Source organism: Mustelus asterias, unplaced genomic scaffold, assembly GCF_964213995.1.
Source record: "Mustelus asterias unplaced genomic scaffold, sMusAst1.hap1.1 HAP1_SCAFFOLD_198, whole genome shotgun sequence".
In the NCBI taxonomy this organism is placed as follows: Eukaryota; Metazoa; Chordata; class Chondrichthyes; order Carcharhiniformes; family Triakidae; genus Mustelus; species Mustelus asterias.
The window spans coordinates 11,655-83,743 of NW_027590190.1; positions in this window are offsets into that span (position 1 = coordinate 11,655).

The window sequence follows — 72,089 nt, forward strand, 5'->3', positions numbered from 1 at the left end:
ATCAAAACAGGATCAACATTTCTGTACAATGTGAGTGAATCATCAGCTCAAATAGTTCAGGTTCAGTGTTTAAAATAACCAGTCACTTTTCTGTGGCTGCTTTGGGAATGTCAGTGGAATGTAGTTCACAGTAAAGTGTGAACAATTGTATTGGGGAATAATTGGAAGCAGTTTCCATTGAGAGCTTCCTGCATTCTGGAAATGTGTGTGATCCATTCAGAGATAGGAAATGGACGGATGAATAAAGATGCAGTTTGTTGTTAATTACATGAGATTGTCTGCCTTGAAGATTCACAAGTTCCATGTGCTGAGAGAAAGGAATGATTAAACAATGTCTATAATTCAAATCCTTCAGACAAGTGAAAAAGCAGGAGAACAACTGAATCCACAAACGCTGCCACAGACAGTATTTGAAGCTTCAACTTCATGTTTGAATGTGAAGGGCTGATTGAAATAAACAGGAGGCCACACTGGGATGCTGAGCAATTTGATTCCTGTTTTTCCTAAACTTCAAAATAATAATATGTGATGAAACATTCCTTGGACAGAGCAGAGGGAATTTTACTCTGTATTTAGCCCATTCCAGTATTTGTGTTGGGAACATTTGATGAACAGTGCGGCACGGTAGCACAGTGGTTAGCACTGCTGCTTCACAGCTCCAGGGTCCCGGGTTCGATTCCCGGCTCAGGTCACTGTCTGTGTGGAGTTTGCACATTCTCCTCGTGTCTGCGTGGGTTTCCTCCGGGTGCTCCGGTTTCCTCCCACAGTCCAAACATGTGCGGGTTAGGTTGATTGGCCAGGTTAAAAATTGCCCCTGAGAGTCCTGGGATGTGTAGGTTAGAGGGATTAGCGGGTAAATATGTGGGGGTAGGGCCTGGGTGGGATTGTGGTCGGTGCAGACTCGATGGGCCGAATGGCCTCCTTCTGCACTGTAGGGTTTCTATGATTCTATGAGTGCAGATTAAACATTGTTCTTAACCGCTGGAATTTAAGTTGGGGGCTGATTTAATCAAACATTGAAAATAATGAGGGAAAGGGAGAGGCTGATAAAGAACAAGTTTTTCTGCTGGCTGGGAACTCCAGGATTTGGGAATATTTGAATGCTAGCCTCAGTTTAGAATTTTAGAATTGTAGAAATGGAAACCTTGCCAGATGTGGTGTGGAGTTAGTTTGAAACAATCTTCTGCAAATGGCTATTGATGCTCAGTCACTTGTTATTATTTTAAATCTGGGGTTGATAGATTTTCCTTAGTCCAAGGGGTTAAGAGACAGAGAGTTAGATCACAGATCAGCCAGGATCTTATTGAATATTGGAACAGGCTTTCGGGAAGATTGTTCCAGATTCCAAACACCCTCTTGATGAAGTGCTTTTCCTCACTTCACTTCTGATCCATTTCCCCATCATTTAGAATCTGTGCCCTCTAGTTCATGACCATCTCTTGAGAGGGAAGAGTTTCTCAATCTTTAACCTGTGGATACCCCTTAGGATCTTGAATCTCTCTCTCAAGTCTCACCTCAGCCTTCTTTCCTCCAAGGAAAACAGTCCCAACCTCTCCAATCTACCCTCGTAGCTACGGATCTTATTCCCTGGAATCATTCTTGTGAATCTCCTCTGCACTCTCTCCAATGTCTTCACATCCCTCCTCAAATACGGTGCCCAGAACTGGGCGCAGTCTCCAGATGAGGCCTAACAAGTGTCTTATACAAGGTAAATATGAACTCCTTACTCTTGTCCTCAATTCCTCCGTTAATAAAAGCTGGGATACCATATACTTCATTTACTGCTCTCTCAAAGTGCCCTGCCACCTTCACTGACGTATGTACAGATTAGAATCATGGAATCCCTACAGTGCAGAAGGAGGCCATACAGCCCATCGAGCCTGCGCTGACAACATTCCCACCCATGCCCTATCCCCGTGATGCAACGTATTTACCCTGATAATACTGGCATGAATTGAGAAATGGTTAACGGACAGAAAACAGAGCTTAGGTACAAATGGGTCATTTTCAGGGTGGCAGGCTGTGACCAGCGGCTTATCACAAGGATCAGTACTCGGGAGCCCAGCTATTCACAATCCATACCATTGATTTGAACGTTTGGGATCAAATGTAATATTTCCGAGTTTGCAGATGACATGAAAGCAGGTGGAAGTGTGAGTTGTGAGGAGGATGTAGACTCTTCAAGGGGATGTGGGAGAGGCTGAATTAGTGGTGAAACCACACACGGAGTGTTGTGTACAGTTTTATCCTCTTACCTAAGGAAAGACATTCTTGTCCGAGAGGGACTTCAATGACATTTCACTGCATTAATTCCTGGGATGGAGGGATTGTCCTCTGAGGAAAGAAAATGGACTTTTACTTTATGCACTTGAGAAGCATGAGAGGTGACCTCATTCAAACTTGGACAATTCTTACAGGGCTCAGCAGGGTCGAGTCATAGAGGTTTACAGCATGGAAACGCGCTTTGGCCCAACTTGTCCATGCCGCCCAGTTTTTACCATTAAGCTAATCACAATTGCCTGTGTTTCGCCCATATCCCTCTGTACCAATCTTACCCATGTAACTGTCTAAATGCTTTTTAAAACATAAAATTGTACCCGCCCCTACTACTGCCCCTGGCAGCTCATTCCAGACACTCACCACCCTCTGTGTGAAAAGAATTGCCCTCTGGACCCTTTTGTATCTCTCCCCTCTCACCTTAAACCTATGCCCTCTAGTTTTAGACTCCCCTACCTTTGGGAGAAGATATTGACTATCGAGCTGATCTATGCCCCTCATTATTTTATAGACCTCTATAAAATCACCCCTCAGTCTTCTACGCTACAGGGAAAAAAGTCCCAGTCTGTACAACCTCTCCTTAAAACCCAAACCATCATGTCCCGGTAGCATCCTAGTAAATCTTTTTTGCACTCTTTCTAGTTTAATAATATCCATTCTAAAATAGGGTGACCAGAACTGTACACAGTATTCCAAGCGTGGCCTTAACAATGTCTTGTACAACTTAGACCATAAGACCATAAGACATAGGAGCGGAAGTAAGGCCATTCGGCCCATCGAGTCCACTCCACCATTCAATCATGGTTGATTTCAACTCCATTTACCCGCTCTCTCCCCATAGCCCTTAATTCCTCGAGAAATCAAGAATTTATCAATTTCTGTCTTGAAGACGCTCAACGTCTCGGCCTCCACAGCCCTCTGTGGCAATGAATTCCACAGACCCACCACTCTCTGGCTGAAGAAATTTCTCCTCATCTCTGTTCTAAAGTGACTCCCTTTTATTCTAAGGCTGTGCCCCCGCGTCCCCGCGTCCTAGTCTCCCCTGTTAATGGAAACAACTTCCCTAACTTCATCAAGACGTCCCAACTCCTGTATTCAATGTTCTGACCAATGAAACCAAGCATGCTGAATGCCTTCTTCACCACTCTGTCCACCTGTGACTCCACTGTCAAGAAGCTATGAACCTGTATCCCGAGATCTCTTTGTTCTATAACTCTCCCCAACCCCCAAACGTTAGCTGAGTAGATACAGGAAGGATGGTTCCCCCAGCTGGGGGGGGGGGGGGGGGGTGTCGAGAACCATGGCATAGTCGCAGAGTAAGGGGGCAGGACATTTAGGACTGAGATAAGAACATAAGAAATAGGAGCAGGAGTAGGCCATCTAGCCCCTCGAGCCTGCCCCGCCATTCAATAAGATCATGGCTGATCTGAAGTGGATCAGTTCCACTTACCCACCTGATCCCTATAACCCCTAATTCCCTTACCGATCAGGAATCCATCTCTCTGTGATTTAAACATATTCAACGAGGTAGCCTCCACCACTTCAGTGGGCAGAGAATTGCAGAGATTCACCACCCTCTGAGAGAAGAAGTTCCTCCTCAACTCTGTCCTAAACTGACCCCCCTTTATTTTGAGGCTGTGCCCTCTAGTTCTAGCTTCCTTTCTAAGTGGAAAGAATCTCTCCACCTCTACCCTATCCAGCCCCTTCATTATCTTATAGGTCTCCATAAGATCCCCCCCTCAGCCTTCTAAATTCCAACCAGTACAAACCCAATCTGCTCAGTCTCTCCTGATAATCAACACCCCTCATCTCTGGTATCAACCTGGTGAACCTTCTCTGCACTCCCTCCAAGGCCAATATATCCTTCCGCAAATAAGGGGACCAATACTGCACACAGTATTCCAGCTGCGGCCTCACCAATGCCCTGTACAGATGCAGCAAGATGTCTCTGCTTTTATATTCTATCCCCCTTGCGATATAGGCCAACATCCCAATTGCCTTCCTGATCACCTGTTGCACCTGCAGACTGGGTTTTTGCGTCTCATGCACAAGGACCCCCAGGTCCCTCTGCACAGCAGCATGTTGTAATTTTTTTCCATTTAGATAATAATCCAATTTGCTATTATTTTCTCCAAAGTGAATAAACTCGCATTTGTCAACGTTATACTCCATCTGCCAGATCCTCGCCCACTCACTCAGCCTGTCCAAATCTCTCTGCAGACCTTCTACGCCCTCCACACGATTCACTTTTCCACTTATCTTTGTGTCGTCTGCAAACTTTGTTACCCTACACTCAGTCCCCTCCTCCAGATCGTCTATATAAATGGTAAATAGTTGAGGCCCCAGTACCGATCCCTGCGGCACGCCACTAGTTGCCATCCGCCAACCAGAAAAGCATCCATTTATTCCGACTCTCTGCTTCCTGTGAGGAGGAATTTCTTCCCTCAGAGTCATAGAGTAGTACAGTGAAGAAAAGGCCCTTCGACCCATTGAGTCTGCACCAACAGTAACTACCACTAAAGTTGTGCTAATCCAATTTTCCACCTCTTGTACCATATCTTTGAATGTTGTGATGTTTCAAGTGCTCATCCAAATGCTTTTGAAAGGTTGTAAGGTTTCCGACCTCCACTGCCTTCCCAGGCAGTACATTCCTGATTCCCATCACCCTCTGAGTGAATGTTTTTCTCAACTCTTCTCTGAATCTCCTGCCCTTTGCCCTAAAACTATGTCCCTCATGATTGACCCCTCAACCAAGGGGAACAGCTGTTTCCTATTCACCCTGTCCATACCCCTCATAATCTTATACACCTCAATCAGCCTTCTCTGCTCTAAAGAAAACAATCCAAACCTATCCAGTCTCTCCTTATAGCTCAAATACTCCATCCCAGGCAACTTGCTGCTGAACCTCCTCTGTACCCCCTCTAGTGCTATCATATCCTTCCTCTGGTGTGGTGACCAGATCTGCACACGGTACTCCAGCTGTGGCCTAACCAACGCTCTGTACAACTCCAACATTAACTCTTTGCTCTTCTACTCTGCGCCATGACTGATAAAAGCAAGTGTCTCATCTGCCTTCTTTCCCACTTGATTCACCTGCTCTGCTGCCTTCAGGGATCTGTGAATAATTGCCCAAGATCCATATGTTCCTCTGAGCTTCCCAGTGTCCTGCAACTCATTAAATACTCCCTTGCCTTGTTACTGCTTCCAAAGTGCATCACCTCGCACCTATCAGGGTCAAATACCATCTGCCACTGCTCTGCCTATCTGACCAACCCAGCGATATCTTCCTGTAACCTACAACCTTCTTCACTATTAACCATCCTACCAATCTTGGTGTCATCTGGAACCTTGCTTATCACTGCCCCCACATTAGCATCTGTCTCATTTATGTATAACAACAATAAGACCCCCCAGCACGGAGCCTTGTGGTGCACCACTGGACACCGGCCTCCAGCCACTCAAACAGCCTTCCAACACCACCCTTTGTGTCCAATTACTAAACCAGTTTCGGATCCATCTCGCCAAGTTTTCCTGAATTCCATGTGCTTCCAGGATGGTAAATCTTTGGAATTCCCTATCCCAGAGGGCTGTGGAGGCTCAGTCATCGTTCACAGACTGAGATGGATAGGTTTCTACAGATTAAACATATTGCAAAGTTTCACCATCTGTGACCCCTTGTTCCAGCCTCTCCCCCCCGCCACCGCCCCTCTCCCCACCGTTCTCTTGCCCTTGTTGGGAATATCACTGCGGTTTGAGAAAAGCAAACACTGATCCCACACTAAACACCCGCCCAACACAGGACTGAGCAGAGAGTGTGAAATGTGACTGGTGTCAGAGTGGATTGTCAAACTGACAGAAGGGATTTGAAAAATCTCTAAATGATTCATTGATTAAAAACTCTAACATTAATGTCCCGCATCATAAACATCTGCTTCATTATTGTATCTTTCTTTTACAGATCAAGTGATGGGTTGAATTTTGGACGTTGTAGATTTCCCTCAGCTGATTATTAAGATTCCTGATTGACACAAATACAATATCTGCTGTCGGTGACTCCAACAGTGAAATTCTCTCAGTTTATCATTCTGAATCTGTCACTGAGACAATTGTGGGCGGTAGTTCAGTTTTCAGTGTGAAATGTAGAAGGTAACTTTTGTTGCAATGTAATTGTAGTTAATAGTTTTCCTGTAGTTTAAATCTCAGGTATAAATTAATAACTTTTCTCGTTCCTTATTCACAATTGTTCATTTCCCGTGATGTTGAGCTCTGGTTTTCTCTTTCTGGTGTCTGGTACAGCTGTACAGATATTGGGCAGCTCAGAGCGGGGGGGGTCTGATCTCATTGTGAAGCTCAAAGGTCAGATTCACTTTTGTTAACTTTAAATTCAATTTTCCTGTCAAATATTCTCTGAATTTTTAAATAAATATTGAATGGAAAATTAAATCTGACTTTGCCAAACTCTCTTTCTGTATTTCTCTGTTCGGAGTCTCTGATCGATGCTGAGGGCCTAGTATTTGAGGCTCTGAGCTGAACCCACAATCTGTCTGATTCTGAGGGAAGATTACTGCCACTCAGATACAGCTGGCTGCAGTATCCCCTTGAAATATATCTGTTGTGTAAAGAGTCACATGTTTTTTTTCCCCTGTGTCTGCTGTCCTTAAAGAACTATTGAATAATCTAAACATCCGCATTAATGATCACAGAACAAGGCCAACATGGGGGAATCGAGTATCAGGTTTAAAAGTTTATTTATTAGTGTCACAAGTAGGGTTACATTAACACTACAATGAAGTTACTGTGGAAAATCCGTAGTCGCCATGCTCTGGCACCTGTTTGGGCAACTTGGGGAGAATTTAGCATGGCTGATACACCTAACCAGCGCGTCTTTCGAACTGTGGGAGGAAACCGCAGCACCCGGTGGAAACCCACGCAGACACGGGGAGAATGTACAAACTCCACACTGACAGTGACCCAAGCCAGGAATCAAACCCGGGTCCCTGGCGCTGTGAGGCAGCAGTGTTAACCACTGTGCCGCCCCTCATCGATAAATTGTGCAGTTGTGGATTGCACAGGATAGGAGGGGGATAGGAGGGATGTGATACACTGGAAAAGGTGCAGAGGAGATTCACCAGGATGTTGCCTGGCCTGGAGAGTTTTAGTTCATAGAATCATAGAATCCCTACAGTCCAGAATGAGGCCATTCGACCCGTCAAATCTGCACGGACTCTTACATAAGAACATAAGAAATAGGAGCAGGAGTAGGCCATCTAGCCCCTCGAGCCTGCCCCGCCATTCAATAAGATCATGGCTGATCTGACGTGGATCAGTACCACTTACCCGCCTGATCCCCATAACCCTTAATTCCCTTACCGATCAGGAATACATCCATCCGCGCTTTAAACATATTCAGCGAGGTAGCCTCCACCACCTCAGTGGGCAGAGAATTCCAGAGATTCACCACCCTCTGGGAGAAGAGGTTCCTCCTCAACTCTGTCTTAAACCGACCCCCCTTTATTTTGAGGCTGTGTCCTCTAGTTTTAACTTCCTTACTAAGTGGAAAGAATCTCTCCGCCTCCACCCTATCCAGCCCCCGCATTATCTTATAAGTCTCCATAAGATCCCCCCTCATCCTTCTAAACTCCAACGAGTACAAACCCAATCTCCTCAGCCTCTCCTCATAATCCAAACCCCTCATCTCCGGTATCAACCTGGTGAACCTTCTCTGCACTCCCTCCAATGCCAATATATCCTTCCTCATATAAGGGGACCAATACTGCACACAGTATTCCAGCTGCGGCCTCACCAATGCCCTGTACAGGTGCATCAAGACATCCCTGCTTTTATATTCTATCCCCCTCGCGATATAGGCCTCCCAGGCTTACCCGTAACCCCACGTATTTTCCCGCTAATCCCCCTAACCTATACATCGTGGGACCCTCAGGGCAATTTTGCATGGACAATGCACCCGGAGGAAACCCACGCAGACATGGGGAGAATGTGCAAACTCCACACAGACAGTAACCCGAGGCCGGAATTGAACCTGGGTCCCTGGCGCTGTGAGGCAGCAGTGCTAACCACTGTGCTGCCGTGCTGCCACTCGAACTGAAGAGAGATTTTATAGACTGAGGGTGTGATCTTACCACCTGTTGACGCCACCCTCCCGCTCAGCGAGGTCGGAGAATCTGGTGACCAGCCAAATCTCCTTTCACTGCAGTGGGATGGGAAAATCCTGCCGGCCTGAACGGTGATAAGATTCCACCCTGGGGTTGTTTTCCGTGGAGCAGAGGAGGCTGAGGGGGAACATGATGGAGATGGATAAGATTATGAGGGACATCGATAGAGTAGACGGGAAGAAAGCTTTCCCCTTGGTGGTGGGATCAATGACCAGGGGGTATAGATTTACGGTAAGGGGCAGGAGGTTTACAGGGGATGTGAGGAAAACCTTTTTCACCCAGAGGGTGGTGGGAGTCTGGAACTCTCTGCCTGAAAGGGTGGTGGAGGCAGAGACCCTCAGAACGTTTAAGAAGTGCTGAGCTATGCATTTGCAATGCCAAGGCTTACCAGGCCGTGAGCCAAGTTGGGTGATTTGTCTTTGACCGGCACAGATGCAATGGGCCGAAGGGCCTTTTCTGTTCTCTAGACCCCCATTGCTAAAACACAACCTCACTGACCCAGCTTCTGGTCATCCATCCAAATCTCTCCCTCCACAGCTCGGGGACAAATCCTGCCGCGCAATCTTCCTTTGAAGTGGCTTTGGACATTTCATTCTCCGTGAGGACTTGTCCGGACAGTGGTTGCTGTTGTTGTGTTTGTCTCAGTGTCAGCTCAGAAACATGGACAACATGTTAGAAATGGCCGTCTCCCAGTGAGTGTGAGGACAGGGCAGGCTTTGAGCGAGGCCTGGGCCGCTCCCTGAAGGACACAGGGCCACCATTGTGCTTTTTGCTGACAAACAGAAAGCTTTCACCCCTCTCTCTCTCTCGTGTCTCATCTCACTCACATTCTGCCCCTTCCATTCACTCTGTGCTGCTTTCTGGAGGAGGCTGCCAGCTTTATCCGCCACAGAGCATCTGCCAACAAGAACATCAGATGAAACTTTCCATTCCCCAAGTCCCTCTTTCCTCTCTGCTCTTCGCTGTCTTTCCGGAGGAAATGGGATGGGAAGCTGATGGGAAAAGATTTGCAGGGCTCCAGGGACAAGGTGGAGCAGTGGGACTGGCTCGATTGCTCTAGCAGAGAGTCGACACCAGCTGAATGGGCTGAATGGCCTCCTTCATTCTGTGACTATTCTATGGTTGACACACAATAGATAGTCAATATCTTTTCCCAAAGGTAGGGGAGTCCAAAACTCGAGGGCATGGGTTTAAGGTGAGCGGGGAGAGATACAAAAGTGTCCAGAGGGGCAATCTTTTCACACAGAGAGTGATGAGCGTCTGGAACAAGCTGCCAGAGGTAGTAGTAGAGATGGACACAATTTTATCTTTTAAAAAGCATTTAGACAGTTACATGGGTAAGATAGATGTAGAGGGATATGGGCCAAATGTGGGGAATTGGGACCAGCTTAGGGGTTAAAAGAAAAAGGGCAGCATGACAAGTTGGGCCAAAGGGCCTGTTTCCATGCTGTAAACATCTATGACACTATGACAACTTGTCATTTGGGTCTCAACTTCAAGTTTCTAGGTGTCCAGATCACCAACAACTTGTCCTGGTCCCCCCATGCCGACACTATAATTGAGAAAGCCCACCAACACGTCTACTTTCTCAGGAGGCTACGGAAATTTGGCATGTCAGCTACGACTCTCACCAACTTCTACAGATGCACCATAGAAAGCATCCTTTCTGTATCACGGCTTGGTATGGTTTCTGCTCTGTCCAAGACTGCAAGAAATTACAAAAGGTCGTGAATGGAGCCGTGCTAAATTCTCCCTCAGTGTAACCCGAACAGGCGCCGGAGTGTGGCGACTAGGGGATTCTCACAGTAACTTCATTGCAGTGTTAATGTAAGCCTACTTCTGAGACTAATAAATAAACTGAAACTGAAGGTCAAGGTGCTGCTGTGACAATGCACTCTTGTTTAAACACTCTGCAATGCTGAGACTGGGAGAAGTGACCAACAGGGGGCAGCATTGCAGCTTCTGTCCCCCTATTGAAACTGGGATTGTTGCTCCATCTGCTGCACAATCCCAACCCCATCCACTGGGGGCAATCTGGACACTGGCTGCAGACAGACCTCACTGCGCGTGCGCAGCAATGACACCCACCGCCGGCGGCCATTTCACGTTGCCAAGGGAGACGGCCAGCGGCCATATTCCGTTGCCAAGGGAGACGGCGGCGACCATCTTGCGTTGCCAGGGGAGACAGCATCAATGCGGCGGCGTCCCGCGCGCTGACCTCTGGGAGCATTCCCGTGCCGCACATGCGCACAGGCAGCCCCCGGCAGCGTCACAGCGACGCCTGGTGGCCAGGAAGGGCAATAGCAGCAGCACAGTCTCTGCCCAAAGGCTTCCCCAGTTCAGCTGCTCAGAGACACTGGGAATGTCTTCAAGTGGAAACTTCAGCTTCTCACATTCACCCCCTGTGTTCAGTCATTGTTTCCTAGACAACCTCTGTAGTCACATCACTAACAACTTGTTCACACTGAAGGCCATGGCAATCTGGACCATTCGGCTTCAAAGCCATTGAGCTTTGAAACTTCAATTGAAATGTTGGAGATGAGAGTTTATCGATGCAAGTCATGTTGCATGTGGAACGCTCATGATGCCACAATTAGAGCGGTGCAGACATCTCACAGGGTTGTGTGACTGGAGGAGATGTCAGAGACGGGCTGGTTAAATATAGAGGGACAGGGTCTGAAGCTAAGTTTTGGGTAAAAGATGGCAGTAATGTTGTGACATTAATTTAGCTTCAGATAGTTGCTGGGGAGGGGGATAGAGAGGTTGGGGAGTGATGTTTGTATTGGGGCAATCTCTCTCTCTCTCTCATCATGTATATATATGAATCCATCTCTCACTCTCTATCTCTCTTTACCCATTGTGTCCAGAGTCTTGTGAAGGTGCAGACCGGTGGCACGTCATTACTGCCGAGGAGGACAGCCTTCAGCGCACTGGAGCTGCGTTGCTGCACGGATAGCTTGAGGCACCTCTGCCTCCGACAGCATCATCTTCCACACGTGTGTCTCTTCTGGACTGTGAGTGTGTCGTGTGTAACTGGTGGGGACTATACAATCCAACTGGAACATGGTATGGTGGGAAGGTCTTATGAGCAAAGGCTGAGGGACTTGAGGCTGTTTTCGTTAGAGAGAAGAAGGTTAAGAGGTGAGTTCGCGTCATAAACCAGCTGGTCGCCTCCATGCTGTGGTACCGGCTGGTCCCTTTGACCCCTCCCCCTGCCGTCTGGACTACCTGCCTGCCTGCTTGCCGTCCGGCCTGCCTGCCGTCTGGACTGCCTGACTGCCTGCTTGCCTGCCATCCTGCCTCTGGAGGGTGTGCTCTCCCCGGGGGGAGGGAGGAAGAGAGGACAGGGAGTGACTGGAGGAGAGGGGGGGGGGGCGAAGGCATTTGGACTGTCTCTTTTCCATCTGCAGTGGGGGGGGTGAAGGCCTTTTCCTAATTCCCCTACCCACTGCTGCTGCCCCCGGGACCGGCACCCCCCCCTCCCCCTCCCCCTCCCCTTTTTCCCTCCTGACTGGGGCACCGGCCTTGTGCCTCATCTCCCTCCTGCTCCTCCAACCTCCTCTCTCCCTCTCTCGCTCCGGGGAGAGAACACCTACACCCTTCCCCGCCTACCCCACCCTGCCTTATCTTCCCCATCCCACATACGCCCTGCCGTGCATCTGGGCAGTCTCGGGGTGGGTGTAGCACTTCCCCTGATACAATGGCGACATCACCAGCGTCGCCGGTGGCAGGGCCTTCTCGGCCCACCTATGCGGGCGTGGCGGCTGCCAGAGCCCCCGCCGCTCCCAAGGCCCTGCCGCCATTCTCCCTAATCACGCGACAGCTCGGGGTGAAGTGCTACGCCCACCCCGACATGTCTATCGAGGCCTGCGTTAAGGCAATGGCTGGGGTTGTCGGCCCCTCAGCCATTGTCGCGGCCTCAAAGATGTACGGCCGGGCCGTATTCTTCCTGAAGGCCGAGCGGGCGGTTCGCCTCGCCCTGGAAAAGGGGCTCACGGTGGGCGGGACGTTCCTGGCGGTGGACCCATTGGAGGCCACCGCCCACAAGATAGTAATATCGAACGTCCCGCCCTTCCTACCGAGTGAGCTCCTCCTCCCCCACCTCCATCTACTGGGGGAGGTCAGGTCCGGGGTGCAGCCGATCCCGCTCGGCCTTCGGGACCCCTCCCTCCGCCACATATACTCCTTCCGTCGCCAGGTTTTTGTCCGCCTGGCCCGGGAGGAGGAACTGGAGGGAGGGTTCAATGTCCCCCACGAGGGGACCACGTACCGGGTCTTTTGGTCCGCGGACGGTGTGCGGTGCCATGCCTGTAAGGAGGCGGGGCACGTGAGAAAAAACTGCCCCGTCTCCAAGGCCGCCGACCACCAACCCAAGACGGCCGCAGCTGGCACCGCAGCCCCCTCTCCCCCCAAGCGAGTACCATCTGCCCCCCCGCGAGGGGAGGCCACGCCGGCAGCAGCTGCCACCTCAGCTGCCGGCGGGGGGGGGAGCGGAGCCCCCGCGTGGCCAAAAGGCCCAGAAGGGACCTACAAAAAAGAAGGGGGGTACCGGAACCCCGGCCCCCAGGGAAAACACCCCAACCACCCCGGCAGCCGGCTCGGGGACCGCCTCAGTCTCCACCTGCGCCCCCCCCCCCCCCCCCCCACCACCACCATCTGCCGGGCCCGTGGGCTCTCCGGGGCCTAGTGCTGGGTCCGGCGCCCGGGATCATGGGCCCGAGCATGGGGGGGTAAGCGACCCCGAGCCGGCAAAACTGGCGACGCCGCCACCTCGGGGGGAAGTGACGGGAGAGCAGGGGGGGCGCGGCAAGGCGAAGAGGGGCGGAGGGCGAGGGGCCTCGCCTGCCCGAGGGCAGGTTAACAAAAAGAGGCGGGGCCCCTCGGGCACCGTAGAGTTCGAGGTCTGCGTGCCCCTCCCCCCTTGTGAGTCATCTCCTGCCGTGCCCCCACCTGTCTTTGTGCCTTGTCCCCAGAAAAAAGGGGGCAAGGCACCCTGTAAATCCAAGCATGTGTTGCCTCAGTCCCCCGGCGAGGAGTCTCCGGGGCCGGTTGGCAGCGGGGCCCCCACGGTTCCGTTCCACCCGGCCGGTTACAACCCGGAGTTCTTCTTCAGTCTGTCGGGGGACTGGGGCGACACTCCAATGTTCATGTCCTCGTGCGGCGGTGGCGAAGAGACGATCCACTCGTCCTCTCCGTCCCGACCTTGGACGCTGGACATCCCCAACCTCAGTCCGAAGGATACACCGGACCTGGGGGGTGTCCAAGCGTCTGGGGCGGGGGGGGGGGCTGGGCCGCCGTCGCACGGGGGCCCGCAATCCGGGAAAGGTGAGCCCGGGGGGAACCCCTCCTCCACCGATCCTGGGGGTGGGATCGGGGAGGGGCTAGGGCTAGTTGGTGGCTCCGTGCCGCCCGCCGTACGTCCTGCGGCGGGGGACTCGGAGTCGAGGGGCGACCGCCCTGAGGAGGTCAGCGGCTCGGTGGAGGGCACGGGGGCACTTTCAGAGTCTGCCCAGAGCGAGGCGGGGGACTCCCTCGTGCCCCCCACCGAGTCGTCCCTCATCCCCTCCAAGGACCTCAGGGTCTTTATCCGTAACCATTCCGGTCGCTCCGACATAATCCGGCTAGCCCTCGGCCGCTGGCCGGACCTGGCGCAGCTCGTCCGGTCCGTGAGGGCATGCTCGCATGCCTCCGCGGGCCTGGAGAAAATAGAGCGGCGCTGGGTACTGCGGTTCCTCCACAGGCTCGAAAAGGTGGGGGGTGGACTGGTGAGAATTGCGCCAGCGCCCCCCCCACACACCTAGTTAAGTGGTGACGGTGGCACAAAGCTGCTGACATGAAGGTGACCATAGCCAGCCTCAACATCAACGGCAGCAGTGGGCCACACCGCAGGTTCCAGAACTTCTCGGTCCTCCGTGACGGGAAGTATGCGGTGTGTTTCCTGCAGGAAACCCACACCGTTCCGGGAGACGAAGCCCAATGGCTCCTGGAGTGGCGAGGGGGGGTCTACATGAGCCACCTCACGCTCGCTTCTTGCGGGGTGGCTATCTTGTTGGCCCCGCGTTATAAGCCGGAGATCTTGGGGGTCAAGGAGCCGGTGCCAGGCCGGTTGCTGCACTTGACGGTCCGTGAGGGGGGCGTGGTCATTCACTTGCTGAATGTCTACGCCCCGACCGCTGGACCGCAGCAAACGACTTTCTACGAGAAAGTGTCCGCTCACATCGACACCATCGCGGGGGGCGAATGCATTATCCTCGGGGGAGATTTCAACTGCATCCTCGAGGCACGGGACCGCACCGGCCCCTGGCTGCGCACTCCGGCGGTGGTGAAGTTGCGGGACCTGATCGGGTCCCACGACTTGGTGGACGTCTGGAGACATCTCCATCCTGGCTCCAGCGCCTTCACTTTCGTGAGGCCTGGAGTCGGAGCGTCCAGGCTCGACCGCCTTTACATTTCGAAGGCGCACGTGTCCGGCGTGTCCTCGGTCTCCATGCGGCCGGTGTCGAGCACGGACCACAGCCTGGTGTGGGCGGACTTTGCGCCGTCTCGCATCCGGCGGGGGTCCGCGTACTGGCACTTTAACAACACGCTGCTGGAGGACGAGCGCTTCCTGGACTCGTTCCGTCGATTCTGGGCCGGCTGGAGAAGGAAGCGGGGAGGCTTCCCCTCCTTGAGGCTCTGGTGGGATGTGGGCAAGACTCACGTCCGTACCTTCTGTCAGGGGTACGCGAGGGGGTCGACAAAGAGGCGGAAATCCAGGCTCGAGGAGATGGAGAAGGAGGTGCTCGACCTGGAGGCACGTCTCAGTCGGCCTGACGCGGACCCGGCCCTGCGTTCGGAGTACAGGGAGAAGAAGGACGCGCTGCGGGACCTGCAGCTTGCCAGGTCTCGCGGCGCGTACGTGAGGTCGCGGTTCCAGTTCCAGGTGGACCTGGACCGCGGCTCCCCCTTCTTCTACTCGCTGGAAAGAGGGCGGGCTAACCGTCAGCAGCTCCTTACGCTGCTGGCCGACGACGGTTCCCCCGTCTCGGATCCGGAGGGCATCCGGGCCATTGCCCGGGAGTATTACACCTCGCTCTTCTCTCCGGATCCGTCCAGCGAGAATGCCCGCAGACTTCTGTGGGAGGACCTGCCGCAGGTCGGCCCGGAGGGCGTCGGCAGGCTCGAGGCCCCTACCACCATGGCCGAGCTGACCGGCGCCCTAAATGGCCTCAGCCGGGGCAAGGCCCCTGGGCTGGACGGGCTGACAGTAGAGTTCTTCAGGGCGTTCTGGGACGTCCTGGGGAGCGACTACGCGGGGGTCCTGGGGGAGAGCGTCGCTACCGGGGAGATGCCCCTTTCGTGGCGCAGGGCCGTCATTGCCCTGCTGCCCAAGAAGGGGGATCTCCACCTGCTCAAGAACTGGCGCCCGGTCTCCCTCCTCAGCACAGATTATAAAATCTTTGCCAGGGCTATGGCTTCACGCCTTGGATCCGTGCTGGACCACTTGATCCACCCTGACCAGTCCTACACGGTCCCGGGCCGTTGCATACATGACAATCTCCACCTGGTCCGGGACCTAATCCATCACACCCAGAGGGCTGGTCTGTCGGGCGCCTTCCTGTCATTAGATCAGGAGAAGGCGTTCGACAGGGTGGAGCACGAGTATTTACTCGGGACTCTGCGGGCATTCGGGTTCGGGACGCATTTTGTCGCCCGGATCCGATTACTGTACTCTGCCGCAGAGTGTCTGATTAAGGTTAACGGGTCCCTGACGGCGCCCCTTCGCTTCGGGAGAGGAGTACGGCAGGGCTGCCCCTTGTCCGGCCAACTGTATTCCGTATGCGTGGAGCCATTCCTGCGCCTCTTGCGGAGGAGGTTGTCAGGTTTGGTCCTGCGCGGACCGGACGTAGGGGTGGTCCTGTCAGCTTACGCCGACGACGTGCTCCTCATGTTCACGGACCCGGCTGACCTGCGGAGGATGCGAGAATGCCAGGCGGTGTACTCCGCCGCGTCCTCCGCCAGGATCAACTGGGCCAAGTGCTCCGGACTCCTTGTCGGTCCTTGGGAGACGGACCCCCTCCCGGAGGAGCTCAGGCCTTTCACCTGGAGCAGGACCGACCTCCTCTACTTGGGGGCCCATCTCTGCCCAGCCGAGGAATCCTGGCCGGCGAACTGGCGGGAGCTGGAGGCCAAAGTCTCCGCCCGCCTGGGTCGCTGGACAGGACTGCTCCGAGTGCTGTCCTACGGGGCGCGAGCTCGCGTCATAAACCAGCTGGTCGCCTCCATGCTGTGGTACCGGCTGGTCCCTTTGACCCCTCCCCCTGGCTTTGTCACCGATATCCAGAGAACCCTCGTGCGGTTCTTCTGGGGCAATCGACTGCACTGGGTCCCTGCTGCGGTCCTGTATCTCCCGCTTGAGGAGGGCGGACAAGGTCTGGTGTGCCTCCGCACTCAGATAGCGACCTTCCGCCTCCAGGCCCTGCAGAGGTACCTTTACGTTGAGCCCCCTCCACAGTGGTGTGCCATGGCGACGTATTTCTTCCGCCAGTGGCACGGCCTCAATTATGACGTGCAGCTCCTGCATATCGAACTGGGGCGTGCTTCGACCGCCCTGCAGGAGTTGCCCGTCTTTTACCAGGACCTCCTCACTGTCTGGAACAAGGTCGCCTCGCGACGCAGCTCTCCCCCGTCAGGAGTAGCGGCTCTCGTGCGAGAGCCGCTGCTCAGGAATCCGCTCCTCCAGCCGTATAACTTCAGGTGGCTGGCGGAGAGGGGGGCTGTGGACGCCGGGGTGACCAGAATCGGGGACGTGCTCGATGGCGGAGGAGCGGGCTGGATGAGTCCCCGCGTGCTGGCTGAGCGCGCGGGGACGTCCGTCCGGCGCGCGGCCAAAGCCATCCTAGACCTTAGGACGGTCGTGCTCGGCCCCGAAACTGCACGCAAACTTGAGACGGCACAGGCGTGCGGTGGGATCCCGCCCGAGCGTTCCCCTGTTCGGGCGGAATTCCACATTGGCCCAAAGCCTCAGCCCCCTCCCCTGGGTGAGGTGCCCCACAGCCTGAGCCGCCTCGCGGAAATGCCCTCCATGCCTTTTTCTACCGCGCGGAGGCGTTTCCTGTGCGGGCTGCTGCTGCACACCTTCCACTACCGCCTCCTCGCCTGTCGCCCGGATACACCTTGGCGGGCCTTGTTGCCGCCGGGCGGCGGAGGTCCCCGCTGGAGGTGCATGCAGCAGTTCCGCACAACCGTAGGATTCACTGGTTCACGGGCTCCGAAGACTGCCCTTTCTTTAAATTGAGGGGTGATAGATATAGGACAGATGTCAGAGGTAGGTTCTTCACTCAGAGAGTAGTAAGGGCGTGGAATGCCCTGCCTGCAGCAGTAGTAGTAGCCAACATTAAGGGCATTTAAATGGTCATTGGATAAACATATGGATGATATTGGAATAGTGTAGGTTAGATGGGCTTTAGATTGGTTCCACTGGTCGGCGCAACATCGAGGGCCGAAGGGCCTGTACTGCGCTGTAATGTTCTATGTTCTAGAGTGTGGTTGTAGAGGGCTTTCTTTAAAACTGGAGGCCTGTGGCCAGCGATATGCCTCAGGGATCAGTGCTGGGTCCACTGTTATTTGTCATGTATATTAATGATTTGGATGAGAATATAGGTGGCATGGTTTGCAGATGACACCAAGATTGGTGGCATAGTGGACAGTGAAGAAAGTTATCTCCGATTGCAACGGGATCTTGATCAATTGGACCAGTGGGCTGACGAATGGCAGATGGAGTTTAATTTAGACAAATGCGAGGTGATGCATTTTGGTAGATCGAACCAGGGCAGGACTTACAGTTAATGGTAGGGCGTTAGGGAGAGTTACAGAACAAAGAGATCTAGGGGTACAGGTTCATAGCTCCTTGAAAGTGGAGTCACAGGTGGACAGAGTGGTGAAGAAGGCATTCGGCATGCTTGGTTTCATTGGTCAGAACATGGAATACAGGAGTTGGGACGTCTTGTTGAAGTTGGACAAGACATTGGTGAGGCCACACTTGGAATACTGTGTACAGTTCTGGTCACCCTATTATAGAAAGGATATTATTACATTAGAAAGAGTTCAGAAAAGATTTACTAGGATGCGACCGGGACTTGATGGATTGAGTTATAAGGAGAGGCTGGATAGACTGGGACTTTTTTCTCTGGAGCGTAGGAGGCTGAGGAGTGATGTGATAGAGGTCTATAAAATAATGAGGGGCACAGATCAGCGAGATAGTCAATATATTTTCCCAAAGGTAGGGGAGTCTAAAACTAGAGGGCACAGGTTTAAGGTGAGAGGGGACAGATACAAAAGTTCCAGAGGGGTAATTTATAATTACTGGAGGATCTTGTTGCAGGATTTACACTGAATACAGCGTATTACTGAATACAGCGTATTACATATTATGTTACAGAGCAGTAATCCAGGGGAACTGGAGTAATTGTTAGATTACACAGTGATATGTTACAGAGCAGTAATCCAGGAGAACTGGAGTAATTGTTGGATTACACAGTGATATGTTACAGAGCAGTAATCCAGGGGAACTGGAGTAATTGTTAGATTACACAGTGATATGTTACAGAGCAGTAATCCAGGAGAACTGGAGTAATTGTTGGATTACACAGTGATATGTTACAGAGCAGTAATCCAGGGGAACTGGAGTAATTGTTGGATTACACAGTGATATGTTACAGAGCAGTAATCCAGGAGAACTGGAGTAATTGTTAGATTACACAGTGATATGTTACAGAGCAGTAATCCAGGGGAACTGGATTAATTGTTAGATTACACAGTGAAATGTTACAGAGCAGTAATCCAGGGGAACTGGATTAATTGTTAGATTACACAGTGAAATGTCACAGAGCAGTAATCCAGGGGAACTGGATTAATTGTTAGATTACACAGTGAAATGTCACAGAGCAGTAATCCAGGGGAACTGGATTAATTGTTGGATTACACAGTGATATGTTACAGAGCAGATATGGATGTTAAGTTTGCTGACGATACAACGATAGATTGGAAAATAAATGGTGATGAGGATGTAAGGGGACGATGAAGGGACATAAATAGTTCAGTGAATTGGCAAAGCTTCGCCAAATTGTGTTTATGTGGGCGGATGTGAAAATGTACATTTTGGCCTGATGAATATAAAATACACTTAATAACTAAATGGTGCGAGATCACAACATTCTGAGGGACAGAGGGATTGGGCCGTCCTTGGGCATGAATCAAAAGGGGCTAATATACAGGTACAGCAATTAATTAGAAATGTCATAAAATGTTACCATTTATTACGAGAGAATGTATTATTAAATAGGACGGGTCAGAAATTCCTCAGATATTGGAGCAGAATTAGGCCATTCGGCCCATCGAGTCCGTTCCGTCATTCGATCATGGCTGATATGCTCCTCATCCCCATTTTCCTGCCTTCTCCCCATAACCCTTCAACCCATCACCAATTAAAAATCTGTCTAACCCCTCCTTAAATTTACTCACTGTCCCAGCATCCTCCGCTCTTTGGGGTAGCGAATTCCACAGATTCACAACGCTTTGGGAGAAGTAGTTTCTCCTCAACTCTGTTTTAAATTTGCTGCCCCTTATCCTAAGACTGTGACCTCTCGTCCTAGAATGCCCCACAGGAGGAAGCATCCGCTCCACGTCTACTTTATCCACACCTTTTATCATCTTGTCAGTTATCTCTCATTCTTCTAAATTCCAGTATGTTTCCATTGTGCAAGGCATTGGAGAGACCACATCTGGAGTATTGTGTACAATACTTGATTCCTTATCTATAGAAAGATGGTAATGTGTTAGAAAACTGCCCCAGGCTCCTGTGAATTCCTCCAACTCGTATTTAATTAGACTTGAATTGATTTATTTTAAAACGGTTTATTTTAAACATATTGAGACCGGCCTGAAAGTGGTAGACTGGGGACTATCACACAAATGCTCTCAGTCTGATGGTGTGGGGGTATTGTCACTGGACTGGGAGCCCAGAGCCAGCCAGCTTCCAATCACACCACAGCAAATAGTGAAATCTCAATTCAATAAAAATCTGTCATTAAAGGCCTGGTGATGACCATGAAACCATTGCCGTTAAAACCCATTTGGTTCACCGATGCCCTTTAGAGAAGGAACTTATCCGACTCCAGAATAAGACCAGAGGACGCTGGAAAATCTCAGCAGGTCTGGTAGGACCTGTAAGTCTTTCATGTGAATCCAGGTCCACACGATGTGGTTGACTCTGGAATGGCCCAGCAAGCAAGCCGCTCAGTTCAAGGGCAGTTAGGGATAGACCACAATCAAGGAACTGGGAACAATCTGCACAAAATATTGGCCAGTTATTTTCAGGTTGGAAATGTAAAGCTGCCGTTTCGCTCTCAGTCAGGAACAGATCCCAGTTTTACACCAATCTCTGATTTAACAGCACATTGGAGAGCTGGTGCAGACACGATGGGCCAAATGGCCTCCTCCTGCACCAACACTATTCTGTGAAATCTTAGAAAACAGGGAAATGCTGGAATTAAACTCAGCAGGTTCGGCAGCATCTGTGCAGAGAGAGAGAGAAACAGAGTTAACATTTCAGCTCTGTGACCTTTCCTGTGAACTGGGGAAAGTTAGAAATGTAACAGGTTTGGAGAAAGGGGCGGGTGGGACAGGGACGAAAGGAAGGTCTGTGAGAGGGTGGAAGGCAGGAGAGATTGAATGAGAGAAAAGTGAACCCCCCCCCCCGAGCCAAACTCCCTCAGAGGCTCCCACACTGCATTCCAACAAACTGAGCTGGATTGGACTGAATGGGAAGTCATGGGAATGTAACCCTCACTGACTTCATGGATCAAGTACATTTCTGGATGGAAATTAGCTGCATAGACTCCAGCCTGGTTGTTGGTGTGAAACAGGAGCTGATGTCTATCTGTGTGTGTGTGTGTGTGTGTGAGTCCCTGCCTGCAGCTCCCAGAGAGTTTAAAATCCTGCATCTGTCTCTCTGCAGAGCTGCTGGTTAAAGACACATTTACAGCATGTATCAGACAGAAACTTCACTCTCATTCTCTCCCTCCCCTCCCCCAGCCAGTGCTTCTGTTAAAAAAAGGCTAAACGCTTTATTTTGCAGCTCTGATCTCTGGTGAATTATTAACCACTAAGCACAGGGCACACACACACATTCAGACACCCGGACAGACAACAGGCAGATTGTAAATCAGAAGTGGGATTTGTAAACGCAGCAACAAAGAACTTTGCAAGATATTGTTTCAGTTCAGGCAACTTAAGGAAAAGTGAATTTTGCAAGAATCAGCAAAGGGTGCAAACCTGTAGCAGATGGAGTCCTGGATGAACAAGTTGTACAATCCACATTCAGACCTGGCCTCTCTCTCTCTGGCAGTGCAGGGCTGCGAGTTAATTGAAACCCATCTTCTCTCAGCTCCCAGTGCTGGTGATGTGAAGCTGGGAGTGGGGGGGAGGGAGAGCCTTGGGATAAACCATTTGCCTGGTGCTCACTAACCCCCACACACAAACACCCCCCCACACACTCAGAGACAGGTTGGTGTTGGACTGGGCCAGGTAGGAGGAGGTGTGTTCAGGTGAGGTGGAGGAGCTGTGGTTGGATAAGGATTGATTGGGGAGGTGTGGGACTCAGTGAGGTTATAAAAAGGCTGGCGATGCATTGTCCAGTCTCTCTCTACACGTGGGTTGGTAAGTATCAGGTAAGCTGTGTCTTTGTGAGTGAGTGAGTGCTTGCATGGAGTTCCAGCTCTGATATTTTAACCCCCCTTTCCCAGCACAAAGCCCCTGGCCAAGGATCTCTCTCCCCACCATGGGAGAGGGGATGGAAGGAGTTGGAGAGATCACCGAGGGAAAACATGTGCGATGGTGAGTATGAACCTCTTCACTTTCTGTCCGCACCTTTCCCGCCTCAGCCCTGCTTTTCTCTCTGTTTGCAGCCTCCTCTCAATCTCCCTCTCCATCTTTCTCTCTTTCAACCTTTCTCTCTCTCAATCTCTCTCTCAATCTCTGTCTTTCTATCTCTCAATCTTTCTATCTCTCAATCTTTCTATGTCTCAATCTTTCTATGTCTCAATCTTTCTATGTCTCAATCTTTCTATGTCTCAATCTTTCTATGTCTCAATCTTTCTATGTCTCAATCTTTCTCTCTCTCAATCTTTCTCTCTCTCAATCTTTCTCTCTCTCAATCTTTCTCTCTCTCAATCTCTCTCTCTCTCAATCTCTCTCTCAATCTTTCTATCTCTCAATCTTTCTCTCTCTCAATCTCTCTCAATCTTTCTCTCTCTCAATCTCTCTCTCAATCTCTGTCTTTCTATCTCTCAATCTTTCTCTCTCTCAATCTCTCTCTCAATCTTTCGCTCTGTCTTTCTCAATCTTTCTCTCTCAATCTTACTTTCTATCTCTGTCTTTCTCTGTCTTTCTCTCTCTGTCTTTCTCTCTCTCTGTCTTTCTCTCTCTCTGTCTCTCTCTCTCTCTGTCTCTCTCTCTCTCTGTCTTTCTCTCTCTCTGTCTTTCTCTCTCTCTGTCTTTCTCTGTCTCTCTCTTTCTGTCTCTCTGTCTGTCTCTCTCTCTCCCTTTCTCTCTCTTTCTCTCTCTGTCTCTCTCTCTTTCTCTCTCTCTCTCTCTGTCCTTCACTCTCTCTCTGTCTTTCTCTGCCTGTGTGTCTTTCTCTCGCTCTTTCTCTCTCGCTCTTTCTCTCTCGCTCTTTCTCTCTCTGTGTCTGTCTTTCTCTCTGTCTCAATCTTTCCCCCCCCCCCCCCCCCCGGGCTTTGTCCCCCCCCCCCCCCGGGCCTTGTTCTCCCCCCTCCCTGGGCTTTGTCCCCCCCCCCCCCGGGCTTTGTCCCCCCCCCCCCGGGCTTTTGCCCCCCCCCCCTGGGCTTTGCCCCCCCCCCCCTGGGCTTTGCCCCCCCCCCCCTGGGCTTTGCCCCCCCCCCGGCATTGCCCCCCCCCCCCCGGCATTGCCCCCCCCCCCCGGCATTGCCCCCCCCCGGCATTGCCCCCCCCCGGCATTGCCCCCCCCCGGCATTGCCCCCCCCCGGCATTGCCCCCCCGGGCATTGCCCCCCCCGGGCATTGCCCCCCCCCCGGCATTGCCCCCCCCGGCATTGCCCCCCCCCGGCATTGCCCCCCCCCCGGCATTGCCCCCCCCCCGGCATTGCCCCCCCCGGCATTGCCCCCCCCCCCGGCATTGCCCCCCCCCGAATTGCGCCCCCCCCCGGCATTGCCCCCCCCGGCATTGCCCCCCCCCCGGGCATTGCCCCCCCCGAATTGCCCCCCCCCCGAATTGCCCCCCCCCCCGAATTGCGCCCCCCCCGAATTGCGCCCCCCCCGAATTGCGCCCCCCCGGCATTGCCCCCCCCGCATTGCCCCCCCGGGCATTGCCCCCCCCGGGCATTGCGCCCCCCCCCGAATTGCCCCCCCCCCCGAATTGCGCCCCCCCCGAATTGCGCCCCCCCCGAATTGCGCCCCCCCCCGAATTGCGCCCCCCCCGAATTGCGCCCCCCCCGAATTGCGCCCCCCCCCCGAATTGCGCCCCCCCCCGCTTCCCGTCTCCAGCTGTTCCCACCAGACACAAAAACCACTGCTGAATCTCCCCCCCCCCCCCCTCCCCTTCCTGCCAATGCCCTATAGATTCCTCTCTCAGCTCAATCCCCCCCGAACCCTTCTCCTGAACCCACTCCCAATCCTTTTAAACCCGCCACCCTCAGTCTCTCACCCCCAAATTCCCCTCCCCCCAAACCCCTCCTTAATTCCCCACTCCAGAAACCCACTCTAAATCCCTCCACTTCAACGCCTCTTACCCTCCCTGCTGCCCAATCTCTCTCGGCCCCTCCCCCCGATCCTCTCTGCCCAATCTTCTCCAATCCCACTCTAATCACCCCCCCCACTCACTCTCTCTCAGGAACTCACCGCCAAAGCCCTCTGAGCCACTCCCAATCCTTCTCAACCCGCTGCCCTCAATCTCCACTAATTCCCCCCCAAAACTCCTCTTTCCCCCACCTGATTCCCTGTCCCTCTGCCCGATCTCCTTTAATCCGACTCTGTAAGCACCCCCTCCCCCCGCTCAATCTCTCTGACACCCACTGCCAATCTGACTCTCAGCCCCCTGAATCCTCCAAGTTCCTGCCCCAAATCCTCAGCCCCCCCCCCCCCAAAGGCTCCCTTTGCCCCCCCCCTGCCAAAATCAAGCCACCCAATCCTTCCTCAGTCCTCCCCACCCCTGAATCCCTCTGAGTCACCCCCCCACTCCGAATCGCTCGACACCCCCCCAATTCTAACCCTGATGCAAGGCCCCACCCTAAATCCCTCTCTGAATTTCCCCCCTCCCAAATCCCTATAAATCCACCCCGCCCTCAATCCCTTTCCCTCCACCCCGACTCGCCCCCCCTGCTAACTCCCTCTGACTCCCTACCCCATCCAGACCCTCCCCAGATTCTAAGCCCCTGAGATTCCTCTGGAATCCCCCCTGAATGTCTCCCGAGATCGCACCCACCCTCGCCACATTCCTCTGCCCCCGAATCCTGCTCCCTCTCCAATCCCACCCCTTCTATCTGTCTGAGCACCAAACCATGTCTTTTAATCCCCGTAAACCCCCCAATCCCTCCTGTATCCCTCAGAACCCCAGAAATCCCCCTCTGAGCCCCCTCTTCCCGAATTCCCCCCGATTCCCTCCCTCTCAGCCCCGCTAAATCCCAAAGTCCCCATGAGACCCTTAAATCCCCCTGAATCCCTCTAATTCCCGACCACAATCCCTGAGTCTCCCCCTACATCCCTCTCCACTCTCCCCCTTTAATCCCCCTCAATCCCCCCCCCACTCCAGCCAAATCTGTCGTCCCTCCTCACAATCCCTCTAAATCTCCCGATCCTTCCCTCTGAGCCCCGTATCCCTCTAAGTTCCCCTCTTTCCCCCCCCCCCGCCCCTCTCAACCTGGCAAATTCCCACTCCCTCCCTGTGAACAGCCTCTGGACTGACAGATCCCCCCCCTTTCTAATTAGTACCCCCCCCCCTCCGCGCGTCCATCCCCGTCCACCACCCCCCTGTAAACAGCTCCTGGTGGACTTGGATGTGGAAACTCTGCCCATTTTAAACATTAACGTTCAAATGACTAATTCCCTTGACACTGAGCAGCCTGTGTTATAACATCCCCCACCCCCATCCTGTACAACAGACCCCCTGTCTGATTCCCCCCTCCCCTCCTCCATTGCCCCCTTTCTCTGATAACCCCTGACTCTGGTCAGCCTGTGTTATAATTTTTCCCGCTCTTGTACAACAGCCTCCCCCACCGGCCCCTTCCCTCTCTGTCTAATAGCCCCGGCTCTGAACAAGCCCTGTATTACACACTCCCCCCTTTCAGCAGTGCTGGATCCCTCTGAATTGCCCCTGATTCCCTCCCTCTGCGTTCCTGGGCCTTTGCTGCTTGTGAACAGCAAACCCGTGATCTGGCCCGTCCCCCACGAGAGAGCAGAGAGAGAGATATAAGAGACAGAGAAGCAGAGATATAGAGATGGAGATAGAGAGAATGCTGCTGTAATTCAGACAGAATGATTCACAGAGAGGGGGAAGCAGAGATCAGAGAGATGGAGATGGGGAGGATGCGACTGTAATTCAGACTGATTCACAGAGGGGGAAGCAGAGATCAGAGAGAGGGGGAAGCAGATAGAGAGAGGAACGGTAGAGAGAGAGATAAGAGACAAAAGTAGAGTTAAAGTTAAAATTTTATTTGTTAATCACAAGTAGGCTTACATTAACACTGCAATGAAGTTATTGTGAAAAGATATAGAGATGGGGAGTGAGAGAGAATGCTGCTGTACTTCAGACAGAATGAGTCACAGAGAGGGAGCAGAGATAGAGAGAGAGACGGAGAGGAGGCTGCTGTGATTGAGATAAAATGATCCACAGAGAGAGAGAGAGAGATGTCCAGAGAGGCTGAGATACAAAGTGAGATGTTGAGATAAATAGAAAGTGGGGCTTTGGCAAGACAGAGTGACCCAAAGTTTCAGAGAGAGAGTGAAAGATAGAAGAGAGAAAAAGGGAAAGATGCTGCCATTGTGAGAGGCTGAGGTATAAAGGATGGGGAGAGACCGGGATTGGAAAGATGTGGAGAAACAGTTCTGAGGATGGGGAGTTGCACAGACAGAGCTTCAGGGAGAGGGATTGAAATCTGTGGGATTACATTGGAGCAGGGATCACTGGAATGCCCCCTCCCCCTGACACACAGACCACTAACCCTCCGTGTAAAAGCCCCACCAGTCTATCTGTGAATAAAAATGAACGACAAAGACACGGGACTTTTATTAATATTTTTCTCTCTGGTTATAGCTCTTTGTCCGAGGATTCCTCACGGCAAAACTATTCGCTCTCTGCATCGCCAAAGTTTCCAAAGGAATTCTCCTTGGAAGAGAGAAAGAGAAAATAAAGTGAAATTTGATTAAACACAAAACAAAAGCTGATTATAAACAATAAAAGGCACAGCAAGATCCCAGGACTTGCTGAAATTCACAATCTCACTGGGGGCGGGGGAAACATTCATTTTCACCTCCTCATTATTAAACCCTGACAAAATGGGAACACGTTTCAAATGAAATGAACTTCCAACTGCCTCCTGACTGTCCCGATATTGAATTTATTAAACACATCAAAGCATTCTGGGGGCTTTACTCCAGAGACAGGCCAGTGAATAAACACAGGAGGCCCCAATGAAGTTCCCACTTCTATCAGTCACCTCTCTCCCCCCCCCCCCCCCCCCCCCTCTGTTTCTCCCTCTCCGTCTCCTACACACTTCCCCAGATCTATATCTGTCCAATACCCCGTCTCTGGATAACCTGTCCTGATCTCTGCTCTGTTTCTCTCTCTCGAGGTGAATCTGGATTGAAATGCCTCTCTAAGTTTCTGTCTGACCGTTTAAAATAAAACTCACAATCAAAAGGGAAATGAGAGGGGGCAAGTCGGGCAGGAAAATCCACAATCCCACCCTGAAGCGGCTGCTTCACATTTTATTGAACCATTGAATTCAGCACTTAAACCCTGTTGGGAATTAAGCGAATGCAAAAGTGCTGCTGAGATTTAGGCCATGAAGTGCGGTCTCGTCACAGAGGCTGCATTATTCCTCAGGTAGAAAGAACAAACCCCCTCTCTCCCACCCCCCAGTTAAACAGAACAATCTTCTCCATCCACACCCACAAATCCCAGCGCCCTGTCTAAAAACACAAGCAGGACTGTGGGATTGAGAACAAGCCTTTCCCCCAGGCTCAGGAATTGAATTTCAGCTCCCTCTCCCTCCCGAGTGCTTCACAGTGAAAGGGAGAGAGAGAGACTGGGAATGCTGCAATCAGGATCCACAGGGAGTCCCACACTGCAGGAGGACACCCACCTCCCCCTCCACCCCCAGAGCCTCTGTCTCTATCCCCCTACCCCCCTCCACTGAGCCCCCGACACTCCCCACCCATTCTCTGTTCCTCTCTCTCTACCCCACCCTCCTTCCTCTCCATCTTTTCATGTTTAAAGTGTGGGGCGCTGTCACAGTGCAGAGAATATGGGGTGGGGAGGAGGGCACAGCAAGATCCCACACAGTCTGAGCAGGGCCATATACAAAGTGTTATTTTAAGTGAGGATTGGGCTAAAGTGAGTGGGCAATGAGGGAACCACACTTCTTCCTCTCTCTCCCTCGCTCCCCCCCCCCCTCCATCTCTCCCCCACCCCAAATAAAAATAATGAGTCACTCCAGGATTGGGGCTGTTTGTACATTCGATATGAACAGGGAACCTTCCACTCCGAGCACAGTCACACCTCTCTCTCCCATTCCCTCTGTCTCTCGCTGTTTCTTTCTCTCTGCCCGTTTCTCTGCCTCTATCTCTGAACCTGTCCAGCCCCCTCTGTGTCTCTTTTTCTTTCCCCCCAGATCTATATATATATCCAATACCCCATCTCTGCCCCGGTCTCTCCTACTCTGGATAATCTGTCCTGATCTCTGCTCTGTTTCCCCGTCTGGGGATGAATGGGGATTAAAATGCTCTCTCTGATAAGTTTCTGTCTGACCGTTTCAAATAATGACGTGTTGTGGGCCACGTCTGCTATTTCTCAGTGATTTCCATGGGGAAATGGGGAGGGAAGCTCCTTCTGCAAAGCTACATCTCTCTCTCACTGCAATGTGGTAGCAGCCACATTCCAATATCTTTACAACACATCAAATATGAGGAAAATATATTTTCAAACGCAACAGCACAGATTCAGCCTCAGTTACACAGTCGCTGTTTATAAATCCCACCTTCTGGGAGGCTGTGAGTGAGGGTCTTTATCTCAGAGTAAAGTATAAAGTAAAGTTTATTTCTTAGTCACAAGTAAGGCTTACATTAACACTGCAATGAAGTTACTGTGAAATTCTCCTAGTCGCCACACTCTGGCGCCTGTTAATGCGCCAGAGTGGGTTAATGCACCTAACCAGAGACTGGGGAGCTGGCTGGGCTGTGAGTGCACAGCGGAGGCTCCCCCTCCCCCACCCGCTAACCCACTCCCCTCCAATCTCTCTCCTCTCCCTGCCCCTCTGCCTTTGCTCTCTCTCTCTCTCTCTCTGTTACCATCCCTTTCTCTCTCTCTCTCTCTCTCTGTTACCATCCCTTTCTCTCTCTCTCCCTCCCTGATAACTCTCAATCACGGGAGAAAGATTGAAGAGAAAGAGATATAGCAGGAAAACCCACAATCACATCCCAAATCCAATGAAAGGGTTGACCAGGATGTTGCCTGGTATGGAGGGTATTGGCTGTGAGGAGTGATTGAATAAACTGGGATTGTTCTCCCTGGAAAGACGGAGGCTGAGGGACGACCAGCTGGAAGTTTATAAAATTATGAGGGGTGTGGCGAGGATGAACAGTTGGGAGCTTTTTCCCAGGACAGAAATGATAATTACAAGGGGAACAAGTTCAAGATAAGGGGGAAAGGTTGAGTGGAGATGTGCGGGGAAGGTTTTTACACAGAGGGTGGTGGGGGCCTGGAATGCGCTGCCAAGTGAGGTGGTTGAGGCAGATACATTAGTGACATTTAAGATTTATCTGGATAGACACATGAACAAACGGGGTATAGAGGGTTACAGGCCATTGGTCTCGATAGGGAAACATGATCGGCGCAGGCTTGGAGGGCCAAAGGACCTGTTCCTGTGCTGTGCTGTTCTTTGTATTAAAGTGTCTGCTGCAGGTTTTATTCGACCGTCGAGTCCCATCGATTTAAACACAGGCACTGTTTGGAAAAGGAGCAAAATGCAAAAGCCTTCCTGAGGTTAGGCCTGGGATTGAGGCCTGGTCACAGAGGCTGCATTATACATCCTGGACAAAGAACAGGTTCCCCAGGCCCCGGCCAGTTCACCAGAACAATCCCCTCCAGCCCCGAAACCTCCCGGACAGGGCCTGGGAGGAGGGAGGGGGGGAAAAGGGAACCAGTGCTGCCCCCACCCCCTGTCCCCTTCCACCCTCCCCTCACACCGCACGCAGCCCCCATTACAGAATAATAGGACCCTACAGTACAGAAGGAGGCCATTCGGCCCATCAGGTCTACACCGACCACATTCACATCCAGGCCCCATCCTCATTACTCCATGTGACTTTCTCTCTCTCTCTGTCTCTCTCTCCCTCTCTCTTTGTGTGACTGTCTCTCTGTCTCTCCCGATCTCTCTCTCCCTGTCCAATATTGTTATGAAGTTGCATATATAAGGTTAAAAATGTGGTGTTTGACAAATGTAAATATTGAAAAGAAATGCTGAGAAAACCAAAACGAACCATCCATGGTTGTGTCTTTAGAAAGCCTGTGTCTTTGTGCTGGGGATTTTAAACTGCAGAAGACAACTTTACAACATTTGTGTCCAAAGCAGCAGCCAGAGTCCCAGCAGAGCAAAACAGGCTTTGAATTGGGTGAATGATTTTAAAACAAGCTCTCAAACACACACAACCAATTGCATTCAAATTGGGGCGTTGGTGACAGCCTCAAGCCACTCAAATTGCAGGAATACTGTGAGGAAATTCTGGGTATTTAAACCCGGGACAGGGGGAAATAACGGGGAGGGAGCGACCTTGCTGCCTCTTTAGATTGAAGGAGGGAGAGTCTGATACTGAATCCTGCAGTAATATATACAGCTTCATCACATCACCATCTAAATAGAAGCAGAAACCAACTCAGAAAGTATTCCAGACCCAAGCAGCAGAAGAAAGTTCACACTTCCAACAGACGCCTGGTATTATATTATTTGAGGGTGACTCTATTCTGTAATGATTTATTTCATTATTCCTGAGTGAGTCTTGTCATTGGAACAGCATTCTACTGGGGAGTTTATTCAGTTTGTTCATTGTTTTAATAAGGTTGTCACCCAGTCTAAATTAAAGACCTGTTAGTTGTTCCTGATACAGAGTGTGTCAGATCCTGCTTTAATTTACCAATTCCTCCCACAGCACAAAGCTGTGCGGGTTGGGTGGATTGGCCGTGTTAAATTGACCCCAGTGTCAGGGGGATTAGCAGGTTAAAAGTGTGGGGTCATGAGAATAGGGCCTGGTTGGGATTGTGGTCGGTACAGACTAGATGGGCCGAATGGCCTCCTTCTGCACATCTGTCTAAAACCAGTAGCTTCCTCCTGTCTCACACACACTTACTTAAGATTACGAGGCGAGGTGTATCCCTTTGGGGGGGTTACAAAATAGCGCAGAGGGAAACATCACCTCAGAGTGGTAACAATATTTATAATCCCACAATCACACCCCCACCCTCCCTTAGTCAATGAATGAATGATTCAAATGACAATGAAGGTAATTCTGCACAGCAAGATCCCACTGCCAGTCCCACGATGGAGGAGGGCAGCCCCAGACTCTGTGTCTCTTTCCCCCTGCCCCTGCTGAGACCCTCTCACACCCCCCCCACACCCTCTCTGTTTAGCTCTCCCTCCATTTCTCTATCTCTCTCTGCCTCCTCCGCCTCCCCAACCCTTCTCCTTCCCCTCAATCTTTCCTGTTTAAAGTTCTGCTCACGGTCACAGTGCGAGGAATAGGGAGCCAGACCCACCTGTGTGCATAGCCAGATCCCACACACACACACACAACCTGGTGAGGGCCAGATTAAATAAATGTTGTGGGTGAGGACTGCAGGAGAGTGTGTGGGAAATGGGATCCACTCTCTCTCTCTTCCCAAATTAAATTGGCAACAATTCACATTGGTGTTTTCTTAAACATTTTATTGAAAGATGAAATATAGACAGGAATGTCTGGGGAGAGAGAGAGGGGAGGGGTGCTGGGATTGGTAAGAACACTGGAGAGACAGAGACAGGGAAATTCTATACCCACCCCCCCATCCAAATAGAAATTCCTGGGAAAAGAGAGAGAGAAAAGAATCTGGAGTCACACAGCACAGAAACAGGCCCTTCGGCCCACCAGCTCCATGTTGGCCATCAAATCCCAATCTATCCTCCTCCCATTCCCCAGCACCTGCTCCAGAGCCTACGATGCCTTGGCGATTAAAGTGCTTGAATTTACCCGACCCCTTTTCAAGCTTTTTCCTTGAACCCACTTTGCGGTCCCTGAGCCAGATTTAGTTTAATAAAGTGTGGTCGTTGTTGCAGTGCAGGCAAAGGCCACAGGCCCAGTGTGTGCACAGCAAGATCCCACAGCAGCAGCAGCAGCCATGTGAACCTGAATCAGATGGGACACAGTCCTCCCCCCCCTCCCCCCCACTCTCTCGCCTGCTGTGACCCCCCTTCCCCACTCACTACCCTGTGTGTGTGTGTCTGCATCATCCCAAATCTCCAGAAAGGCTGGAACTCCCTCTTAAAAGTAACCCTTTTTAAAACTAAAATCCCTGTGGTGCACAGCAAGATCCCACAAAGCGCAGTCAGCTGTGTTGAGCGTTTTTTAAATTTGGGAATTGTTTATACAGAGTGAGGGAGCCAGAGAGGGGCTGAGACAGTGAAATCCCTCTCTCAGGACCCTCAGAATTAAACTGGAGACCCTGTCCCTCACTGAAAACCCCCCTCCCTCTAACAGCCTGTGTCTCTCCCCCTGCATCTAACCCACAACTCCAGCTGTTTCCATCCCTCCCTCTTCCTCTCTCTCCCTGCCTCTCTGTCTCCATCTGTTTCTGCTCGAGAAGAGACAGGGAGAGAGAGAACAGGGAGAGAGAGAGACGGGGAGAGACAGAGATAAAGTGAGAGAGACAGATATTTGATAATTAATTGTGTATGGTCGCATTACTGAGTGTGGTTTAATTTGGTGATTTTTTTATACAGAGAGGCAGAGAGAGAGGTGAAGACAGTGACATTCTCTCCCTGGCACCCTCGCAAGTTCAAAGACACAAAAGCTGCAGACACTCACACACACAAACTGGGTTTGGTAAGTTTCCCAATCTCTGCAGCTTCCCACGTGGCCCAGGGTTTGAATTGAAATTTAAAAGCAGCTTGGAGAGACTGCAGAATTTTTGAGTTGAGTTTCTCCCCCCCTCACCCTGTAAATATAAAATAGAAATTCCTGGATTAAAATATTCCCCTGGACAGAGCAGAGGGAATGTGTGAGTGGTGTGTGTGTGTGTCTGAGACCTAGGCTGGATTTGGGAATATCTGCCTGCTGAAGAGGGTCAGTGAAACCATCCTGGCTGAATATCTCATCGCTAAAGAGTCACAGAGAGAGATATCTGATAAATAAATGTGTTACTGAACCCACTCTGGATGCTCCCTCTATCTCTGTCTCTCTCACTAACTTCATTGCAGTGTTAATGTAAGCCTTGTGACACTAATAAATAAACTTTAAATCTTTCAACTTTAAAAACTCTCTCTTTCTGTCTCTCTCAGTAACTGCAGCGTTAATGTGAGCCTTACTTGTGACAGGAATAAACAAACTTTAAACATCCTCTCTGTCTCTTTATCTCACTGTCTCTTTCTGTCTCTTTATCTATGTCTCTGTCTCTGTGTGTCTCTGCCTCTCTCTGTCTCTCTCAGTAACTTCATTGCAGTGTTAATGTAAGCCTTACTTGTGACACTAATATATAAACTTCAAAACTTTCAACTTTAAAAACTCTGTCTGTGTGTCTCTGTCTCAATTCAGACACTAGTTCAGTGCCAGGTTGAGAGGGGGTCAGTATTGAGCAGAATGGGAGGCAGTTTGATACAAAGTTTGCAGAAACTGCAGCGAGTGTTTGTAAACATGTTGGGGTTGTGGAAAGGTCAGTGTGTAACAAGCTGAGGGAAGGTGTTTCCACTTCACATGTGGCTACTTTTTGGCAATGGGAGTTACCTTTGCATCTACAGGGAGCTCTGAAGCCTCATGGCTTTCTGCCTGCCTCTGTTTGAACAGTTTAATATGTTTCAGCACTGAGACCTCTGGCCCTTGTTGGGAATATCAGTCTCCCAGAATACCAGTATACCTGACTGCCCACCTCCCCCCCCCCCAGCCCCCAACCCTGTGTGTGTGTTGTCCCAAGTCTGGAGACTTCCCCACAGTCCCCTGAAAGGTTTAAACTGCCTCTGAGAAAACACCCTTTTTAAAACAAAATCCCCAGCAAGATCCCACAAGGTGCAGTCAGCTGTGTTGAGTGTTTTGTAATTTGGGAAAAGTTTATACAGAGAGAGAGTGAGGCAGAGAGGGGCTGAGACAGTGAAATCAAACCCCCCGGGACACCCAGAATGAAAATTACACAGCACAAAATCCCAGGATTGCCCCTTTCCAGGTTTTACTGAGAGATTGTCCAACTAAATATTAATTCCTGGGAAAAAGAGGGAGAGAGAGAGAATAAAGAGAGGCAGATAGAGGAAGGAAATGGAGAGAAAAGCAGAGAGAAATAGACAGAATGGGGGAAAAGCTGTGGAGAGGATGAAATGAAAATCTGAACATCTGTAAACTAAATTGTAAAGGCCTCTGTGTGAATTTTATTGTGTAAAATGTGTAAATTAAATAGCACAAGAGCCCAGGATTCCCCCTTCTCAGTTACACAATCTCTCAGTAAAATCTAAATATTAATTCTTGGGGAAAAGAGAGAGAAAATAATTAAAGTACCAGAAAATATTTAAATTAAATAGCACAAGAGCCCAGGATTCCCCTTTCTCAGTTACACAATCTCTCAGTAAAATCTAAATATTAATTCTTGGGGAAAAGAGAGAGAAAATAATTAAAGTACCAGAAAATATTTAAATTAAATAGCACAAGAGCCCAGGATTCCCCTTCTCAGATTTTACTGAGAGATTGTCTAACTAGATATGAATTCTTGGGGAAAAGAGAGAGAAAATTAATTAAATACAAGAAACCATTTCAATTAAATCTCACCGAAACGCAGGATTCCCCCTTCTCAGTTACACAATCTCTCAGAAACATCAGAATGGCATGAACAGAGAGAGAGAAATCTACAAACAGAATCTCCTAAAACTGATTTCAAATATCCACAACCCCCCAGTCCATCCCTGTCTCCCTCTCAGACTCCAGGAGCTGCTCATCTCCCTCTTTCAGTTTGGGAAGGGGCTGCTGATTCCTTCGGGACAGTTTTTAAAATCGCCCTCCCGGGATTGATTTCAACATCTCCCTCCATCTCCCTTTCACTATCTCCCTCTCTTTTCTCCCTCTGCTCCTGTCTCTCTTACTCAGTGTAAAGATGGATGTTCCTGTCTAGATCCTTGTCCCTGTCCCCTCTCTTTCTCACTCGTTGTCTCTGCCCATAGCTGTTTCTTTCCCTCTATCTCATGTACTCTGCATTGAAATGAGCGAAGCCATATTCCTGTCTCCCTGTTTACAATAACACAGTTTTTGTTGATTAAAGGTTTAAAGAGACACAAAGGAAGATGGAGCCAGAGAGAGAGAGAGAGACATTCTGGAGAGTGACGGACAGATATGGAAGAATGCTCGAGAGGGAGAGAGAGACATTCTGGTGAGTGATGGACAGATATGGAAGAATGCTCGAGAGAGAGAGAGACATTCTGGAGAGTGATAGACAGATATGGAAGAATGCTCGAGAGAGAGAGACATTCTGGTGAGTGATGGACAGATATGGAAGAATGCTCGAGAGAGAGAGAGACATTCTGGAGAGTGATAGACAGATATGGAAGAATGCTCGAGAGAGAGAGAGAGAGAGAGACATTCTGGTGAGTGATGGACAGATATGGAAGATTGCTCGAGAGAGAGAGATGAATGGAAAGAAACAGGAAGGGAGAGAAAGCTGAAGATAGGGGAAAAGTACAGAGAGAAAAGCAGAGAGAAATAGAATGGGGAAGAAAGCTGCAGAGGGGAAGATAAATGTAAAGGCTGAACTTCAGAAAATTGAATTGTAATGTCCTCTGTGAATCTTATTTAACATTCGGGTAAATCACTCTCTCCCACCCCTGTTATTTTGGATTTGCATCAAACTTTTAGACAGCTTCATATTACAGATATTTAATTTACTCTTTGCCACCCAGCAAAGGGTTAACCTGTTTGTGACTCATTGCAAAGCCGGGATATTTTAACCCCAGGGTTTCAAACTCCAGCCCCCCCCCCACATCCCACAATCGAACCAGAACTGGTTCGTCCAAGAAAGTGAGATTAAAATTAAACCTGGATCAGGATAATAAAGAGACAACAACTCACTTGCAGCCTATAGAACAGGCCTCAGTCCATCCATCCTCCTCTGGAGAAAAGCCCCTTGTCCAAGGATTCCGAGTCACATTGCAGTCTTCAAAATTCAAATTCCTGGGGAGAAGAGAAAATAATTAATTAAAATACAAGAAAATGTTTAAATTAAATAGCACAAGAGCCCACGATTCCCCCTTCTAAGATTTCACTGAGAGATTGTCCAACTAAATATTAATTCCTTGGGAAGAGATCGAATATAATTAATTTAAATACAAGAAAATGTTTAAATTTAATACACAAGAGCCCAGGATTCCCCTTTCTCAGTTACACAATCTCAGTAAAATCTATATATTAGTTCTTGGGTAAAAGAGAGAGAAATATATTAAAATACCAGAAAATATTTAGATTAAATAGCACAAGAGCCCCAGGATTCCCCCTTCTCAGATTTTACTGAGAGATTGTCCAACAAAATATTATTTCCTGGGAAAAAGAGGGAGAGAGAGAGAGGGAATAAAAAAAAGAGACAGATAGAGGAAGGAAAGGGATGGAGAGAGAAAGCAGAGAGGAAATAGACAGAATGGGGGAAAAGCTGCAGAGAGGACGAAATGAAATTCTGAACTTCTGAAAACTGAATTACAAAGGCCTCTGTGAATTTTATTCAACAATTAGGAGCAGCGGTCTGTCACCCATCCCTGTTACCTTGGATTTAAAACAAATTGAGACAGTTTCATATTACAGACATTTAATTTACTCTTTGCCACCCACCTAAGGGTTAATGCGTTTGTAACTAATTGCAAAGCCGGGATATTTTAACCCCAGGGATTCAAACTCCAGCCCCCCTCACACCCCATAATCGAACCAGAACTGGTTCGTCCAAGAAAGTGAGATTAAAATTAAACCTGGATCAGGATAATAAAGAGACAACAACTCACTTGCAGCCTATAGAACAGGCCTCAGTCCATCCATCCTCCTCTGGAGAAAAGCCCCTTGTCCAAGGATTCCGAGTCACATTGCAGTCTTCAAAATTCAAATCCCTGGGGAACAGAGAAAATAATTAATTAAAATACAAGAAAATGTTTAAATTAAATAGCACAAGAGCCCAGGATTCCCCCTTCTAAGATTTCACTGAGAGATTGTCCAACTAAATATGAATTCCTTGGGAAGAGATAGAATATAATTAATTTAAATACAAGAAAATGTTTAAATTTAATCCACAAGAGCCCAGGATTCCCCTTTCTCAGTTACACAATCTCTCAGTAAAATCTAAATATTAATTCTTGGGTAAAAGAGAGAGAAATATATTAAAATACCAGAAAATGTTTAAATTAAATCGCGCAAGAGCCCAGGATTCCCCTTTCTCAGATTTTACTGAGAGATTGTCCAACAAAATATGACTTCCTGCGAAAAAGAGGGAGAGAGAGGGAATAAAAAAGAGAGACAGATAGAGGAAGGACAGGGAGAGAAAGAGAGAGAGAAAGAGAGAGAGAAATAGACAGAATGGGGGAAAAGCTGCAGAGAGGACGCAATGAAAGTCTGAAAACCTGAAAACTGAATTATAAAGGCCTCTATGAATTTTATTCAACAATTAGGAACAGCGCTCTGTCTCCCATCCCTGTTATCTTGGATTTAAAACTAACTTTTAGACAGCTTCATATTACAGATATTTAATTTACTCTCTGCCACCCAGCAAAGGGTTAACCTGTTTGTGACTAATTGCAAAGCCGGGATATTTTAACCCCAGGGTTTCAAACTCCAGCCTCCCCACACCCCACAATCGAACCAGGACTGGTTCATCCGAGGAAGTGAGATTAAAATTAAACCTGGATCAGGGTAATAAACAGACAACAACTCACATGCGGCCTATAGAACAGGCCTCAGTCCATCCATCCTCCTCTGGAGAAAAGCCCCTTGTCCAAGGATTCCGAGTCACATTGCAGTCTTCAAAATTCAAATTCCTGGGGAGAAGAGAAAATAATTAATTAAAATACAAGAATTCTTTAAATTAAATAGCACAAGAGGCCAGGATTCCCCCTTCTCAGTTACACAATCTCTCAGTAAAATATAAATATTAATTCTTGGGGAAAGAGAGAGAAAATAATTAAAATACAAGAAAATATTTAAATTAAATAGCACAGCAAAAACCCAGGATCTCCTCTCAGTTACACAATCTCTCAGTAACACCCAAACACAACAAGTCAGTTGTAAAGCAGAGACTAAAGAGTTAGGGTGGCACGGTAGCACAGTGGTTAGCACTGCTGCTTCACAGCTCCAGGGACCTGCGTTCGATTCCCGGCTTGGGTCACTGTCTGTGTGGAGTTTGCACATTCTCCTCGTGTCTGCATGGGTTTCCTCCGGGTGCTCCGGTTTCCTCCCACAGTCCAAAGATGTGCGGGTTAGGTTGATTGGCCATGCTAAACATTGCCCTTAGTGTCCTGAGATGCCTGGGTTAGAGGGATTAGTGGGTAAATATGTAGGGATATGGGGGTAGGGCCTGGGTGAGATTGTGGTCGGTGCAGACTCGATGGGCCGAATGGCCTCTTTCTGTACTGTAGGGTTTCTATGATTCTATGAGACAGTTCCCTCCCTGTGTGTTTCTCTCTCTCTCTCTCTCTATTCCACTCTCATTCAGATCTCGCTCCCTCTGATATGAAACATTAAATCTGGATCAGGTTAATAAACAGACACAACTCACTCAGGGTGAAGCCTGAGCAACAGGCCGAAGCCTGAGCAACAGGCCTCAGTCAGCCCTCCCTCTGGAAGAAGCTCCTCTCCCTCATCCTGGTCACAAACATTCCCGTCCTTTGGATCCTCGACACATCCCCAGTTTTCAAAATTCCTCAGGAGAAAAAGAGATAAAAATTGGTTAAAAAGAGAGAGAAAAAGAGACACGGCCATTTTAACAATAAAATACACAACATATCATAGCGAGGAGTCCAGCATTTCCATTCAAGTCCATTCAGCATCATGTCCACACAAGCAAAGCACAGGTCAAAAAGCAGATTGAGACACACACACTGAATCAGAGTGGGAATGTTTTCAGTGCAGGGGGATTATTGGTGTGGAGACTGAAGGCTCTCAGATTCACATTTATCCTGAGTGTGCTGGATGCAAACCCCACCCTGAGTCTCTGACATGTCTGCAATGTCTGTCTCTCTATTGAGATGCTAATTCACCCCCCCTCCCCCTCTCACCCCAGAGGAGTTTGTGGCAATGTCAGACTGACTCTTGATATGTTAATGCAGGCCGGCAATGGATTCTGCAAGTTCCTGTCTTTAGTTTCTTTAGTTTAGTTTCAAACTTTATTTCTTTTCCCCTGTAGGTCGTGTTCGTCCATTTCAAAAACCCCCTGACCCTCCCACAGCAGCCCTGAAAATCCTTGCAGCCGGTCCCCACAACCCAGCGAGTGGAGGGGGAATGGGGATGTGTGAGTGAGTGGATTGGGGGGATTGTGTCAGTGTGTGTCTGTCTATCCCACCCTCTCTGCTCACACTTCCTGCCCAGCCTGCTGAAGACAGGGAAAGAATGGGAGTTGAACAAAGCCTCCTCTCTGCCTCCATTTTCAAAGGATTTGCCCCTTTCTCACACCAGTTTTGTCCATTGAGCTGTCCCTATCAATTGGAAAAAAGTTTTATTTATCTCGCTGTGAGATATGAAGTCACTAATTACTAAATACAGGCAAAAACATCCCATTATGAGACAGGGAGCTTCAATGGGATTTTAAACTGAAATCCTCGGATGTCAATTCCTTAGGTTAAAAGTTTCTAATTCATTAATTTGGATTAAATTAAAACCGGCCAGTATATTCTCACCAGCTGCTTTCTGTTAACTCTCCCCCTTATCACCGGTGGTTAGCACTGCTGCCTCACAGCGCCAGGGACCCGGGTTCGATTCCTGGCTTGGGTCACTGTCTGTGCGGAGTCTGCACGTTCTCCCCGTGTCTGCGTGGGTTTCCTCCGGGTGCTCCGGTTTCCTCCCACAGTCTGAAAGACGTGCTGGTTAGGGTGCATTGGCCGTGCTAAATTCTCCCTCAGTGTAACCCGAATAGGCACTGGAGTGTGGCAACTAGGGGATTCTCACAGTAACTTCATTGCAGTGTTAATGTAACCCTACTTGTGACACTCGTAAATAAACTGAAACTTAACACTCCTGCACTCTCCCGCCAGCACTCACTCACTCTTATACACTTACTCAGTCTCACACACATTACACACATACTCACTTTTACACACTCCCTCTTGCACACTTGCTCACACACACACTCACTCTCATAAACACTCACTTTAACACACTCTCATCAACACACACATGAATACTCCCTCACACACTCTCACACACACTCACATTCACTCACTCGCACGCACTCACACTCTCTCTGTCTCTCACACACTCTCTCTGTCTCTCACACACACTCTCTGTCTCTCACACACACACTCTGTCTCTCACACACACTCTCTGTCTCACTCACACACACTCTCTGCCTCTCACACACACACTCTGTCTCTCACACACACTCTCTGTCTCTCACACACACACTCTGTCTCGCTCACACACTCTCTGTCTCTCACACACACTCTCTGTCTCTCACACACACTCTCTGTCTCACTCACACACACTCTCTGCCTCTCACACACACTCTCTGTCTCTCACACACACTCTCTGCCTCGCTCACACACTCTCTGCCTCTCTCACACACACTCTGTCTCTCACACACACTCTCTGTCTCTCACTCACACACTCTGTCTCTCACACACACTCTCTGTCTCTCACACACACTCTCTGTCTCTCTCACACAAACTCTCTGTCTCTCACACACACTCTCTGTCTCGCTCACACACACTCTGTCTCGCTCACACACACTCTCTGTCTCTCACACACACTCTGTCTCGCTCACACACACTCTGTCTCTCACACACACTCTCTGTCTCTCACACACTCTCTGTCTCTCTCACACACACTCTGTCTCTCACACACACTCTCTGTCTCTCACACACACTCTGTCTCTCTCACACACTCTCTGTCTCTCTCACACACTCTCTGTCTCGCTCACACACACACTGTCTCTCACACACACTCTCTGTCTCTCACACACACTCTCTGTCTCTCACACACACTCTGTCTCGCTCACACACACTCTGTCTCTCACACACACTCTCTGTCTCTCACACACACTCTCTGTCTCTCTCACACTCTCTGTCTCTCTCACACACACTCTGTCTCTCACACACACTCTCTGTCTCTCACACACACTCTGTGTAGCTCACACACTCTCTGTCTCTCTCACACACTCTCTGTCTCTCTCACACACTCTCTGTCTCACTCACACACACTCTCTGTCTCTCACACACACACTCTCTGTCTCGCTCACACACACTCTCTGTCTCGCTCACACACACTCTCTGTCTCGCTCACACACACTCTCTGTCTCGCTCACACACACTCTCTGTCTCTCACACACACTCTCTGTCTCTCACACACACACTCTCTGTCTCTCTCACACACTCTCTGTCTCACTCACACACACTCTCTGTCTCGCTCACACACTCTCTCTGTCTCACACACACACTCTCTGTCTCGCTCACACACACTCTCTGTCTCTCACACACACTCTCTGTCTCTCACACACACTCTCTGTCTCTCACACACACTCTCTGTCTCGCTCACACACACACTCTGTCTCTCACACACACTCTCTGTCTCGCTCACACACACTCTGTCTCTCACACACACTCTCTGTCTCTCACGCACACTCTCTGTCTCTCACGCACACTCTCTGTCTCTCACACACACTCTCTGTCTCTCACACACACTCTCTGTCTCTCACACACACTCTCTGTCTCTCACACACACTCTCTGTCTCTCACACACACTCTCTGTCTCTCACACACACACTCTGTCTTTCACACACACTCTGTCTCTCACACACACTCTCTGTCTCTCACACACACTCTCTGTCTCTCACACACACACTCTCTGTCTCTCTCACACACTCTCTGTCTCACTCACACACACTCTCTGTCTCGCTCACACACACTCTCTGTCTCTCACACACACTCTCTGTCTCTCACACACACTCTCTGTCTCTCACACACACTCTCTGTCTCGCTCACACACACACTCTGTCTCTCACACACACTCTCTGTCTCGCTCACACACTCTCTATCACTCACACACTCTCTGTCTCACTCACACACACACACTCTGTCTCTCACACACACTCTCTGTCTCTCACACACACTCTCTGTCTCGCTCACACACACTCTCTGCCTCTCACACACACACTCTCTGTCTCGCTCACAACACTCTGTCTCGCTCACACACACTCTCTGTCTCGCTCACACACACTCTCTGTCTCGCTCACACACACTCTCTGTCTCTCTCATACACTCTCTGTCTCTCACACACACTCTCTGTCTCGCTCACGCACTCTCTGTCTCTCACACACGCTCTCTGTCTCTCACACACACTCTCTGTCTCTCACGCACACTCTCTGTCTCTCACGCACACTCTCTGTCTCTTACACACACTCTCTGTCTCGCTCACACACACACTCTGTCTCTCACACACACTCTCTGTCTCTCTCACACACTCTCTGTCTCGCTCACGCACTCTCTGTCTCTCACACACACTCTCTGTCTCTCACACACACTCTCTGTCTCTCACACACACTCTCTGTCTCTCACACACACTCTCTGTCTCTCACACACACTCTCTGTCTCTCACGCACACTCTCTGTCTCTCACGCACACTCTCTGTCTCTCACACACACTCTCTGTCTCTCACACACACTCTCTGTCTCTCACACACACTCTCTGTCTCTCACACACACTCTCTGTCTCTCTCACACACACTCTCGGTCTCGCTCACACACTCTCTGTCTCGCTCACACACACACTCTGTCTCTCACACACACTCTCTGTCTCGCTCACACGCTCTCTATCACTCACACACTCTCTGTCTCACTCACACACACACTCTGTCTCTCACACACACTCTCTGTCTCTCACACACACACTCTGTCTCTCACACACACACTCTGTCTCTCACACACACACACTCTGTCTCTCACACACACACTCTGTCTCTCACACACACACTCTCCATCTCGCTCACACACACTCTCTGTCTCACTCACACACACACTCTCTGTCTCTCACACACTCTCTGTCTCGCTCACACACTCTATCGCTCACACACTCTCTGTCTCACTCACACACACTCTCTGTCTCTCACACACACTCTCTGTCTCGCTCACACACTCTCTGTCTCTCACACACACTCTCTGTCTCTCACACACATTCTCTGTCTCTCACACACATTCTCTGTCTCTCACACACACTCTCTGTCTCTCACACACACTCTCTGTCTCTCACACACACTCTCTGTCTCTCACACACACTCTCTGTCTCTCACACACACTCTCTGTCTCTCACACACACTCTCTGTCGCTCACACACTCTGTCTCTCTCTCACACACTCTGTCTCTCTCTCACACACTCTGTCTCGCTCACACACACTCTGTCTCGCTCACACACACTCTGTCTCGCTCACACACACTCTCTGTCTCACTCACACACACTCTCTGTCTCGCTCACACACACTCTCTGTCTCGCTCACCCACACACTCTGACTCTCACACACACTCTCTGTCTCGCTCACACACTCTCTGTCTCTCACACACACTCTCTATCTCTCACACACACTCTCTATCTCTCACACACACTCTCTGTCTCTCACACACACTCTCTGTCTCTCACACACACTCTCTGTCTCTCACACACACTCTCTGTCTCTCACACACACTCTCTGTCTCTCACACACACTCTCTGTCGCTCACACACTCTGTCTCTCACACACACTCTGTCTCTCTCTCACACACTCTGTCTCGCTCACACACACTCTGTCTCACTCACACACACTCTCTGTCTCACTCACACACACTCTCTGTCTCGCTCACACACACTCTCTGTCTCGCTCACCCACACACTCTGACTCTCACACACACTCTCTGTCTCGCTCACACTCTCTGTCTCTCACACACACTCTCTGTCTCTCACACACACTCTCTGTCTCTCACACACACTCTCTGTCTCTCACACACACTCTCTGTCTCTCACACACACTCTCTGTCTCTCACACACACTCTCTGTCGCTCACACACTCTGTCTCTCACACACTCTCTGTCTCTCACACACACTCTCTGTCGCTCACACACTCTGTCTCTCACACACTCTCTGTCTCTCACACACACTCTCTGTCGCTCACACACTCTGTCTCTCACACACACTCTCTGTCTCGCTCACACACACTCTCTGCCTCTCACACACACACTCTGTCTCTCACACACACTCTCTGTCTCTCACACACACACTCTGTCTCGCTCACACACTCTCTGTCTCTCACACACACTCTCTGTCTCTCACACACACTCTCTGTCTCACTCACACACACTCTCTGCCTCTCACACACACTCTCTGTCTCTCACACACACTCTCTGCCTCGCTCACACACTCTCTGCCTCTCTCACACACACTCTGTCTCTCACACACACTCTCTGTCTCTCACTCACACACTCTGTCTCTCACACACACTCTCTGTCTCTCACACACACTCTCTGTCTCTCTCACACAAACTCTCTGTCTCTCACACACACTCTCTGTCTCGCTCACACACACTCTGTCTCGCTCACACACACTCTCTGTCTCTCACACACACTCTGTCTCGCTCACACACACTCTGTCTCTCACACACACTCTCTGTCTCTCACACACTCTCTGTCTCTCTCACACACACTCTGTCTCTCACACACACTCTCTGTCTCTCACACACACTCTGTCTCTCTCACACACTCTCTGTCTCTCTCACACACTCTCTGTCTCGCTCACACACACACTGTCTCTCACACACACTCTCTGTCTCTCACACACACTCTCTGTCTCTCACACACACTCTGTCTCGCTCACACACACTCTGTCTCTCACACACACTCTCTGTCTCTCACACACACTCTCTGTCTCTCTCACACTCTCTGTCTCTCTCACACACACTCTGTCTCTCACACACACTCTCTGTCTCTCACACACACTCTGTGTAGCTCACACACTCTCTGTCTCTCTCACACACTCTCTGTCTCTCTCACACACTCTCTGTCTCACTCACACACACTCTCTGTCTCTCACACACACACTCTCTGTCTCGCTCACACACACTCTCTGTCTCGCTCACACACACTCTCTGTCTCGCTCACACACACTCTCTGTCTCGCTCACACACACTCTCTGTCTCTCACACACACTCTCTGTCTCTCACACACACACTCTCTGTCTCTCTCACACACTCTCTGTCTCACTCACACACACTCTCTGTCTCGCTCACACACTCTCTCTGTCTCACACACACACTCTCTGTCTCGCTCACACACACTCTCTGTCTCTCACACACACTCTCTGTCTCTCACACACACTCTCTGTCTCTCACACACACTCTCTGTCTCGCTCACACACACACTCTGTCTCTCTCACACACTCTCTGTCTCGCTCACACACACTCTCTGTCTCGCTCACACACTCTCTATCACTCACACACTCTCTGTCTCACTCACACACACACACTCTGTCTCTCACACACACTCTCTGTCTCTCACACACACTCTCTGTCTCGCTCACACACACTCTCTGCCTCTCACACACACACTCTCTGTCTCGCTCACAACACTCTGTCTCGCTCACACACACTCTCTGTCTCGCTCACACACACTCTCTGTCTCGCTCACACACACTCTCTGTCTCTCTCATACACTCTCTGTCTCTCACACACACTCTCTGTCTCGCTCACGCACTCTCTGTCTCTCACACACGCTCTCTGTCTCTCACACACACTCTCTGTCTCTCACGCACACTCTCTGTCTCTCACGCACACTCTCTGTCTCTTACACACACTCTCTGTCTCGCTCACACACACACTCTGTCTCTCACACACACTCTCTGTCTCTCTCACACACTCTCTGTCTCGCTCACGCACTCTCTGTCTCTCACACACACTCTCTGTCTCTCACACACACTCTCTGTCTCTCACACACACTCTCTGTCTCTCACACACACTCTCTGTCTCTCACACACACTCTCTGTCTCTCACGCACACTCTCTGTCTCTCACGCACACTCTCTGTCTCTCACACACACTCTCTGTCTCTCACACACACTCTCTGTCTCTCACACACACTCTCTGTCTCTCACACACACTCTCTGTCTCTCACACACACTCTCTGTCTCTCACACACACACTCTGTCTTTCACACACACTCTGTCTCTCACACACACTCTCTGTCTCTCACACACACTCTCTGTCTCTCACACACACACTCTCTGTCTCTCTCACACACTCTCTGTCTCACTCACACACACTCTCTGTCTCGCTCACACACACTCTCTGTCTCTCACACACACTCTCTGTCTCTCACACACACTCTCTGTCTCTCACACACACTCTCTGTCTCGCTCACACACACACTCTGTCTCTCACACACACTCTCTGTCTCGCTCACACACTCTCTATCACTCACACACTCTCTGTCTCACTCACACACACACACTCTGTCTCTCACACACACTCTCTGTCTCTCACACACACTCTCTGTCTCGCTCACACACACTCTCTGCCTCTCACACACACACTCTCTGTCTCGCTCACAACACTCTGTCTCGCTCACACACACTCTCTGTCTCGCTCACACACACTCTCTGTCTCGCTCACACACACTCTCTGTCTCTCTCATACACTCTCTGTCTCTCACACACACTCTCTGTCTCGCTCACGCACTCTCTGTCTCTCACACACGCTCTCTGTCTCTCACACACACTCTCTGTCTCTCACGCACACTCTCTGTCTCTCACGCACACTCTCTGTCTCTTACACACACTCTCTGTCTCGCTCACACACACACTCTGTCTCTCACACACACTCTCTGTCTCTCTCACACACTCTCTGTCTCGCTCACGCACTCTCTGTCTCTCACACACACTCTCTGTCTCTCACACACACTCTCTGTCTCTCACACACACTCTCTGTCTCTCACACACACTCTCTGTCTCTCACACACACTCTCTGTCTCTCACGCACACTCTCTGTCTCTCACGCACACTCTCTGTCTCTCACACACACTCTCTGTCTCTCACACACACTCTCTGTCTCTCACACACACTCTCTGTCTCTCACACACACTCTCTGTCTCTCTCACACACACTCTCGGTCTCGCTCACACACTCTCTGTCTCGCTCACACACACACTCTGTCTCTCACACACACTCTCTGTCTCGCTCACACGCTCTCTATCACTCACACACTCTCTGTCTCACTCACACACACACTCTGTCTCTCACACACACTCTCTGTCTCTCACACACACACTCTGTCTCTCACACACACACTCTGTCTCTCACACACACACACTCTGTCTCTCACACACACACTCTGTCTCTCACACACACACTCTCCATCTCGCTCACACACACTCTCTGTCTCACTCACACACACACTCTCTGTCTCTCACACACTCTCTGTCTCGCTCACACACTCTATCGCTCACACACTCTCTGTCTCACTCACACACACTCTCTGTCTCTCACACACACTCTCTGTCTCGCTCACACACTCTCTGTCTCTCACACACACTCTCTGTCTCTCACACACATTCTCTGTCTCTCACACACATTCTCTGTCTCTCACACACACTCTCTGTCTCTCACACACACTCTCTGTCTCTCACACACACTCTCTGTCTCTCACACACACTCTCTGTCTCTCACACACACTCTCTGTCTCTCACACACACTCTCTGTCGCTCACACACTCTGTCTCTCTCTCACACACTCTGTCTCTCTCTCACACACTCTGTCTCGCTCACACACACTCTGTCTCGCTCACACACACTCTGTCTCGCTCACACACACTCTCTGTCTCACTCACACACACTCTCTGTCTCGCTCACACACACTCTCTGTCTCGCTCACCCACACACTCTGACTCTCACACACACTCTCTGTCTCGCTCACACACTCTCTGTCTCTCACACACACTCTCTATCTCTCACACACACTCTCTATCTCTCACACACACTCTCTGTCTCTCACACACACTCTCTGTCTCTCACACACACTCTCTGTCTCTCACACACACTCTCTGTCTCTCACACACACTCTCTGTCTCTCACACACACTCTCTGTCTCTCACACACACTCTCTGTCGCTCACACACTCTGTCTCTCACACACACTCTGTCTCTCTCTCACACACTCTGTCTCGCTCACACACACTCTGTCTCACTCACACACACTCTCTGTCTCACTCACACACACTCTCTGTCTCGCTCACACACACTCTCTGTCTCGCTCACCCACACACTCTGACTCTCACACACACTCTCTGTCTCGCTCACACTCTCTGTCTCTCACACACACTCTCTGTCTCTCACACACACTCTCTGTCTCTCACACACACTCTCTGTCTCTCACACACACTCTCTGTCTCTCACACACACTCTCTGTCTCTCACACACACTCTCTGTCGCTCACACACTCTGTCTCTCACACACTCTCTGTCTCTCACACACACTCTCTGTCGCTCACACACTCTGTCTCTCACACACACTCTCTGTCTCGCTCACACACACTCTCTGCCTCTCACACACACACTCTGTCTCTCACACACACTCTCTGTCTCTCACACACACACTCTGTCTCGCTCACACACTCTCTGTCTCTCACACACACTCTCTGTCTCTCACACACACTCTCTGTCTCACTCACACACACTCTCTGCCTCTCACACACACTCTCTGTCTCTCACACACACTCTCTGCCTCGCTCACACACTCTCTGCCTCTCTCACACACACTCTGTCTCTCACACACACTCTCTGTCTCTCACTCACACACTCTGTCTCTCACACACACTCTCTGTCTCTCACACACACTCTCTGTCTCTCTCACACAAACTCTCTGTCTCTCACACACACTCTGTCTCGCTCACACACACTCTCTGTCTCTCACACACACTCTGTCTCGCTCACACACACTCTGTCTCTCACACACACTCTCTGTCTCTCACACACTCTCTGTCTCTCTCACACACACTCTGTCTCTCACACACACTCTCTGTCTCTCACACACACTCTGTCTCTCTCACACACTCTCTGTCTCTCTCACACACTCTCTGTCTCGCTCACACACACACTGTCTCTCACACACACTCTCTGTCTCTCACACACACTCTCTGTCTCTCACACACACTCTGTCTCGCTCACACACACTCTGTCTCTCACACACACTCTCTGTCTCTCACACACACTCTCTGTCTCTCTCACACTCTCTGTCTCTCTCACACACACTCTGTCTCTCACACACACTCTCTGTCTCTCACACACACTCTGTGTAGCTCACACACTCTCTGTCTCTCTCACACACTCTCTGTCTCTCTCACACACTCTCTGTCTCACTCACACACACTCTCTGTCTCTCACACACACACTCTCTGTCTCGCTCACACACACTCTCTGTCTCGCTCACACACACTCTCTGTCTCGCTCACACACACTCTCTGTCTCGCTCACACACACTCTCTGTCTCTCACACACACTCTCTGTCTCTCACACACACACTCTCTGTCTCTCTCACACACTCTCTGTCTCACTCACACACACTCTCTGTCTCGCTCACACACTCTCTCTGTCTCACACACACACTCTCTGTCTCGCTCACACACACTCTCTGTCTCTCACACACACTCTCTGTCTCTCACACACACTCTCTGTCTCTCACACACACTCTCTGTCTCGCTCACACACACACTCTGTCTCTCTCACACACTCTCTGTCTCGCTCACACACACTCTCTGTCTCGCTCACACACTCTCTATCACTCACACACTCTCTGTCTCACTCACACACACACACTCTGTCTCTCACACACACTCTCTGTCTCTCACACACACTCTCTGTCTCGCTCACACACACTCTCTGCCTCTCACACACACACTCTCTGTCTCGCTCACAACACTCTGTCTCGCTCACACACACTCTCTGTCTCGCTCACACACACTCTCTGTCTCGCTCACACACACTCTCTGTCTCTCTCATACACTCTCTGTCTCTCACACACACTCTCTGTCTCGCTCACGCACTCTCTGTCTCTCACACACGCTCTCTGTCTCTCACACACACTCTCTGTCTCTCACGCACACTCTCTGTCTCTCACGCACACTCTCTGTCTCTTACACACACTCTCTGTCTCGCTCACACACACACTCTGTCTCTCACACACACTCTCTGTCTCTCTCACACACTCTCTGTCTCGCTCACGCACTCTCTGTCTCTCACACACACTCTCTGTCTCTCACACACACTCTCTGTCTCTCACACACACTCTCTGTCTCTCACACACACTCTCTGTCTCTCACACACACTCTCTGTCTCTCACGCACACTCTCTGTCTCTCACGCACACTCTCTGTCTCTCACACACACTCTCTGTCTCTCACACACACTCTCTGTCTCTCACACACACTCTCTGTCTCTCACACACACTCTCTGTCTCTCACACACACTCTCTGTCTCTCACACACACACTCTGTCTTTCACACACACTCTGTCTCTCACACACACTCTCTGTCTCGCTCACACACACTCTCTGTCTCTCTCACACACACTCTTTGTCTCTCTCACACACACTCTCTGTCTCTCTCACACACACTCTCGGTCTCGCTCACACACTCTCTGTCTCGCTCACACACACACTCTGTCTCTCACACACACTCTCTGTCTCGCTCACACGCTCTCTATCACTCACACACTCTCTGTCTCACTCACACACACACTCTGTCTCTCACACACACTCTCTGTCTCTCACACACACACTCTGTCTCTCACACACACACTCTGTCTCTCACACACACACACTCTGTCTCTCACACACACACTCTGTCTCTCACACACACACTCTCCATCTCGCTCACACACACTCTCTGTCTCACTCACACACACACTCTCTGTCTCTCACACACTCTCTGTCTCGCTCACACACTCTATCGCTCACACACTCTCTGTCTCACTCACACACACTCTCTGTCTCTCACACACACTCTCTGTCTCGCTCACACACTCTCTGTCTCTCACACACACTCTCTGTCTCTCACACACATTCTCTGTCTCTCACACACATTCTCTGTCTCTCACACACACTCTCTGTCTCTCACACACACTCTCTGTCTCTCACACACACTCTCTGTCTCTCACACACACTCTCTGTCTCTCACACACACTCTCTGTCTCTCACACACACTCTCTGTCGCTCACACACTCTGTCTCTCTCTCACACACTCTGTCTCTCTCTCACACACTCTGTCTCGCTCACACACACTCTGTCTCGCTCACACACACTCTGTCTCGCTCACACACACTCTGTCTCGCTCACACACACTCTCTGTCTCACTCACACACACTCTCTGTCTCGCTCACACACACTCTCTGTCTCGCTCACCCACACACTCTGACTCTCACACACACTCTCTGTCTCGCTCACACACTCTCTGTCTCTCACACACACTCTCTATCTCTCACACACACTCTCTATCTCTCACACACACTCTCTGTCTCTCACACACACTCTCTGTCTCTCACACACACTCTCTGTCTCTCACACACACTCTCTGTCTCTCACACACACTCTCTGTCGCTCACACACTCTGTCTCTCACACACACTCTGTCTCTCTCTCACACACTCTGTCTCGCTCACACACACTCTGTCTCACTCACACACACTCTCTGTCTCACTCACACACACTCTCTGTCTCGCTCACACACACTCTCTGTCTCGCTCACCCACACACTCTGACTCTCACACACACTCTCTGTCTCGCTCACACTCTCTGTCTCTCACACACACTCTCTGTCTCTCACACACACTCTCTGTCTCTCACACACACTCTCTGTCTCTCACACACACTCTCTGTCTCTCACACACACTCTCTGTCTCTCACACACACTCTCTGTCGCTCACACACTCTGTCTCTCACACACTCTCTGTCTCTCACACACACTCTCTGTCGCTCACACACTCTGTCTCTCACACACACTCTCTGTCTCGCTCACACACACTCTCTGTCTCACTCACACACACTCTCTGTCTCGCTCACACACACTCTCTGTCTCTCTCATACACTCTCTGTCTCTCACACACACTCTCTGTCTCACTCACACACACTCTCTGTCTCTCACGCACACTCTCTGTCTCTCACACACACTCTCTGTCTCGCTCACACACACACTCTGTCTCTCACACACACTCTCTGTCTCTCTCACACACTCTCTGTCTCGCTCACGCACTCTCTGTCTCTCACACACTCTCTGTCTCGCTCACACACACTCTCTGTCTCGCTCACACACACTCTCTGTCTCTCACACACACTCTGTCTCTCACGCACACTCTCTGTCTCTCTCACACACACTCTCTGTCTCGCTCACACACACACTCTGTCTCTCACACACACTCTCTGTCTCGCTCACACACTCTCTATCGCTCACACACTCTCTGTCTCACTCACACACACACTCTGTCTCTCACACACACTCTCTGTCTCGCTCACACACTCTCTATCGCTCACACACTCTCTTTCTCACTCACACACACACTCTGTCTCTCACACACACTCTCTGTCTCTCACACACACTCTCTGTCTCTCACACACACACTCTGTCTCTCACACACACACTCTGTCTCTCACACACACTCTCTGTTTCTCACACACACTCTGTCTCTCACACACACTCTGTCTCTCACACACACTCTGTCTCTCACACACACTCTCTGTCTCGCTCTCACGCACTCTCTGTCTCGCTCACACACACTCTCTGTCGCTCACACACACTCTCTGTCGCTCACACACACTCTCTGTCGCTCACACACACTCTCTGTCGCTCACACACTCTCTGTCTCTCACACACACTCTCTGTCGCTCACACACACTCTCTGTCTCGCTCACACACACTCTCTGTCTCGCTCACACACACTCTCTGTCTCGCTCACACACACTCTCTGTCTCGCTCACACACACTCTCTGTCTCGCTCACACACTCTCTGTCTCTCACACACACTCTCTGTCTCGCTCACGCACTCTCTGTCTCTCTCACACACTCTCTGTCTCTCACACACACTCTCTGTCTCTCACGCACACTCTCTGTCTCTTACACACACTCTTTGTGTCTCACACACACTCTCTGTCTCTCACGCACACTCTCTGTCTCTTACACACACTCTGTCTCTCACACACACTCTCTGTCTCTCTCACACACTCTCTGTCTCTCACACACTCTGTCTCACTCACACACACTCTCTGTCTCACTCACACACACTCTCTGTCTCGCTCACGCACACTCTCTGTCTCGCTCACGCACACTCTCTGTCTCACTCACACACACACACTCTGTCTCTCACACACACTCTCTGTCTCGCTCACGCACTCTCTGTCTCTCACACACACTCTGTCTCTCACACACACTCTGTCTCTCACACACACTCTCTGTCTCGCTCTCACACACACTCTCTGTCTCTCTCACACACTCTCTGTCTCGCTCTCACACACTCCCTGTCTCGCTCACACACACTCTCTGTCTCGCTCACACACACTCTCTGTCTCGCTCACACACACTCTCTGTCTCGCTCACACACACTCTCTGTCTCGCCCACACACACTCTCTATCGCTCACACACACTCTCTGTCTCGCTCACACACACTCTCTGTCTCGCTCACACACACTCTCTGTCTCGCCCACACACACTCTCTATCGCTCACACACACACTCTGTCTCTCACACACACTCTATGTCTCGCTCACACACACTCTCTGTCTCGCTCACACGCACTCTCTGTCTCTCACACACACACTCTCTGTCTCGCTCACACACACTCTCTGTCTCACACACACTCTCTGTCTCGCTCACACACACTCTCTGTCTCGCTCACACACACTCTCTGTCTCGCTCACACGCACTCTCTGTCTCGCTAACACGCACTCTCTGTCTCGCTCACACACACTCTCTGTCTCGCTCACACACACTCTCTGTCTCGCTCACACACACTCTCTGTCTCGCTCACACACACTCTCTGTCTCGCTCACACACACTCTCTGTCTCGCTCACACACACTCTCTGTCTCGCCCACACACACTCTCTATCGCTCACACACACTCTGTCTCTCACACACACTCTCTGTCTCTCACACACACACTCTCTGTCTCTCACACACACACTCTCTGTCTCGCTCACACACACTCTCTGTCTCGCTCACACACACTCTCTGTCTCTCTCACACACACTCTCTGTCTCTCACACACACTCTCTGTCTCTCACACAGACTCTCTGTCTCTCACACACTCTCTGTCTCTCACACACACTCTCTGTCGCTCACACACACTCTCTGTCGCTCACACACACTCTCTGTCGCTCACACACACTCTCTGTCGCTCACACACACACTCTCTGTCGCTCACACACTCTCTGTCTCTCACACACACTCTCTGTCGCTCACACACACTCTCTGTCGCTCACACACACTCTCTGTCTCGCTCACACACACTCTCTGTCTCGCTCACACACACTCTCTGTCTCGCTCACACACACTCTCTGTCTCTCACACACACTCTCTGTCTCGCTCACGCACTCTCTGTCTCTCACACACACTCTCTGTCTCGCTCACGCACTCTCTGTCTCTCTCACACACTCTCTGTCTCTCTCACACACTCTCTGTCTCTCTCACACACTCTCTGTCTCTCTCACACACTCTCTGTCTCTCACACACACTCTCTGTCTCTCACGCACACTCTCTGTCTCTTACACACACTCTTTGTCTCTCACACACACACTCTGTCTCTCACACACACTCTCTGTCTCTCTCACACACTCTCTGTCTCACTCACACACACTCTCTGTCTCACTCACACACACTCTCTGTCTCACTCACACACACTCTCTGTCTCTCACACACACTCTCTGTCTCGCTCACGCACACTCTCTGTCTCACTCACACACACACTCTGTCTCTCACACACACTCTCTGTCTCTCACACACACACTCTGTCTCTCACACACACACTCTGTCTCTCACACACACTCTGTCTCTCACACACACACTCTCTGTCACGCTCACACACACTCTGTCTCGCTCTCGCACACTGTCTCGCTCTCACACACTGTCTCGCTCTCACACACTCTCTGTCTCGCTCTCACACACTCTCTGTCTCGCTCTCACACACTCTCTGTCTCGCTCTCACACACTCTCTGTCTCGCTCTCACACACTCTCTGTCTCGCTCTCACACACTCTCTGTCTCGCTCTCACACACTCTCTGTCTCGCTCACACACACTCTCTGTCTCGCTCACACACACTCTCTGTCTCGCTCACACACACTCTCTGTCTCGCTCACACACACTCTCTGTCTCTCTCACACACTCTCTGTCTCTCACACACTCTCTGTCTCTCACACACTCTCTGTCTCTCACACACACTCTCTGTCTCTCACACACTCTCTGTCTCTCACACACTCTCTGTCTCTCACACACACTCTCTGTCTCTCGCACACGCACTCTGTCTCTCACACACTCTCTGTCTCACTCACACACACTCTCTGTCTCTCACACACTCTCTGTCTCTCACACACTCTCTGTCTCTCACACACACTCTCTGTCTCTCGCACACGCACTCTGTCTCTCACACACTCTCTGTCTCACTCACACACACTCTCTGTCTCGCTCACACACCCTCTCTGTCTCGCTCACACACACTCTCTGTCTCTCACACACACTCTCTGTCTCGCTCACACACACTCACTGTCTCTCACACACACTCTCTGTCTCTCACACACCCTCTCTGTCTCGCTCACACACTCTCTGTCTCTCACACACACTCTCTGTCTCTCACACACACTCTCTGTCTCGCTCACACACACTCTCTGTCTCTCACACACACTCTCTGTCTCTCACACACTCTCTGTCTCTCACACACTCTCTGTCTCTCACACACTCTCTGTCTCGCTCACACACACTCTCTGTCTCTCTCACACACTCTCTGTCTCTCACACACTCTCTGTCTCTCACACACTCTCTGTCTCTCACACACTCTCTGTCTCTCACACACACTCTCTGTCTCGCTCACACACACTCTCTGTCTCTCACACACACTCTCTGTCTCTCACACACTCTCTGTCTCTCACACACTCTCTGTCTCACACACACTCTCTGTCTCGCTCACACACACTCTCTGTCTCTCACACACACTCTCTGTCTCTCACACACACACTCTGTCTCGCTCACACACACTCTGTCTCGCTCACACACACTCTCTGTCTCGCTCACACACACTCTCTGTCTCGCTCACACACACTCTCTGTCTCGCTCACACACACTCTCTGTCTCTCTCACACACTCTCTGTCTCTCACACACTCTCTGTCTCTCACACACACTCTCTGTCTCTCGCACACGCACTCTGTCTCTCACACACACACTCTCTGTCTCGCTCACACACACTCTCTGTCTCGCTCACACACACTCTCTGTCTCTCTCACACACTCTCTGTCTCTCACACACTCTCTGTCTCTCACACACTCACTGTCTCTCACACACACTCTCTGTCTCGCTCACACACACTCTCTGTCTCGCTCACACACACTCTCTGTCTCTCTCACACACTCTCTGTCTCGCTCACACACACTCTCTGTCTCTCACACACTCTCTGTCTCTCACACACTCTCTGTCTCGCTCACACACCCTCTCTGTCTCACACACACTCTCTGTCTCTCACACACACTCTCTGTCTCTCACACACTCTCTGTCTCTCACACACTCTCTGTCTCGCTCACACACCCTCTCTGTCTCGCTCACACACACTCTCTGTCTCGCTCACACACACTCTGTCTCGTTCACACACACTCTCTGTCTCTCTATGATCATCTTGCTGGTGCCAGTACAGAGTGAGACTGCGGATAGTTGGGAACCTGTCTCGGGGGCAGGGAATTCATATGGTGTTCGTGGAAGTGGAAATGACTAGGGTTGGGAAGCATTTTCCGATCGGGGCCATTGTGATCTCCTGGACTCGTTTCGATCGCCTCAGGGGGTCGGAGAGGAATTTCCCAGATTTTTTTTTTCCCCATATTGGCCCTGGGGTTTTCACTCTGGGTTTTCGCCTCTCCCTGGAGATCACATGGTCTGGAATGGGGGGGTGGGGGTGAGTTAATAGGTTGTGATGAACAAAGCATCGTAGCTGTGAGGGACAGCTCGGTGGATAGGATATTGGTATGTAGATAGGCTGGAAAATTGGGCGGGGATCCTGGATTCAGGATTCAATCCTGGACCGGGGAGCGGCGCGGGCTTGGAGGGCCGAAGGGCCTGTTCCTGTGCTGTATTGTTCTTTGTTCTTTGTCTCTCACATACACTCTGTCTCTCTCACACACACTCTCTGTCTCGCTCACACACACACTCTGTCTCGCTCACACACACTCTCTGTCTCTCTCACACACACTCTCTGTCTCTCTCACACACGCTCTCTGTCTCGCTCACACACACTCTCTGTCTCTCTCACACACACTCTCTGTCTCTCTCACACACACTCTCTGTCTCGCTCACACACACTCTCTGTCTCTCACACACACTCTCTGTCTCGCTCACACACACTCTCTGTCTCTCACACACTCTCTGTCTCGCTCACACACACTCTCTGTCTCTTACACACACTCTCTGTCTCGCTCACACACACTCTGTCTCACACACACACACTCTGTCTCCCACATACACTCTGTCTCTCTCACACACAAACTCTGTATCTAACCCCGTGCTGTATCTGTCCTGGGAGTGTTTGATGGGAACAGTGTCGAGGGAGCTTTACTTTGCATCTAATCCCGTGTTTCAGTTACTGATAGACTGTAGAGGAAGATCAGGTCACACACACGCTCTCCTTACACACTCTCAGACACACACACACACACACACACACACACATGCTCTCTCTGTCTCTCACACACACATACACTATCTGTTACGCACTCTCTCTCTCACACACATGCTCTTTCTCTCTGTCACACACACTTTCTCTCTCTCACACATTCTCTCACACACACTTTCTCTCTCACACACATTATCTCTCACACACTTTCACGCTCACACACTCTCACTCATGCATTCTCTCTCACTGACACACTCTCACACACATACACTCACTCTCTCACACACATACACTCTCTCTCACACACACATACACTCAGTCTCTCACACACATACACTCTCTCTCTCACACACATACACTCACTCTCTCACACACATACACTCTCTCTCTCACACACATACACTCACTCTCTCACACACATACACTCTCTCTCTCACACACATACACTCACTCTCTCACACACATACACTCTCTCACACACATACACTCACTCTCTCACACACATACACTCTCTCTCTCACACACATACACTCACTCTCTCACACACACACACACACACACATTCTCTCACACACACACACTCTCACACACACACTCTCACTCACACACACTGTCTCACACACACACACACATACACTCACTCTCTCACACACATACACTCTCTCTCTCACACATACACTCTCTCTCACACATACACTCTCTCTCAAGCATATACTCTCTCTCACACACACACACACACTCTCTCTCTCACACACACACTCTCACACACACACTCTCTCTCGCACACATTCTCTCTATCCAACCTCTCCTTATAACTCAAACCACCAAGCTCCAGTGTCGAGGGAGCTTCACTCTGTATCTAAACCCGTGCTATACATGTCATGGGTGTGTTTGATGGGGATAGTGTAGAGGGAGCTTTATCTGTATCTAACCCCGTGCTGTATCTGTCCTGGGAGTGTTTGATGAGGACAGTGAAGTGGGAGCTTTACTCTATATCTAACCACTTGCTGTATCTGTCGTGGGTGTGTTTGATGGGGACAGTGTCGAGGGAGCTTTACTCTATATCTAACCACTTGCTGTATCTGTCCTGGGAGTGTTTGATGGGGACAGTGAAGAGGGAGCTTTACTCTGTATCTAACCCCGTGCTGTACCTGTCCTTGGTTTGTCTGATGGGGATATTGTAGAGGGAGCTTTACTCCATATCTAACCCCCTGCTGTATCTGTTGTTGGAGTGTTTGATGGGGACAGTGCAGAGGGTGCTTTACTTTGTATCTAACCCATGCTGTACTTGTCCTGGGAGTGTTTGATGGGGACAGTGTAGAGGGAGCTTTACTCTGTATCTAACCCCGTGCTGTATCTGTCCTGGGAGTGTTTGATGGGGTCAGTGTGGAGGGAGCTTTACTCTGTATCGAACTCTGTGCTGTACCTGTTCTGGGAGTGTTTGATGGGAACAGTGTAGAGAGAGCTTTACTCTGTATCGAACTCTGTGCTGTACCTGTACCTTTCCTCGGAGTGTTTGATGGGATCAGTGTCGAGGGAGCTTTACTTTGCATCTAATCCCGTGATTCAGTTACTGATAGACTGTAGAGGAAGATCAGGTCACACACACGCTCTCCTTACACACTCTCAGACACACACACACACACACACATGCTCTCTCTGTCTCTCACACACACATACACTATCTGTTACGCACTCTCTCTCTCACACACATGCTCTTTCTCTCTGTCACACACACTTTCTCTCTCTCACACATTCTCTCACACACACTTTCACGCTCACACACTCTCACCCATGCATTCTCTCTCACTGACACACTCTCACACACATGCACTCACTCTCTCACACACGTACACTCACTCTCTCACACACATACACTCTCTCTCACACATACACTCTCTCTCACACACACACACTCTCTCTCACACACACACTCTCTCTCACACACAATCTCTCTCACGCACACTCTCTCTCTCGCACACACTCTCTCTCTCACACATACACTCTCTCTCAGACACACACTCTCTCTCACACACACACACTCTCACACACACTCTCTCTCTCACACACTCTCTCTCACACACACTCTCTCTCACACACACTCTCTCTCACACACATACACTCTCTCTCTCACACATACACTCTCTCTCAAGCATATACTCTCTCTCACACACACACACTCTCTCTCAGACACACACTCTCTCTCACACACACACACTCTCTCTCACACACACTCTCTCTCACACACACTCTCTCTCTCTCGCACACACTCTCTCTCACACAAACTCTCTCTCACACATACACTCTCTCAAACATATACTCTCTCTCACGCACACACTCTCTCACGCACACACTCTCTCTCACGCACACTCTCTCTCTCTCTCTCGCACACACTCTCTCTCTCTCACATACACTCTCTCAAACATATACTCTCTCTCACGCACACACTCTCTCACGCACACACTCTCTCACGCACACTCTCTCTCTCACGCACACTCTCTCTCTCACGCACACTCTCTCTCTCACGCACACTCTCTCTTTCACGCACACACTCTCTCTCACACACACTCTCTCACACACACACTCTCTCACACACACACTCTCTCGCACACACTCTCTCTCGCACACACTCTCTCTCTCGCACACACTCTCTCTCTTGCACACACTCTCTCTCTTGCACACACTCTCTCTCTTGCACACACTCTCTCTCTTGCACACACTCTCTCTCTTGCACACACTCTCTCTCTCGCACACACTCTCTCTCTCGCACACACTCTCTCTCTCGCACACACTCTCTCTCTCGCACACACTCTCTCTCTCGCACACACTCTCTCTCTCGCACACACTCTCTCTCTCGCACACACTCTCTCTCTCGCACACACTCTCTCTCTCGCACACACTCTCTCTCTTGCACACACTCTCTCTCTTGCACACACTCTCTCTCTTGCACACACTCTCTCTCTCGCACACACTCTCTCGCACACACACTCTCTCTCACACACACTCTCTCACACAGACACACTTTCTCACACACCCTCTCGCACGCAATCTCTCTCACACACACACACACACACACTCTCTCTCACACACACACACACATTCTCTCACACACACACACACACAGAATGATGCGGCAAAATGTAGAGGAAGATTTGAGCTGTATCTAACCCCGTGCTGTACCTGTCCTGGGTGTGTTTGATGTGCACAATGTGGAGGCAGCTTTTCCTTTAATCTAGCACCATGCTGTATCTGTCACTTGGATTATTTGGTAGTGACAGTGTATAGGGAGCTTCACTCTGTATCTAAATCCTTGCTGTACCTGTCCTGGGTGTGTTTGATGGGGAACAGTATAGAGGGAGCTTTACTCTGTATCTAACCCCGTGCTGTACCTGTCCTGGGAGTGTTTGATGGAGACAGTGTCGAGGGACCTTTACTCTGTATTGAACCCCGTGCTGTATTTGTCCTGGGAGTGTTTAATGGGGACAGTGTCGAGGGAGCTTTACTCTGTACCTAACCCTGTGCTGTACCTGTCCTGGGAGTGTTTGATGGGGACAGGACTTGGGGGACATTGGATTTTAGACAATGTTTTGGGTTTTAGACTTTTTGGAGTGGAATTCAGGAACACTTTGCCACACCAGGTGTGATATTAGTTTGGAACTACCTTCTATAATTCACAGTTGATGCTCAGTCGCTTATTAATGTTCAAACCTGAAGTTGATAGATGGTATTTTACACACAGGAGAAGCAATTTAAAATCAATGAGTCAATGTTAAAATGGATGCAGGAACAGAGAGACCTGGGCTTTCAGTTCATTTTTACATCTTAAAGATTCAACCTGGGGCTCAGAATCTGTCAGTTGAATCTACTTTTCCTGTCCCGAAAACGTGTCAACAATTGTGTTGGAGAATGTGACAAAAGGTGACATTCCTGCATCCTGCACAGTGGGGTTGGGAGGTTGTTTGAAAGGAGATTCAGAAAGTGTCAATTAGATTGTGTCTCTTTGCAGAAGTTGAGTATTTCACAGGAGATGCCTTGAGATAAAGGAAAGTTTTACCAATGTCTGCGTAACTTTCAAAGTCTCCAGACGCATGAAGGGGGCAGAGATTTTGTAATATTCAGAGCAGGAGATGCCAGACAATCACAGAATTGAAGATGTGAGGCCATCTCTTGTTTCTGAATGTCAATCTGTAGCTTTTAAACTTTAGTCCTGGGCTAATCATTCCAAGTTTGCAATCCCACACTTTGCTTTTGTGAATTTTGAGTTGTAAATTTTCTGAAATTGATTCTGTAATAAAAATCCCTGCAGGATGCAATGATTCCCATTCTGTCTGCTGCTGCCAAGCCCCAGTTTGTGTCTCAGTTTCACTATTTATCAACCATTTAAGATCCAAGAGCCATAGAATTCCTACACTGCAGAATGAGGCCATTCAGCCCAACAAGCCTGCCCCGACAATAATCCCACCCAGGCCCGAATCCCCCTGACACTAAGGGGCAATTTAGCAAACGTGCAAACTCCACACAGACAGTCACTCGAGGCGGGGAATCGAACCCAGGTCCCTGGCGCTGTGAGTCAGCAGTGCTAACCACTGTGCCACCGTGTCGCCCGGTGATGAGACAGAACGTTTGCCAAAGTGCACAGAAATAGGCAGCATTGTCAGCATTTTAGCTGGAAGCTTCAAATGACAAAGGGATCTTAATAGTAGAGTCACAGAATCCCTGCAGTGCAGAAGGAGGCCATTCAGCCCATCGAGTCTGTACTGACTCTCTGACACAGTATCTTACCAAGGCCCTTGACCCAGCCCTATCCCCGTAACCCCACACATTTACCTGAATCCACCGAACCTACACAGCTTTGGACAGGAAACGGCAATTTACTGTGTCCCATCCACAAATTTGGAAAATACTGGGATGGATTGAGAAATGGTTTCCGGGCAGAAAACAGAGCTCAGATACAAATGGGCCCTTTGGCCACCCAGTTTTTACCATTAAGCTCGTATCAAATGCCTTGCGTTTGGCCCAAATCCCTCCATACCAATCTTACCAGAATAACTGTCTAAATGCTTTTTAAAATATAAAATTGTGTCCGCTTCTACTACGACCTCTGGCAGCTTGTTCCAATCCCTCACCACCCTATGTGTGAAAAGAATTGCCCTCTGGACCCTCTCCCCTCTCACCTTAAACCTGTGTCTTCTAGTTTTAGACTCCCCTCCCTTTTGGAAAAGATGTTGACGAGCTTATCAAAGAACAAAGAGAATTACAGCACAGAAACAGGCCCTTCGGCCCTCCAAGCCTGCACCAACCATGCTGCCCGACTGAACTAAAACCCCCTACCCTTCCGGGGACCATATCCCTCTATTCCCATCCTATTCATGTATTTGTCCAGACGTTCCGTAAAACTCACTATCGTATCTGCTTCCACTACCTCCCCCGGCAGCGAGTTCCAGGCACCCACCACCCTCTGTGTAAAAAAACTTGCCTTGTACATCTCCTTTAAACCTTGCCCCTCACACCTTAAACCTATGCCCCCTAGATTTTGAATCTTCCACCCTGGGAAAAAGCTTCTGACTATCCACTCTGTCCATGCCCCTCATAATCTTGTAGAATTCTATCAGGTCATCCCTCAACCTCCGTCGTTCCAGTGAGAACAAACCAAGTTTCTCCAATCTCTCCTCAGAGCTAATGCCCTCCATACCAGGCAACATCCTGGTAAATCTTTTCTGAACCCTCTCCAAATTCTCCACATCTTTCTGGTCGTGTGTCGATCAGAATTGAACACTATATTCCAAGTGCGGCCTAACTAAGGTTCTATAAAGCTGCTATATCCATGCCCTCATTATTTTAGAGACCTCTATAAGAACACCACTAAGCCAACTCAAGGGAAAAAAAGTCCCAGAGTATCCAGCCTCTCATTATAACTCAAACCATCAGGACCCCTTGGCATCCCAGTAATTCTTTTCTGCACACTTTCCAGCTTAATCATCTCCTTTCTATAAGGGTGACCAGAACAATACACAGCATTCCAAGTGTGGTCTTACCAATGTCTTGTACAACTCCAACAAGACGTCCCAACTCCTGTATTCCATGTTCTGACCAATGAAACCAAGCATGTGGAATGCCTTCTTCACCACTATATCCACCTGTGACCCCACTTTCAAGGAGCTATCAATCTGTACCCCGAGATCCCTTTGTTCTGTAACTCTCACCAACACCCTACCATTAACTGAGTAAGTCCTGTGTTGGTTCGATCCACCAAAATGTATCACCTTGCATTTATCTAAATTAAACTCCATCTGCCATTCAACAGCCCACTGGCCCAATTGATCAAGATCCCATTGCAACCCGAGATAACCTTCTTCACTGTCCACTATGCCACAAATCTTGGTGTCAACTGTAAACTTACAAACCATGCCTCCTAAATTCTCATCCAAATCATTAATATAGATGACCAATAACAGTGGACCCAGCACCGATCCCTGAGGCACCCCGCTGGTCACAGGCCTCCAGTTTGACCAAAAAAACAACCCTCTACAACCACCCTCTGTCTTCTGTCATCAAGCCTATTTTATATCCATTTGGCTAACTCACCCTGGATCCCGTGAGATTGAACCAAATTCTGTCTGCTTTTGTTTTTAAATGTTTACAGTTTTAAACACTGAAACCTCTTGCCCTTGTTGGGAATATCACTGCGGTTTGAGAAAAGCAAACACTGATCCCACACTCAACACCCCCTCAACACAGGACTGAGCAGAGAGTGTGAAATGTGACTGGTGTGAGTGTGGATTGTCTTTTAAAAGTGGGTAAGAAACACTCCTCCATTTTCAAATCTTTACCTTGCTTATGTAGCGTCTTGGACTCCCCTGACACTCACTATCCATCTGAATTAATCTCTATTCCTCACTGTCTAACTGTTACTCTCTGCATTGCTCCCTCTCCCTACCTCTCTGTTACTCTGCATCACTCCATCTCTCTCTCTCTCTCTTCCTCTCTCTCTCTATCCCTCTCATCCACCATGTTGTTTATCGTTAAGGGGTCTAATCACGGAGAATTCAAACACTCTTTCTGTTTCTGTCTTGGCAGAATTAGCAACATGAGTGCAAATTTCAAGACTGGATTCACACAACACAGACAGAACGCTGGTGAGCTCAGTACACGTGGTACCTGAATGTTACAATAAGATAGAATCTGTATTCAGACACCTGTCACCCCACAGGGTCCAAACTTCACCGTGGTAATTTGATTTGATTTGATTGATTTGTGTTGGGATGCAGTGAAAAGTATTGTTTCTTGTGCGCTATCCAGACAAAACATTCTGTACATAGAGTACACAGGGAGAAGGAGAGGAAAGGGTGCAGAATATAGTGTTGCAGTTACTGATAGACTGTAGAAAAAGATCAGCTCACACACACACTCTCTCTTACACACTCTTAGACACACACATAATCTCACACACACACACGCTCTCTCTCTCTCACACACACACGCTCTCTCTCTCACACACACACACTCTCTCTCACACACACACACACTCTCTCACACTCTCAGACACACACATACTATCTCACACACGCACACACACTCTCTCTCACACACACACACTCTCTCTCACACACACACACTCTCACACTCTCAGACACACACATACTATCTCACACACGCACACACACTCTCTCTCACACACACACACACTCTCTCTCTGTATCTCACCCGATGCTGTACCTGTCCTGGGTGTGTTTGATGTGTGGCAGCTTTTCCCTGTATCTATCCCCATGCTGTATCTGTCATTGGAATGTTTGATCGTCATGATGTGGAGATTTGATAGTTATTTGATAGTGACAGTGTAGAGGGAGCTTTATCTGTATCTAACCCCGTGCTGTACCTGTCCTGGGAGTGTTTGATGGGGACAGTGTAGAGGGAGCTTTACTCTGTATCTAACCCCGTGCTGTACCTGTCCTGGGAGTGTTTGATGGGGACAGTGTAGAGGGAGCTTTACGCTGTATCTAACCCCGTGCTGTACCAGTCCTGTGTGTGTTTGATGGGGACAGTGTAGAGGGAGCTTTACTTTGCATCTAATCCCGTGTTTCACTTACTGATAGACTTTCGAGGAAGATCAGGTCACACACATGCTCTCCTTACACACTCTCACACACACACACACACACACACACACACATGCTCTCTCTGTCTCTCACACACACATACACTATCTCTTACGCACTCTCTCACACACACGCTCTTTCTCTCTGTCACACACACTTTCTCTCTCACACACATTCTCTCACACACACTTTCACGCTTACACACTCTCACCCATGCATTCTCTCTCACTGACACACTCTCACACACATACACTCAGTCTCTCACACACACATACACTCAGTCTCTCACACACACATACACTCACTCTCTCACACACATACACTCACTCTCTCACACAAACACTCACTCTCTGACACACATACACTCCCCTCTCACACACAAACACTCACTCTCTCACACATACACTCTCTCTCAAACATGTACTCTCTCACACACACACACACACTCTCACATACACACTCTCTCTCACGTACACGCTCTCTCTCACGTACACGCTCTCTCTCACGTACACGCTCTCTCACGTACACGCTCTCTCTCACGCACACGCTCTCTCTCTCGCACATGCTCTCTCTCTCGCATACACTCACTCTCTCTCGCACACACTCTCTCTCTCACACACACACACGCACTCTCTCACGCACACTCTCTCTCACGCACACGCTCTCTCACACACACACTCTCTCTCTCGCACACTCTCTCTCACACACACACTCTCTCTCTCACACACACGCTCTCTCTCTCGCACACTCTCTCTCACACACACACTCTCTCTCTCGCACACTCTCTCTCACACACACACACTCTCTCACGCACACGCTCTCTCTCACGCACACGCGCTCTCTCTCACACACTCTCTCGCACAGTCTCTTTCTCACACACACACTCTCTCACACACACACACTCTCTCTCACGCACACGCTCTCTCACACACACACTCTCTCTCTCGCACACTCTCTCTCACACACACACTCTCTCTCACACACACACTCTCTCACGCACACGCTCTCTCTCACGCACACGCGCTCTCTCTCACACACTCTCTCGCAGTCTCTTTCTCACACACACACTCTCTCACACACACACACTCTCTCTCACGCACACGCTCTCTCACACACACACACTCTCTCACGCACACGCTCTCTCTCACGCACACGCGCTCTCTCTCACACACTCTCTCGCACAGTCTCTTTCTCACACACACACTCTCTCACACACACACACTCTCTCTCACGCACACGCTCTCTCACACACACACTCTCTCTCTCGCACACGCTCTCTCACACACACACTCTCTCTCTCGCACACACTCTCTCTCACACACACACACTCTCTCACACACACACACTCTCTCACACACACACACTCTCTCTCTCGCACACGTTCTCTCTCTCGCACTCACTCTCTCTCTCGCACACGTTCTCTCTCTCACACACACACACTTTCTGACACACTCTCTCTCGCACACACACTCTCTCTCACACACACATTCTCTCACACACACTCTCTCTCTCTCACTCTCTCACACACTCTCTCTCTCACTCTCACACACACTCTCTCTCACACACACTCTCTCTCTCACTCTCACACACACTCTCTCTCACACACACTCTCTCTCTCACTCTCACACACACTCTCTCTCACACACACTCTCTCTCTCTCACTCTCACACACACTCTCTCTCACACACACTCTCTCTCTCACTCTCACACACACTCTCTCTCACACACACTCTCTCTCTCACTCTCACACACACTCTCTCACACACACAGTCTCTCTCACACACTCTCTCTCGCACACACTCTCTCTCTCACACAATCTCTCTCACACACACATACAGATACACTCTCTCTCTCACACACACACACACACATTCTCTCTCACACACACACACACACAGTGATGGGGCAAAATGTAGAGGAAGATTTGAGCTGTATCTATCCCCGTGCTGTACCTGTCCTGGGTGTGTTTGATGGGGACAGTATGGAGGGAGCTTTACTCTGTATCTAACCCCGTGCTGTATCTATCCTGGGAGTGTTTGATGAGGACAGTGAAGTGGGCGCTTTACTCTATATCTAACCACTTGCTGTATCTCTCCTGGGAGTGTTTGATGGGGACAGTGTCGAGGGAGCTTCACTCTGTATCTCACCCCGTGCTGTATCTGTTCTGGGAGTGTTTGATGGGGACAGTGTAGAGGGAGATTTACTCTGTATCTAATCCCGTGCTGTACCTGTCCTTGGTTTGTCTGATGGGGATATTGTAGAGGGAGCTTTACTCTGTATCTCACCCCGTGCTGTATCTGTTCTTGGAGTGTTTGATGGGGACAGTGCAGAGGGAGCTTTACTCTGTATCTAACCCATGCTGTCCCTGTTCTGGGAGTGTTTGATGGGGACAGTATCGAAGGAGCTTTACTCTGTATCTAACCCGTGCTGTACCTGTCCTGGGCGAGTTTGTTGGGGACAGTGCAGAGGGTGCTTTACTCTATATCTAACCCCGTGCTGTATCTGTTCTGGGACTGTTTGTTGGGGACAGTGCAGAGGGTGCTTTACTCTGTATCTAACCCCGTGCTGTACCTGTCCTGGGAGTGTTTGATGGGGACAGAGTAGAGGGAGCTTTACACTGTATCTAACCCCGTGCTGTATCTGTCCTGGGTGTGTTGGATGGGGACAGTGTAGAGGGAGCTTTACTCTGTATCGAACCCCGTGCTGTATCTGTCCTGGGAGTGTTTGATGGGGGCAGGCTAGAAGGAACTTTACTCTGTATCTAACTCCGTGCTGTATCTGTCCTGGGAGTGTTTGATGGGGACAGTATGGAGGGAGCTTTACTCTGTATCTAACCCCGTGCTGTACCTGTCCTGGGAGTGTTTGATGGGGACAGTGTAGAGGAAGCTTTATTCTGTACCTAACCCCGTGCTGTACCTGTCCTGGGAGTGTTTGATGGGGACAGTGTAGAGGAAGCTTTATTCTGTACCTAACCCCGTGCTGTGCTTGCTGTACCTGTCTTGGGAGTGTTTGATGGGGACAGTGTAGAGGGTCCTTTACTCTGTATCTAACCCCGTGCTGTATCTGTCCTGGGAGTGTTTGATGGGGACAGTGTAGAGGAAGCTTTACTCTGTACCTAACCCCGTGCTGTACCTGTCCTGGGAGTGTTTGATGGGGACAGTGGAGAGGGAGCTTTACTCTGTATCGAACCCCATGCTGTATTTGTCCTGGGAGTGTTTGATGGGGGCAGTCTAGAAGGAACTTTACTCTGTATCTAACTCCGTGCTGTACCTGTCCTGGGAGTGTTTGATGGGGGACAGTGTAGAGGGAGCTTTACTCTGTATGCAACCCCGTGCTGTATCTGTCCTGGGGGTGTTTGATGGGGACAGTGTAGAGGGAGGTTTTCTCTGCATCGAAACACTTGATGAATCCACTCTTCGATCGATTGAATGTGAGAACAAAGAGGGATCTAATTTTACCCAGTCATTGGATGGAGCTCTTGGGGCTAAAGTGGGAAAAGGATGTTGAATTTGATGATCAGCCATGATCATAATGAATGTTGGAGCAGGCTGGAAGGGCCGAATGGCCTCCTCCTGCTTCTAGTTTGTGTGTTTATAAATGATGAAAAGGCAGCAGCAGTGGGAGTTCAATATGTGTGGATATTTCACAGCTGTATTCACACAATACACACAGCAATGTCGCTGATATTTTGGAAATGCTGCAAATGTTGTCAAACACAATACGCAGGGGACCTTAATGTTGCAATGTTACTCCCAAACTGTCATCCCACAGGGGCAACATTTCTGTACAATGTGAGTGAATCGTAAGTCAATATAGTTCAGTTTCAGTGTTTAAAATAACCAGTCACTTTTCTGTGGCTGCTTTGGGAATGTCAGTGGAATGTAGTTCACAGTAAAGTGTGAACAATTGTATTGGGGAATAATTGGAAGCAGTTTCCATTGAGAGCTTCCTGCATTCTGGAAATGTGTGTGATCTATTCAGAGATTGGAAATGATGGATGAATAAAGATACAGTTCTTTGTTACTGACATTAGATTGTGACTCTTGAAGTTTCACCAGTTCCATGTGCTGAGAGAAAGGAATGATTAAGCAACATCCAGCATTCAAATTCTTCAGATAAGTTTAAAAGGCAGTGAAAGACTGAATACACAAACTCTGAGACAGACAGACACAACTGTATCCACAGCTTAAACTTCATGTTTGAATCTGCAGGGATGAGATCATGGTTGAAATAAACAAGAGTCCACACTGGGATGCTGAGCAATTTGAGTTCTGTTTTTCCTAAAAAGTCAATCTAAAAATCTGCATTTAAAAATTCCTTGGACAGAGCAGAGGGGATTTTACTCTGTGTGTTGTGTTTGGGTTGGAAGTGTTTTCAGAGCAGGGTGGTACAATGGCACAGTGGTTGGCACTGCTGCCTCACAGCGTCAGGAACCCGGGTTCAATTCCAGCCTCGGATGACTGTGTGTTTTGAGTTTGCACATTCTCCCCGTGTCTGCGTGGGTTTCCTCCGGCTGCTCCACTTTCCTCCCACAGTCTGAAAGACACGATGGTTAGGGTGCATTGGCCGTGCTAAATTCTCCCTCAGTGTCGCCGAACAGGTGCCGGAGTGTGGCGACTTGGGGGATTTTCACAGTGAGTTCTGTTTTTCCTTAAAGTCAATCTAAAAATCTGCAATTAAAAATTCCTTGGACAGAGCAGAGGGGATTTTACTCTGTGTGTTGTGTTTGCAGTGGGTGGCACAGAGGTTAGCACTGTTGCCTCAGAGCACCAGGGACCCGGGTTCGATTCACGGCTTGTTCACTGTCTGTGCGGAGTCTGTACATTCTCCCCGTATCTGCGTGGGTTTCCTCCGGGCGCTCCACTTTCCTCCCACAGTCTGAAAGACACGATGGTTAGGGTGCGTTGGCCATGTTAAATTCTCCCTCAGTGTAGCCGAACAGGTGCCGGAGTGTGGCGACTTGGGGATTTTCACAGTAACTTCATTGCAGTGTTAATGTAAGCCTACTTGTGACACTAATAAGTAAACCTAAACTTAAAACTGAAACAAAAACAGAAAATGCTGCAAAATCTCAGCAGGTCTGACAGCATGGGCATGCTCTGGGAACCTTAATTACAGAAAAACTGATATAGGAGAATGGTGGCACAGGAGGAGCTGGGGACGGCCCATAGGCAAGGTGGCACCATGGTTAGCACTGCTGCCTCTCAGTGCCAGGGGCCCGGGTTCAATTCCAGCCCTGAGTGACTGTCTCTCTGAGTCTCCACATTCTTCCCGTGTCTGCGTGGGATTCCTCCGGGTACCCCGGTTACCTACCACACTCCAAACATGCAAAGGTTAGCTGGATTGGCCAGGGTAAATTGCCCCTTAGAATCCAAAGATGTGCAAGTTAGCTGGATTGGCCATGTTAAATTGCCCAATATCGTTAAGGGGTCGAATCACGGAGAATTCAAACACTCTTTCTGTTTCTGTCTTGGCAGAATTAGCAACATGAGTGCAAATTTCAAGATTGGATTCACACAATACAGACAGAACGGTATTTATATAATGGCTTCTGCAAATGCTGGTGAGCTCAGTACATGTGGTACCGAATGTTACAATAAGATAGAATCTGTATTCAGACAACTGTCACCCCACAGGGTCCAAACTTCACCGTGTTAATTTGTGCCGATGGGCCTTCCCCAGCTCCTGTTGTCCCACCATCCTCCGATATCTGTTTTCCTTTCATTCTGGCTCCCAGAACAACCCCAATTTTAATAGTTTCACATTGTGAGTGAGACTGTGGGAGTGTTCTCTATCTGTGTGTGAGCAGTTCCAGCCTGTCCAGCACTGTCAGAATTTTATACCTTTCAATTAGATCCCCTCTCACTCTTCTACATTCCAGTGAATACAGGCCCAGCCGACCCAATCTCCCCTCAGACATCAATGCTGCCATCCCAGGAATCAGTCTGGTGAACATTCACTGCTCTCCCTCTGTGGCAAGTACATCCTTCCTCAGATAAGGAGAGGAAC